The 72,089-nt window shown below is 38.4% G+C and overlaps 1 protein-coding gene and 1 non-coding gene across 4 annotated transcripts; one reads left to right on the top strand and one right to left on the bottom strand.

Moving 5' to 3' along the window:
• The first annotated feature begins 20,790 nt into the window (after positions 1-20,790).
• Positions 20,791-51,184, top strand: LOC133822814 (uncharacterized). Of its 3 annotated transcripts, XM_062255255.1 has the most exons (33): positions 20,794-21,203; positions 21,548-21,609; positions 21,937-22,029; positions 23,152-23,323; positions 23,936-24,051; positions 25,176-25,262; positions 25,362-25,478; positions 25,575-25,638; positions 25,743-25,879; positions 31,568-31,615; positions 31,700-31,768; positions 32,888-32,963; positions 40,218-40,348; positions 40,434-40,493; positions 40,647-40,716; positions 40,878-40,942; positions 41,020-41,081; positions 41,218-41,341; positions 41,415-41,472; positions 41,696-41,808; positions 42,984-43,061; positions 43,157-43,219; positions 43,301-43,396; positions 43,485-43,591; positions 43,888-44,077; positions 44,366-44,480; positions 49,689-49,801; positions 49,873-49,950; positions 50,162-50,227; positions 50,306-50,437; positions 50,530-50,586; positions 50,673-50,753; positions 50,892-51,184. In XM_062255255.1, the coding sequence occupies exons 1-33, from the start codon at positions 21,071-21,073 to the stop codon at positions 50,940-50,942; spliced, it is 3,084 nt and encodes a 1,027-aa protein (XP_062111239.1). In that variant the 5' UTR covers positions 20,794-21,070; the 3' UTR covers positions 50,943-51,184. The 3 variants fall into 3 exon arrangements, 2 of the variants coding, with proteins under 2 accessions (XP_062111240.1, XP_062111239.1); XR_009888041.1 differs by lacking the exons at positions 50,306-50,437; positions 50,530-50,586; positions 50,673-50,753; positions 50,892-51,184 and having other exon boundaries at positions 20,792-21,203; positions 49,883-49,950; positions 50,162-50,228; XM_062255256.1 differs by lacking the exons at positions 49,689-49,801; positions 49,873-49,950; positions 50,162-50,227; ... (2 more) ...; positions 50,673-50,753; positions 50,892-51,184 and adding an exon at positions 46,625-49,589 and having other exon boundaries at positions 20,791-21,203.
• Positions 51,185-56,962: 5,778 nt separating this feature from the next.
• On the bottom strand, positions 56,963-57,069 carry LOC133828072 (small nucleolar RNA R71). Its single transcript, XR_009890716.1, has one exon. It is a non-coding gene; the product is annotated as a small nucleolar RNA R71 (small nucleolar RNA).
• Between the last annotated feature and the right edge of the window lie 15,020 nt (positions 57,070-72,089).

Here is a 72,089-nt window from a genome sequence, read left to right as displayed (position 1 = left end):
TTTAGTAATAGTAGAAATTAATCAAACCATCACTTATTCAAATTAGATATTCTATTTAAGCACAAGATTTTATAAAAATATAGGATCTATCTTCACTTTTCAAGAAGTATAATTTCAAAGCATTTAGTGTAAATCAATCTAATGAAATAACAAATAAATCAATGAACATTATTTATAAGGCAAAACATAATATTTTTGTTCTAAGCATTGGATGTGTACAATTTAATGACACATCTTATACAAAGAATATTATATTTTTGCACTAATGAAGAACACAGTGTAAATATGTGCTAACAATCCAAAATACATGATATTTAAGATGAAAGAAGATATTTGAATAAGAAAAATCCATAAACTTTGTTGCACAAAATGGGAAATCAACATACAAAATAAATAATATCTAGTTACATATTGTTTCATCATCACCTTAATAATCTTAAAAATATTAGAAACTCATAACTAGAATAGAAAATACAAACAAAAAAATTATAAACATAACTTAGGAAAATTTGGAGGAAAACCCCCAAATCGTTCCTCTAAAAATACATAGAAAATAACCAAAAAGAAGAAGAAGATGAAGATAATGGAGAGGTTTTGAAATGAATTTCCCCGGCAACGGCGCCAAAAACTTGATGGACCCAAAACGGGTATGTTTTAAATATTTATAAATCGCAAGCGCATAAATCGTTCATATAGAATAGTGATCGTGTAAGCAAGGATGTCAAACCCAAAGGAGTTATCTAAAATCGAAAAGAAAACTATTTTAAAATAAAATTAATAAATTCTAACCTAGCTCCAAAGATTGATAAGAATTTGTAACAATAAAAATAAAATAAAAGATAATAATAAATATATTAAAGACAATATATATAACTAAATTAATAATTGAAATCAAGATGGTAAAAGAAAGATTATTAAGATAATAGAGTTTACAAAATATAAGTTCAATAATATTTAAAAGTGCATTGATTCCCAAGTTTTAGTAATAGTATAAATTAATCAAACCATCACTTATTCAAATTAGATATTTTATTTAAGCACAAGTTTTTATAAAAATATATGATATGTCTTCACTTTTAAAATTATAATTTCAAAGTATTTAGTGTAAATTAATCTAATAAAATAACAAATAAATCAATGAACATTATTTGTAAGGCAAAACACAATATTTTTGTTCTAAGCATGGATATGCACAATTTAATGACACATCTTACACAAATAATATTATGTTTTTGCACTAATGAAGAACAAAGTGTAAATATGTGCTAACAATCCAAAATACATGATATTTAAGATGAAAGAAGATATTTGAAGAAGAAAATTCCATAAACTTTGTTGCACAAAATGGGAAATCAACATACAAAATAAATACTATCTAGTTACATATTGTTTCATCATCACCTTAATAATCTTAAAAAGATTAGAAACTCATAACTAAAATAGCAAATACAAACTAAAAATTACAAACATAAATAGGAAAATTTGGAGGACAAACTCCCAAATTTTTCCTCTAAAATCTCATACGAAAAATGACCAAAAAGAAGAAAAAGATGAAGAGAATTGAGAGGTTTTGAAAGTGTAGAACTTGTGGTATGGTAACCTCTCCCAAAATCAAGCACACCCAAATGGTCTTCAAAACTCCCTATTTATAGCCAAAAAATGAGTATTAAAATAATCATTTTAAATTAATTAAATTGATTAAATTAATAAAATATGACAAATAGGGGTAAATTATAGGGTGTAATGATGATGTTTTGGGGTAAAATGTGTAGAAAAGTTTGGGTAAAAAATGGTAATTTTAAACAAAGGGGACAAATGATTTTTTGTTGAGCTAAAAAATGGGAAAAGAAGCTATGGTGGCTGCTGGTGGCAGGCTTGGTCTGGCGTGGGCCTTGATGAGCCAGGCGGTTGAATGGAGCTGGTTGGGTGAATTCGGTGGTGGGCCGAATGGGCCTAGTGCCAGGCGTGGTTGGTGGAGGCATTTGGCTGGAGGAAATGCTTCAGGAGGCAGGCGGTTGTTGGAGCTTGGGGGTGTTGCTGGAAGAAATGGTTGGGCCTGATGAGGCAGGTTGCTGGAAAGTTGGGAAGCAGTTGGGAGGAGCAACGAGCCTTGGGCCTGGTGAAGGACTTCAGCAACTTCGGGCTTGGCTGAAGGAAAATGCCAATTCCCTTTGTTTTTTTCACAAAAATACCACATTTTTTTTCATCATTTGTATTGCCTTTCAAGAGCAAATAAAATACAACAAATTCCCTATAAAACAAATATAAATTAAATTAAAACTAAATATTTTCAATAATAAAATATACAACAAAAGTTCCATGAAAATATTAATTAAAACTTAATTTACGTAAACATTTAAGCTCAATAATAAAATATTTTTTTACCTCAAATTAAACAACAATAATTCAAATAATTAACTATAACATTTTACAACAAAATAACTATAAAAACACACAAATATATATAAAATCAAGATAAACCCAATAAATTCAAAATTACTTTAAAACTTAATAAATCAATTAAAAACTCAAGAATTAAGCAACAATTAGCACATAAAAAGTGGTAAAATAACTTTATTTTGTAGAGTTATCACAAACCCTAAGGGGGTGTTTGATATGGGGTAAAGTAAAGGTGGGAATGGGGATCTAAATCTCTTCCTATGTTTGGTTCAAATTTTAAGGGGGTAAAATTAATAATTTGTGTGGGCCCTACATGTATTTTAAGGGTAAAGTGAACCCTTTTGTACACAAGAGTTTCATATTACCTCCACCCTAAGCCCATCTACACTTTCCAAGGCAACTCAACTACTCAAAACAAACACTCCCTAAGGCTAAAATCATCATCACCACCACCTCTTCATATCTTTGAAACCCTAGTACCCAAAGAGGCCACACGACCAAAGTTATCTTTCTTATTGTCAAAACCCTACAAGCAAGCATTTAAGGATCTAGGGTTTTTCTTCAAGATCAAGGTTGAGGTATAGTTAAGTTTTGATTGTTTTTTAGTTTTAGATCTATTAGTTTATGTTTTAATAATGGTATCATGTTTATGAAATAGGGTTCTAAGCGGGATTAGCATATAAATGACTCAAGTATAGTTTCTGTGCACCACACTCAAGGTAAGGAAAATTAGGTAATTTAGTTTATGACCTAGTTTATGTTTTGTATGACCTAACATTTCAGGTACAATAAATGGTTAAGTGTGGCTGGACCTAAGGTATCCAATGATATATGACAGACTTGTGTCAGGTAGGCTCGGATGCCAAAATTTTATGACGGACCTAAGTTGATGTCCGGTGTATGACAGACTTATGTTCGGGGCTTAATTGTCACCCATGTATAAGCATTTATCTTTTTATTATATCTGTCTTGTTATTATGACTTATGATTTATGATTATGACCTATGACTATGACCTATGACTTATGATATATTTTGATCTTGTAAGATTAGTATAAATTAATGTTATGAACTCTTGTATGAACTGATGGTATGGTTGTTATGACTATGTGATTATATGATTTGTTATTTATGATGTGTTTATGAATAATGTTATGATTACAGGATATAATTTATGATATAGGTATATGTGTGATTTTTAGTATGACGCTGATATATGATAGATTATGACCTTGGTTTCTGTTATGAATATAGTATTGCATGTGAAATTATTCGTTGTGAGTTTATGATTGATTTTTGTAAGAATTGTTGTGTATTTTCCGTACTAGGCTTAGAAGCTCATTCCTTTCTTTTATTTTTGCAGAATAAGTTAACCTTAGATGACCGGTGGCGAGCGGATTCCCAATAGCAAGACTGGTGTGAATATGTGGGGGCCATATAGTCGCGTGTTATTTTCTTGGGAAATTATGAACTTTATGACTAAATGTTGCCTAGTTTTAATTTAATTTTATTGTAATGATTATTATTTATTTTTCTTAAACCCGGGTTATGTTTATTTTAAATTATAAATAAATAAGACAACACATTTTACGATTTAGTACGTTTATTTTTCAACATCTTTATTTTCTACAATTAAAGCTAGAATTTAAGGTGTTACAAATAGCGACATGTTGCAACCTATATAGCGACATGTCGCCTAGCACTGAGAAATTAATGTGCACTTTGGCTCCAAAAATGTGTGTTTAAATGTTGTTATCCTATTGGTTAGTCCTAATGACGATACTTACACTCTAAAAGGGGTCATTTAGAGTTATAAAACTTTGATCACATTTTTAACTCTCTCTATCTTTATCTCTCAAAGATCATAAGTTTTCTACTAGAAATTCATCAAGAAAGTGCTTGTCTTGAGAATTTTAAAGGCTTGTTCAATCTCAATTCCCTTTCCTCTTAGAAAAAGCCTTATGCATCAATAGTGGGCTAGAAAATAGAGAATTTAGACATCGATACTCATGTATGAGTCATATGGTGTTTTCTCCCCCAACGTTGAAGTTCCAAAGTGGTATTATTCTTCTCGTCATAGATTGGACTTCATTTTCTAGTTTGCACTTGTTTTCTCCCTAAATGTTTTGAATCTCTACATTGTAAGTTTCATCCCGAATCTATCTAAATAGGCAGTATAAGTTCACTCTCTCCCTACGTAAATACTTGTCTCCATTTTCATGTCAAAACCCATTGGAACAATGGTTTGATCAAAATTCTCATGCCATTATTTTAGAGCTTGTTTTATGCCATATAATGATTTAATAAGCTTGCACACTTATGATCATTCATTTTTAGAACAAAATCCTCTGGTTGTTCCATATAGACCTCATCATCGAGGTCTCCATTTAGGAATGTTATCTTGAGATCCATTTAATGACCATAAATGTCATAAATTGATGATAGTGCAAATAGAACTCTAATTGATGTTGTTCGCGCACAAGTGTCAAAGTAATTGATTAATTCCTTTTGTCTAAAACCCTTGACTATTAATTTAGCCTTGAAGTTTTTTAATGTGTCATCGGTATAATATTTCATTTAAAAAAACTCACACGCACCCAATTGGTTTTAAACCATGTGGAAGTGTTGTGGTAAAATTGTAGATACACAAGTGTGCACTATTAACAAGTAACAAAGTCATAAGTCAAGTATCGTCTCCACAAGAATTAAGAATTGGAAATTAATTTACAAAACTAATTATTCACAAAATGGTTTCAATGAAAATAAAACATGGAGATAAAACTAAGGGTGTGTTTGGTAAAGTTTTTGTTTTCAGTTTTTGTAAAAACAAAAATAAAAATATATATATTTTTCAAAAATAAAAATGTGTTTGAAATGTGTTTGGTAACATATATTTTGTTTTTTATTTTTAAAATTAAAAAGTAAAAATATGTTTGGTAATTCATGTTTTTATTTTTTAATTTTTTCGGTAATCATAATTTATTATTTTTAGAATAAATATAAGAAAATTATGAAAAAACAATATCAAATTAAAAGTTTTGATTTTAAACTCGCATAAAAATGCTTACTATTTAGTACATCACAGTTTTGCACAGACAATACAAAAAATGCTTCTTTGACTGCTTAATGTACTCTAGATATATATGACAGTCATAACTTAACTCTAGATATCCAGTTTTTCTCTCAATTGGATTTTCATTTCTTACAACCCCACTTAAGTATCTGCTTTAAATTTGTTCACAGGTTGCTACACTATTTGGTCTTGCGGAGTTCAATCGAAAAGGGTAAGACCAAACACTAAGCACACCGTTGGAATTCACTACCTCAAGATCATACACACTCAATTTGAACACAATTTATAACAATATTAGATGACAATCAAAGCAGAAATATAAACTCAATCAATGCAATAAAGATAAATAGTTCAGAAATAGAAAAGTGACAGCAGGATTATACTGGTTTGGTTATGAGAGCCCACATTCAGATCGAGCAACTTATTGAGCACTTCCACTAATTAATCAAATAAGGGAAATTTGCGGCAAAAATAATTAAGTAGTTCGAAAGATTGTACTTAAATTACTAAGTAGCTTTTTTGGTAGGAAAAGTCGGAAAGTTGACTGAAATATTGCACTTAAGTTATTAAGTAGTTTTTTTGGTGATAAAAGTCAGCAAGTAGTCTAAAATATTGCACTTAAGTTACTAAGTTATTGTTTTTGTTGCAAAAGTCATATTTTACACAAATTTTATCTTAATTTTTGTTGACGCCATTTTTCGTCAACAGTGAATATAGAGCACGTAAACAATAAATAGTTATGGCCAGAAAAAATACAATAAAACAAGTAGGATTTTTTACGTGGTTCAGCAGTTAACTTTGTCTAGTCCATGAGTCTTTGTTATTAGAACTTAAGATGATTTATGGAAATTCTTCAAGAACGAATTCTCCAGAGTTTCTCTCAAGATCACCAAATTTCGGTCCTTTACAAAGGTACAAGACTTCTCTATTTATAGAGGAAGTCTTAGAATACTATCCCACACATCTCTGGGAAGTTATTCTTTATGTCAATAAATTTAATGGCTTTAAAAGCCTGTAACTCCTATATACAAGGAAACGTCCCCTGAAGACCAGGGGGCGTATAATTGAATAATAAATATCCCTTTATTATAGGGAAGTTACAACAATAAATGTAGACTGCGTCTCTCCAAGTGACTCATTAAGATGTTCGAAGTCAGCAATCTACATCGTCAGTGCTGTGCCAGCCCAGGTCTCTTAGTGACTTTCGAGTTGTAATATTTTCCTCGAGATCATGTGGTTTCGAGCTCATACTTATGTCAGGCTCGGAACCCCTGATCCGAGGCCACCCGAGAATAGACGTACTCCGATGTCTGTCTTTCAAGCTTGTGAGGACTTCGAGGCTACCATCTTCGAGGTTGCCACCTGCTTTGTAGGTTCGGTGCCTAGGTTGCGGACACGTATTCTAGACATTGCGAGCTCACACCTGACGAATCCAGCTTTTGAGATCACAATTCTCAAGGCTCGAAATCTGGGTGTAACATTTTGCCCCCTCAAAAGTATTTGTTTGAATCCTATGAGAAGGAAACTTTTGAACTACTTTTCTCGGGAACTGCATCGTCACACACGTTCGAATATGGACACGTGCCAGCTGGGTATTGCCCACTCAGGGTACTCGAGTGCCTTGGAAACCTGCCCACGATCGTTCACCTGCCACCTTTTCGGCGCCATCTTGTCATTTGTCCCTGACCGTCCGATCTTATAATGATCCTGATCAATGGCCCAGATCAACCCCTTTTTTCCATCTCTGATCGTCTATATATGAGGCTCTAGTCATCTTCCTCATTTTATTTTTACGCCCATCAGAGGAAAAAAGAAAAGAGAAAGAGAAACCAGAGGATATCCCAGAAAGTTCTTGCTTTTTGCATGTTTTCCCAGCCAAAGAAACAAAAGACCACCACCTTGTTCGAGACCGTGGAATTATACTTCCAGTTGCTTCTTCAATCGACGATTTCTCTGCAATCATCATCTTCATTGTGTAAGTATCTGATATATGTATACATTTTCTTTATTAGTTTTTGGCTTTGCTGGTTTTTTTTTTTTTAGTTTCTGGGAATGCACTAGTTCACTTTGTAGTTTTGCCATACTAGGACGCCTTGACTAATAGGTATTTAGGTTTAAGTTTTCCCATTACTAGTTCTAAATCCAGTTTTTATGTAGAACAAACTCAAACATGGTCTCTTTTTTTTGGGTTTTCAAAATTTAAAAGACATATCTTGCACACCAAGATATCGGGTACAAAATCTTGGTTTTAAAGAATGCACGATAACCAAGAATACCATTTTTGAGCAACCGCCACCTTTTTCCCTGATATTTCGGGATTCTAAAAAATTAGACCCACTTCCCTCCTTTTTTTCGTAGAATACACGTTCTGACCCTTAATCGAGTTTCCAGGATCGAGCTCGTTTCATACCCAAGCACTTTCCGAGCTTGTCTTGCCAAGCTCGTAATTCTTGACTCCTTGCATGCATGGCCCTCACCATTTTTTCTTTCTCGCTAGATGTCACAGAATCTGGATAGTCGGTGGGGGTCGCTGCTTGCCATCCGTACTCGCCAAAAACTCCGAGCCCAAAATCGCTGTTTTCTCGGAACCAACATCTGATTTGTGAATATGATCTCGTGCGCGAACAGGAAGAAATCCGAGCTCATTATCGCCGCCAAATCGTCGAGGTCATAGAAAAGAAGAGAAGAATCCTTCGAGAGGCGCTTTATCCGGAATCTGGTTCAGGGCCCAGACCGATCCCCCTTGATCCTAGGTTAAAAGTGGCGATCGCATACAACCCGGGAGAGCTTCAATTCTCACTGATGGGGGAGCCCTCTACCTCGCAACCGAGGAGAGAATTTTTTGAGGCAGAGCACTACTACAGCTCGGTTACTTCACTAGGTCAGATAAACGATATCTTGGCCTTTCATGGTATAAGACTGTCAGGCTCGCTAAGGTGTCGAGCTCCTACCTCCCAAGAGCGAAGCTGTCACACCCCAGGAGATGGAAATCCTAACAACAAGCTGAGGTATGCGGCTTGGAGCCAGGAACATATGAAGGCAGGAGCGATACTGCCTTTGAAGTCTTTCTTCAAGGACTTCACGGACTTCATTGGGTTGGCTCCATTCCAGCTCAACACTAATTCCTACAGGGTTCTATCTGCCCTGAAGTAGATATACAACGAGCTGAAGTGGGAAGGACCCACGCCAGAAGAGATCTTGTATCTTTTCTGTTTGAAAAGCAATCCCTCCCGAGCTCAGGGAGGAGATGGCTTCTATTACCTTTCGAGCTACCCGAAGGAGAAAAAGATGTTTGAGGATCTTCCCAATCATCCTCCTGATTTTAAGAAGGCCTTCTTCTGGACGGATGGCCTGTCTCCGTCACGATGCTATTCGTTCAGACGAATCCGTAAGTACCCCACCTCCTTTATCTCTGTGTTCGAACTTTTGTTTATAGGCTTGTACTTAGTTGGGATGTATTTCATTTTCCATCCAACTATCGTCGTCCCACTCCTTCTGACGAGATGAAGGAGTGCAGGGAGACCCTGCTCCAACTCCCTTATGGCAGGAGATCGCTCTCATACCTTCTGCATGAAGATAAACTTCGAGCTTGCGGGCTCTTGGGAGATGGCCAGTCCACCTTGGACTGGTCTAACAAAAAATACGACCGCTGGGAGCTTGTGCCCTTGCCAACAGGCATCCTCCCCTCGAGGAGAGAGGTGAGGCCCCCGCCTCCAGTTTGCCGAAGGAGCCCACAGTCAGGGAATGAGGCCAACGATGAAGCCTCGAGCTCGGGCTCGAATGATCAAGGTACAGTCATCCTAAGCTCGAAAATGTGGTCCCCCACCTTATAAAAGCACAAACCTGATAGGCTAGTTCTGTGCGAAGATGATAGGAACCACTTTTACGTGTGGACTTGGGTAGATGAACGGGTTCATAGGTTCGATAACTGGCTCGGGCAATACGATACTATGTATAGCCTGAACGAAGTATGGAACGGAATAGCCGTCCAATACGGGACCAATGACTATAGGGACCTTTCGAGGTTGACGTCCACCTATAGGGAAGGTACTCCCCCCTGAAGATGGGGGAATTTCATGGTCTCCGAGCTCAAGCTCGGAGGAGAGTTCCAGTTAGGTTTTTCTCCACTTGTTTTTTTTTTTATTATATCTTCTAAGTTTGTTAGCACCATGCTAAACCTTGATTGCAACTGTGCAGGTGCTATGGACTCCGACCTTGACGCCGTGCTCTTCAGTGGGGGCGAGGGAGCTCAAAAGAGTAAGCGCCCAAGAGGATCGCGGAAGTCAGACCGACCCTCTAAAATCCCCAAGCGCACTGAGAAGACCCCACCAGCTCCGTCTGCTACGAGCACCGCCGAGGACCCGAATGCCCAGGTCGACGCATCTGTCTCGACCGCCCCTGCCATGCTTCCTCCAGCCACAACTCTTCCAGCACTCGGCCAAACTCCGAAGAAACCTTCAACCTCCAAGTCACTCTTGCCGTCGGCCCGACCTCATGTTGATGAGTTCGTGCTTGATAGTACCGCTGGGGCCCACGGGGCTATACTTGGCTCGGATATCCTATCTCGAGTGGGTCAGAGTCTTACAGGAATCGACGCTAGTCATTGGGAGTTTGTGAACAAGGCCCGAGACTGCAATACTCTTTATGATAACAGTATTGAACTTACTGCCGCGGTAATTTTTGCACTCTACTTTTAAATGCTTATGTTTGGGCTTATGTCTAATTCAATCCCTTTGTGTTTCAGGCCCTCGTCGTTTCGGCACAACTCAATTATAAGCTGACCAATGAGGTGCATACGAGCATGTCTCTGGCCCAAGAGTCGAGGGATCTCAAACTTAAAACGGCTGATGAACTCAAGGACTCGAGGACAGAGCTTCAAAAGGTTAAGGCTCGTCTTGCGGAGCTTGAAAAAGCTAATGCTAAGCTCGAGGAGGAGAAAGCTGCCACTTTCGAGATAATCGAAAATGAAAAGGCCCGCCTCCTTAACGAGTTCAAAGAGAAGAAAGACAAAGCGGTCGATCAAGCCATGTACAAGATTTGGGCTAACAATGCTGACCTCGATACCAGCTTCCTAGGCCTTCTTGAGGCGAAGTTCGTAGATCAGTGGAATGCTCGACTTGAGGCGGAGGAGGCTGCTCGGGAGGCTGCTCAAGAGTCTGCTCAGAAGGATAGTCATGTTATTCGTCCTGGGGGGTCTAGTGCTGCTGGTGCCGAGAAGGCTAAGGAGACTGCTCCTTCTTGAATCTTATCTCGGGGCTGCGTCCCTTTATTTTTATAATTGTTTTAATTTATGCCTGTAGGGCTGATACAATTTCTTTTTCTTTTTCTTTTCTCTTAATACATATGCTTTACATTTCTTGGTTTGAAATATTTTGCACATTTTATATTAAAGAATTGTGTATGTTTGTTTATTCGTACAAACATAGTTTGGATTTAGGCTCGAGGCTCAATGCATTCATGCACAGTTTGCTCGAATTATCCACTTTCGACCTCGTTATTCATCAAGGTCGGATATTACTCTAACCATGAACCCGAAAGTACTTGTATGGTGTGTAATGCAAACGGTTTAGTTATATCTTATTTTTTAGTTATTTTTTCTCGTCCTTGGTTATCTCTTCGAGGTTATGAGTTCGAAACTATTTTTTATAAGATACTCCAGCCTTGATCTTGACTTAACTCGAAGTAGGTTTATGTTCCAACTTATCGTCGATTAGTTTTAGCTGGTTTGCTCCAAACCTTTTAAGGTCGTGATTGGTTTGTAATCCATACACTTATATGCTTTTTTGATAATTCGGTTTTATCCAAACTATCTTAACTCGTGCATTTGGTTACATCCAAACACTTATGTTTTTAATAATTTGGTTATATCCAAATTATCTTAGCTCACGTATTTGGTTATATCCAAACACTTATGCTTTTCGTATATCTTAATTTATTTTTCAAGCTGGTGGTGTTTATATATATACCAATGATGCCCCCTTAATATCCTATGAATGTGACCATAGGTTATTAGATTAAGAGAGATTGCAAAAATAAATCATATCAGACGAAATAACTCTTTATTTGATAAAATCCAAGAGTAGGCAAAATAGTACAAATAGACAAGCATGGTTACAGGCAACATCCTTCCTACACTACTGATAGTAAGGTCTTAAGTGTTCGCCATTCCATGCTCGCGGTATTAGGCTCCCATCCAATCTTGCTAGCATGTAGACACTGGGTCGGATGACTGACTCTATCTGGTATGGTCCTTCCCAATTTGGCCTGAGCACGCCAGCTGCTGGGTCTCGCGTTGCCAGAAATACATGCCTTAAGACCAGATCTCCCACACCGAACTTTCGATCTTGAACCCTCTTGTTGAAGTACCTGGTAGCTCGCTGCTGGTAGGCAGCGTTCCTCAACTGAACTTCGTTTCTTCTTTCTTCGATCAGGTCTAAGGTTTCTTCGAGCTTTGGTCATAAGCGTGAGTTTGAATTGTAGGAATCTCGACCTCGATAGGCAACATAGCATCACAACCGTATGCCAGAGAGAACGGGGTATGTCCTGTTGATGTTCGAGCTGTAGTCCTATATCCCCATAGGACTTGGGGAAATTCTTCGGGCCATCGTCCTTTTGCTTCCTCTAACTTTTTCTTTAGCGAACTTTTGAGAGTTTTGTTTACAGCTTCGACCTAGCCATTCGCCTGGGGATGAGCTACTGACGAAAAACTCTTTATTATTCCATTCTTCTCGCAAAAGTTGGTGAACAAATCGCTATCAAACTGGGTTCCATTGTCGGATACAATTTTCCTCGGCATCCCATATCGGCATACGATGTTCTTTACCACGAAGTCAAGGACTTTCTTGGAAGTTATGGTTGCTAACGGTTCAGCCTCTGTCCACTTTGTGAAGTAATCTACGGAAACTACAGCATACTTCACGTCGCCCTTGCCAGTTGGGAGAGAGCCTATGAGGTCGATTCCCCATACCGCAAATGGCCATGGGGAAGTCATCATGGTCAACTCGAATGGTGGAGCTCGAGGAATCGTGGCGAACCGCTGACACTAATCACATTTCTTTATGTACTCGAAAGAATCCGATTTGATGGTAGTTCAGAAATAACCTTAGCGTATGATTTTCTTGGACAGGCTATGCCCCCCAGTATGGTCTCCAGAGAACCCTTCATGAATTTCTTCAATGATCTTCTTGGCTTCGGGTGGAGTCACACATCGAAGTAATGGCATGGAATATCCCCTTCTATATAGCTTTTTATCCAAAATGGTGTAACGAGGAAGCTAATACATTAACTTTCGAGCCTGGTTCCGATCTTTCGGAAGGACGCCGGTCTCGAGATATTCGACTATTGGGGTCATCTAGGTAGGCTCGGAATCAATCATACACACGTCTTCCTGCCCCGGCTCGTTAATGCTAGGCGCCGAGAGATGTTCTATTGGCACAAAATTTAGCTCATCACTCTCGGTGGAAGTAGCGAGTCGAGCTAAGGCATCTGCATTTGAGTTTTTCTCTCAGGGAACTTGTTCGATCGTATAAAACTCGAAATGTTCCAATGCGGACTTGGCTTTTTCTAAGTAAGCTACCATTTTCATGCCACGAGCCTGGTATTCTCCCAAAATTTGGTTCACCACAAGCTGGGAGTCGCTGTAGCAATGTATGGCCTTAGCTTTAAGCTCTTTGGCTATACGGAGTCCCGCCAGTAAAGCCTCGTATTCGGCCTCGTTATTTGATGCGTTGAAGTCGAATCTTAATGCAAAATGAAATCTGCTTCCTGTGGGAGTAATCAAAATGACCCCTGCCCCCGATCCATTTTCGTTAGATGACCCATCGACGTAAAGTTTCCACAGCTCGTGGGCCGGGGTTATAACTTCATCGTTGGTCATGCCAGTACACTCCACTATAAAGTCTGCCAGGGCCTGTGCCCTAATGGTCGTCCTCGAGTGGTAGGTGATCTCGAATTTCCCGAGCTCAACTGCCCATTTAAGAAGTCGACCTGAAGCTTCTGGCTTAGACAAGACTTGTCTCAGCGGTTGATCGGTTAATACATGGATGGGGTGCGCCTGAAAGTAGGGTCGTAATTTGCGAGATGAATGAATTAAGCTGAGAGCTAGCTTTTCCATCAAGGGGTATCTCGATTCTGCCTCCAGTAATCTTTTACTGATGTAGTATACGAGCCTCTATACCTTTTCCTCTTCTCGCACGAGCTCTGCACTTATTGCATGTTCAGTAGTGGCAAGATACAAGTATAGTATTTCTCCCGTAACAGGTTTTAATAAGATGGGGGGTTCTGCGAGGTGCTTCTTAAGCTCCTGGAAGGCCAGCTCGCATTCTTCTGTCCATTCAAATTTCATGCCTCCCCTCAAAAGATTGAAAAACAGAAGACAACGGTCTGTAGATTTCGAGACAAACCTACTTAGTGCTGCCATCCTGTCGGTCAAACTTTGGACATCTTTGTGTCTTCGAGGTGAGGGCATGTCGATTAGGGCCTGGATCTTGTATGGGTTAGCTTCTATCCCACGAGCGTTTACAATGAAGCCCAGAAATTTTCCGGATGATACCCCAAAGGAGCATTTCTGAGGATTAAGCTTCATGTTATACTTCCGGAGCACAGCAAAACACTCTTCGAGGTCGTCAACATGGTTATCGTTAAGTTAAGACTTGACTAGCATGTCAACAACATAAACTTCCATGTTGTTCCCTATTTGCTCCAAAAACATCATGTTCACGAGCCGCTGGTACGTGGCCCCAACATTTTTGAGCCCGAATGACATGATGTTGTAACAATATAGTCCTTTGTCTGTTATAAAACTCGTATGTTCTTGGTCAGGCGCATGCATGGGAATCTGGTTATATCCAGAATAGGCATCCATGAACGACATCAGTCCATGCCCTGCCGTGGCATCCACGAGCTGGTCAATCCTTGGTAAAGGAAAACAGTCCTTTGGACAAGCCTTGTTGAGGTTCGAATAGTCAATGTAGGTTCGCCATGTCCCATTTGGCTTCGGGACCAACACCGGATTGGCTACCCAATCAGGATAAAAAGCATCCCTAATGAACCGGTTTGCTTTTAACCTGTCGACCTCCTCCTTCAGTGCCTTTTTTCTATCGTCATCCAGTTGTCTTCGCTTTTGTTGCTTCGGTGGGAAGCTTTTATCGATATTCAGTGCGTGGCTCGCTATGTTCGGACTTATTCCAACCATGTCCGAATGTGACCACGCGAAGACATCCTGGTTTTTCTTCAAGAAGCAAATTAATTGTTATTTAGTTTCCTCCTGGAGATGTTTCCCGACCTTTACTGTTTTGGAAGGATCTGACTCTTCGAGCTTGATTTCTTCGAGCTTGATTTCTTCGAGCTCTTCTAATGGTTCGAGGTCAGTTTTCTCCTCCACCCTTGGGTCGATCTCCTCATCTATCTCCAAGATCGTCCCATCTTTGTTTTGAATGATTACGAGTGTCTATGCACTCGTCTGTTTCTTTCCTCTAAGGGAGATGCTGTAGCATTCCCTTCCAGCCAACTGGTCTCCCCTCAACGTCCCGATGCCACTAGGAGTAGGGAACTTAATGGCCAGATGCCTCACAAACGAGACTGCCCCCAGCCCTACTAGGGCGGGTCTTCCAAGCAGCATGTTGTAGGCTGAAGGCAGGTCTACTACCACATACTCCATCATCTTGGTTGTTGAGACTGGGTAGTCTCCCAAGGTTACGAGGAGTTCGATGGATCCCATGCAAACGGTCCCTTCTCCTGAAAAGTCGTACAGTGTTGTCGCACATGCTTTCAGGTCACGAAGAGTGAGTCCCATTTTCTCTAGGGTTGCCTTATAGAGAATGTTAACTGAGCTCCCATTGTCTATGAGAACCCGGTGAACTCTCTTATTTGTCAGCTGGAGAGAGATGACCAGTGGATCATGGTGAGGAAACTGAACATGGGACGCGTCGTCCTTAGTAAAGGTTATTGGCAGAGACTCTATCTTTTGATTTTTAGGAGCTCTAGGTTCGGGTTCATAAGGAGACCCGTCCCTAGTCTTTAGCTCGTTCACATATCTCTTTTGGGCATTTCTGCCCACTCCTGCGAGATGAGGCCCTCCCGAGATGGTTATCACATCTTCTCCATCGATCGGCGGAGGCCTATCTTCTTCCCTGGCTCAGGAATTGTTGTTTTGTGCAGGTTGTGGCACAACTTCCCTTTTGCTTGTAGGTGTCTGATTAGTGTTCTGGTTTTTGACATATTGCCTAAAGTAGCCCCTCGAGATCAAACCTTCGATCTCGTCCTTCAACTGTCGGCACTCATCAGTAGTATGCCCGGTGTCTCTGTGAAATTGACAATATTTGCTGGAGTCCCTCTTGGACTTCTAATTTCTCATTGGGTCTGGACGTCTAAAGGGGACCTGGTTTTCATTAGCCAGGTATATGTTCTCCCGAGACTCGTTGAGCTTGGTGTACACTCTATACACGGAGAAATATCTTTCCCCCTTCTTTTTCTTTCCTCCCTCGGCCTCAGGGTTACTCCCTTCGTTCTTCTTTCTCTTGGAAGGGTTTTCTGCAGCAGGCTTTAAGGTTGGTGGGTCCGCCGAAGTTGAGGCAGAGTTTACGTTTATCGTTGTAGTTACGGGCTAGGAGGTCACATTAAGTGTCGACCTCACTTCCTCTACATTAACAAACCTCTGCGCTCGTTTGTTAAACTCGGTTAGGGACCTCACCGGTTTTCTCTGCATGTCGTCCCAGAGAGCGCTTCCTGGCATTACTCCAGCTTGGACAGCCATTAGATGACCGTTGTCATCCACATTTCGGGCCCGAGCAACTTCTAAGTTAAACCTCGTAAGGTAACTTTTTAATGTCTCGCCTGGCTGCTGTCGGACATTACTCAGAGTTGATGCCTCGGGTCTGACCCCCATCATGGCTCTGAACTGCTTCTTGAAGTCCTTAGACAGCTGATCCCAAGAAGTGATTGAGTGTCTTCTATATTTTTCGAACCAGCTCTTGGCTGGTCTCGTTAGCGATGCCGGAAATAACATACATCTGAGCTCGTAACCCACGTTACTGGCTCTCATTATGGTATTGAATGTACTCATATGGCTGTACGGGTCGGACTTTCCCTCAAACGTTGGGACGTGAGGGATCCGAAATCCTTGAGGAAATAGGGTATTGGAAATATGGGGAGCGAACGGTTCGAGCTCCTCATCAGAGTCCTCATGCCGACCTTGGCCTTGCTCATTTTGCAAAAGTCTGAAGGCCTTCTCCAACTGATAAATTCTTTCTTGGACCGGGTTTGCGAGGGGTCTTGCCTGAAATTGACTGTCATTGATCACAATTCCAGGCTCGTGCCTCCGCAGGGGATCTTTTCGCCCATTTAGGCGATCCCTCAGGTCTAGGTTTGTCGGGTTTACATTACCCCGATTCTGATTCAAGTGTTCCTGCAGGTCGGAGTGATTCTTGCGGCTCCCAGTATTCTTTCGACCTCAGTCATACATACTGACCGATCTAGTATCTCCCGAGTCGTCATTGGTGAGACTCGTTGCGTGATTATTTCGAGGGGGGTCTCTTTCATGCTGCCTCGTTTCTGCAGTGCGAGACCGGGAAATTTGAATTCTTGTAGACTGAGCGCCTCTTCGCTCCCTGAAGGCTTCTCTGTTCCCCTGCCTCCTTCCCGCACGTCTTTCCTCGTCATCTCGATCTGGCTGAGCATTCTTGCGAGGTGGTGAAGGATATCTTATAGGTGATGGCGGGAAGCGTATGGGTGAAGGTGGTTGCCACCCATTTCGAGGCCTAGGTGGCCCGGAGTTTGCCCGAGACGGGTTGGTTGCATTCTGCGTGTTACCAGGGATTTGAGTCTGAGCCTCTGCAGGGGTTCGGTTATTCCCAGTTCCCATTGGTACTTCCGCAGTTGAATTAACCGGAGCCCTAGCACGGGTGCTTCTCTGGGGTCTCGAGGGAGCGGATGGCTCTGCTGGTTCCGGAGGCTGCTCTGGCCTTCTTGTGGCAGCATTTTTTCATGGACGCCCACGAGGTTTGCGGGGAGGAACATGCACGTCCCTCGGAGGAGGGGCTTGGTTTTCACGCGGAGGCGGGGGCTGAGCCGCCTGAGCCTCTGCGGCTATCCTAGGCAACTCCTCATTCCGCTTGTTGGCTTCGGCCAATTGCTGCTTCAGCTGCCAGTTTTCAAGTTCCATAATGGGAACGTACCGCTCAGGGTTGTAGCACATATCCTCATCCCTTGGAGGTGCTGGTGGTCCCCGAGAATCGGAGGACTCGCTTCTCTCTTCATTATTCGGGTTTACCATTGGCTGCTTCCCAGGGCGTCTCAGATAGTTTTCTTCAGGAATGTTTTGATCGTTTGCGGCCATAACTTGTTCAGGGATGAATGCTTAAGTCTCTCAATGAAAGCACCAAACTGTTGACACCGTTTTTCGTCAACAATGAATATAGAGCACGTAAACAATAAATAGTTATGGCCAGAAAAAATACAATAAAACAAGTAGGATTTTTTACGTGGTTCAGCAGTTAACTCTGCCTAGTCCACGAGTCTTTGTTGTTAGAACTTAAGATGATTTCTGGAAATTCTTCAGGAACGAATTCTCCAGAGTTTCTCTCAAGATCACCAAATTTCGGTCCTTTACAAAGGTACAGAACTTCTCTATTTATAGAGGAAATCTCAGAATACTATCCCACACATCTCTGGGAAGCTATTCTTTATGTCAATAAATTTAATGGCTTTAAAAGCCTGTAACTCCTATATACAAGGAAACGTCCCCTGAAGACCAGGGGGCGTATAACTGAATAATAAATATCCCTTTATTATAGGGAATTTATAACAATAAATGTAGACTGCGTCTCTCCAAGTGACTCATTAAGATGTTCGAAGTTAGCAATCTACACTGTCAGTGCTGTGCCAGCCCAGGTCTCTTAGTGACTTTCGAGTTGTAATATTTTCCTCGAGATCATGTGGTTTCGAGCTCATACTTATGTCAGGCTCGGAACCCCTGATCCGAGGCCACCCAAGAATAGACATACTCCGATGTCTGTCTTTCGAGCTTGTGAGGACTTCGAGGCTACCATCTTCGAGGTTGCCACCTGCTTTGTAGGTTCGGTGCCTAGGTTGCGGACACGTATTCTAGACATTGCGAGCTCACACCTGACGAATCCAGCTTTTGAGATCACAATTCTCAAGGCTCGAAATCTGGGTGTAACAATTTTAATTAATCATAAAATGTCTAAAAATATATATTCATAACATCAATATAATAAATGAAATCTTTTTTAAAAATAAAAATAATTTTAAAATTTCTAATACAAAAATATTATTCACTATTAGTTAAATTAAAAATTTTAAAATAATATAACTTAAAATTGAATTAAAACTTAGTTTATTTAAATTAAATATTTTTTCATGTTATAGCTTTTGATATTTTTTTAATTTGTAAAATAAAATTTAAATAATATATGACTTTTGCAACTAAAAAATTATTTAGTGACTTACGTGTAATATTTCAAATTACTTACTAACTTTTGCCAACAAAAAATTTATTTAATGGTTTAAGTGTAACTTTTCAGCCTACTTATTGACTATTGTCGCCAAATTTTTTTTTTAACTTAAGTGTAACTTTTGACAATCCTTTTTTATTTTCGCCCAAAATTTCTCATCAAATAACGATACACACTCCAATACAATACTTGAAGATCAAAACTCTCAAGCTCACTTTACACATTCAATCACTCAAAGTTAAATGAACAAGAACAAGCCTCGAATTCACAGTTGCACTCTCTCTTAACAAACTATTCTCATCTTCTAGTCTTCTTTCTCAAGTGTGTAGCAAAACTCTCTAAAAACTTGTACCGAAATAATGATACAGACTCCAAGAACCTAATCTGGTGATATTTAGTAGAAATACCGAAATAGTGTGTAGCCACAAACAATTTCAGTGGCTTCAAAATCATAAATACGCATACGTTTCCCAAACAATCGCAAAGAAATGAAAGCATAAAACCATCACAGGGTTTAAGCTAAAACTCTGAACCTCTCAGCTCCACCAAATCTGTTAGATCATTTGTTGATAACTTCCATGCTCTTCATCTTCCCCTTAACATACTAATGTAATGTAATCTAATCTTATAATCACTATCAAACTACATATATCCTTTTTCTCCAATAAAAAAAAAATGATATATATGATAAACTTATATGTTTCAAAAACAATGCTGGTATAATATTTAGCTCATTCCAGCTTCAAAAGATGGAATTGAGCTGCAGTTTACAACCAATCATCTTAGTATAAAATTTAGTTACTAATCATCTATGATTTACAAATTGATAAGACAAGTAAGAAAATTCAATAGCATACAAGAAAATAAAGAAGATTCATCAACAACATAAAAAAAAATGGAGAAAGCAAAATAGTGTTTTGGATATGAAAATCACTCTGTTTTTTTTACGTATGTCATTAATTCTTCTAACTATTATACATATGCTATACAATACTAACAAACACCAAAATTTGGACTTTATAACACACTCGTATGCTAGTCTTGCAAGCAGAATAAGTAAGATTGAAAGAGTCATGACTTTCTTGGTTTTGGATATTGATAACACTCTGTTTTATTTTTGCTGCCATTGTCCTTGAATCAACATCCATATCCTTTTACTTCACAACAAGTGCAATTGGGCTTAACCCAATTCATATAAAAATGCTTTCCGTCAGCAAAGAAACTGGTAATTTTATCATAAATATACATATTGAACATCTTCTTACAAGATACCAAGGGCACAATTTCAATGGGGATGAAAGAATAAACGACAAAAAATTGACCACCGAGGTAGGGGAAGACCACGCCGTTTGATCAAGAAAGATGTGCTTTCTCGAAGGATTCCCCAAACCCAATGACCTTCCTCCGTTAGTCATGAGAGATGTGCTTCTCTCATCTCATTCGGTCACTCAGTTAGTTAGATCAACAAGATTGGAACTGAGGAAGATGATGGCAAGAGGAAAGTTGTAGGGCAGAAGGAGGAAAGGGATTCTCAGATGCCATTCTTAAGGCAACGGCTAGACAATCGATTAGTTTCTCTGATGGTGGGAGAGAGATGACGGAGCATTAGGGGCACTGTTGCAAATCGATCAAAATTGAAACTGAAAAACTATTTTAAATTTTTTTAAAAGCAATAAAAATTTGATTTCAAAATTTCAGAGATTTTATTTAAAAATTAAAAAAAATAAAAAGTAAAAATGATGTTACCGAACGTACGTGGTTTCTTGATATGTTGTCAAATTTTTAATTTAAAAAATAAAAAATAATTTTTATAAACATTAAAGAACAGCACCTATTTGGGCAAACCCTATTTGGATTGGAGCTCCCAATGAGAAAATCAAATTTCGAAAGTGCCACTGTGATCTGTGAGCTTCCATATATTAACCCAACCCATTTCAAAGGCAGCAAGCGAGCAGTACTGCTGACTAGTACAAGTACTGTCTTGTCTTGTGTTAGCCGCGTCTCCACTGAGCGGGAAAAACCCATAGACCAAAATCTGAAGGGCAAACGTGGGAGCCCACGCTTTCTGTAATCTTAGCCCACACTAGCCCTAGGTTTTCGGGTTTCTCCCATTCAGTTCAGCGATAATGGCGAATGTTCATGGTGTTGTTGATCAGGACCAGCAATGGCTACTCAATTGCTTGTCCGCCACCCTCGACTCTAACCAAGAGGTTCGCTCTTTCGCCGAAGCTTCGCTTAATCAGGCCTCTCTTCAGCCAGGTTTTTGCTACATAGCTCTCACTCTAGCTACTTTAGTTTCATTTCAAGTTGATTTTTTGAGGATCATGATTTGTTCGACACTTCGAACTTGAGTTTGGCTCGTATTAGGAGAATTGTTCAATGAATCGATATTTGATGCTTGAGCTAAGTATGATTCTTCACTTATGCTTTCGGTTTCATGTTGGATTGTCTTATCGGCCTCCTATGGGAAATGATGATGCCTGAATTAACTTTGTAGAGAGAGTATAGGAGTTACATTGTCCACAAGAGACATGAATATGTATTTTCTTTGAAGGGTTTACCTTGTTTTCCGATTGTGTAAATTACTTGTTTATTTTTTGAAGGGTTTGGAAGTGCACTTGCCCAGGTTGCAGTAAACAGAGAGCTCTCATTAGGGTTACGCCAGATATCCTTTTCCTATACGTGCTTGTTTACAGATTGACCATAAATTTTTGAATGTATATACGACTAGAAGCTTATCCTTTCATTTATTTATGTTTTTCCGAATTATTTCATCATTTACAAAACAAAAACAATAGTCTAAGTTGCAAAGTTTGTACACCCTCACGGGTACGTGCCAAGGAATTTTGATTCTTGCAAAGTCTGGTTTTGTTGGACTGGAAAGCTCTTTTAGTTTTTCTCTTTGTAAATATATATCCAACTTTGCTATTTATATATCCATCTATATTCAACGTTCTTTTGTTTATCTTGTTGGATTTAACAAAAAAAATACCTAGCTGCTGTCCTTCTTAAGCAGTTTATTAAGAAACACTGGCACGAGGGTGATGAATCTTTTGAGCATCCTGTTGTTTCCTGTGATGAGAAGGTACAATACATTGAAAAATCCTTTTTGTTTACTTCATGTTTAATTGGAAAAATATATTGTGTGCACTCGTTCCAGATAGTATGAATTTTTCCTTCTTTAATGGAGTAACAAATATGTCAATAAATTTATTGTCCTAGATTATTCAATAAAGTTTTTCGCCTAAGAGTTTAATTATTCAATGAATAGAGGACTCATAGAATTTATTTCACTAGTCCTAGTGAGTTATAAATAGAATGGTTTTATATTTTTAATTTTTTTAGTTTTGTTATCGTGTTGGAACATTTTAACCTAGTGAACAGCAACCAATATCTCAGTTGCAGCAGGACCAAATAGTAGGCAACCTATATCCCATCCCAGCAGAACATACTGAAGGAAACCCATGTTCCAGTCCCAGTAGTTCAGTGCAATATTCTGGCACAGCCCACACTAGGTTCAAATCTAAACCATAAATTAAGAGACCGCAATGGAATTAGATGATCAGCAGATTCTCTGTTATTTTTTGCTCAAAACACTTACAGGAGATAAAGCTTGAAGGGGCTTCTTTGAAGTTTACCATGCACATTTAGATGCCCCAATAATAACAACCAGTGCAAGTGAATCATGAACATGAAGACATCCCAATAATAACAACTGAGCAAGCAATTTAGCTTTTGGGGTAGCTGAACTTTTCCACAAAATCTCTCGAAAGGGAAATTCCTGAATAGATTCGTCAGCTATTGAGCTAATAAATGCATTTTACTTTTTAAAATTTCAGATAATTTGCCCAACCATATTCTCCTGTTTTCAATATTGCTTCAAATTCTCAGTAAAAAATGATAAAACTTCCAGCCAATTTGGAATTTGCCATCAGTCTAATTGTGTATGAATATTTCTTTTCTGGAAGTTTTCATGAGGCAATGCAGCTGTGAAGGGTTCCATCCCAACTCAAACATGTTCCCAATATCTAATTACTTAGCCCCTCCCTTGAAAAAAGAAAAAGAAAAAAGAAGAGATTCAAAGTATTTCAGAGCAATAATTTTAGTTGTGAGAGAGTTTGTAATTCATAAAAAAAATCAGGTCATAATTTCTGTATATTATATCTTAAGAGTTCCAAGGCTAATTAGGCCATGTTTACACACTCAGGAACGTATACGCAGACTTCTATTGTTGTCACTGGATGACTCTTATAGAAAAATGTGCACTGCAATTAGTATGGCTATTGCAACGATTGCACTTCAAGATTGGCCAGAGGATTGGCCTGACTTGTTGCCATATCTCCTGAAGTTAATTAATGACCAGACAAATAGGGATGGAGGTAACTATTCTGTCATTGTTCTTACTGGCCTTTGTTTATGTGGTTTTCAATACAATAATTTTCTACTACTTGGTCTATGTTAATGCTTTTTAAATTTTAAATATTTGCTATGCGAACATATATTAATCTCGCAGGATTTGAAGTTTTACTATGAGGTTGTTGTCACATTCTCCTTAAAATCATTTTGAAAGAAATTGATAAGGTTCCTTAGTTACATGATTTGGCCAAGTCAAAGTATTTGATGGCCTCAATTATTGCGTCAATATAAGCTTTGGCTTGAATCAGGAAGCTCAAAATGAGACTCAATGCATCACATGTCATATACTGTGATTTTAATTTCTGTTTTTAACATACACATCATCTATTAGGCTTGTCCAGCAGCAACCGGTGCTGAGCTGTCTTGTTTGTTGTTATTCTGTTATTACCACTTCTGTTACATTGACAACAATAACCTCTAGGTGTGTACTATATTATGACAATTTTTAATCTAGGCTATTAGGGATTTTAACTTGCTCAAGTGTTGCAAGTTATTGTTTGTTATTTGTTTCACATTTAAGAGTTTTATGGCTTTTACATCTGAAAGATGCATGATTTGCTTCCTAAATGTTGTAGTTCATGGAGCTTTGAGGTGCTTGGCTCTTCTCTCTGATGACTTGGACGATAAAGTGATGCCCACATTAGTACCTGTTTTGTTCCCATGCTTGCTTACTATTGTTTCATCCACTCAGGTTTGTTTGTGTTATATTTTGGTTCCCATTTTGGCAGCTCTTTAGAATCCTATATTGAGTGTATTTTGATGTTTTTTAATTTTAATTTAATTTTATTTTTTAAGGGGTGTTATTTAAGGAAATCTGAAATAAGCATAAATAGTCAATTATGCTTTTGAGTTCACATTAGTATTTGCGCATTTGCATAACAATGTTAATTTTGAGTCATTTGCTTTATTGAACAAATGAGTGAGGTAAAGAGGCCAAATGAATGAGAATTTTATGTCAAAACTTCGCGAGGAATTTGATGGTTCAAGTAAAAGTTTACATTGCTTACCAAATGACTGAATCGTACTTGCATTTTTGTCTGTTTGCAATCTCTGGGCATCTTATTTATTTCTTTAGCTAAAGGTGGGTATGGGTAATGTGCATAGTGATTAGCAGTTGTCTCAAAAGCTTAATCTATTAGAAAGTGAGCAAAGTTAAGTCTATACTCCAACACAGCACTCCCTTTTCTTGTGTGAGCTGAACAGTAGGTAAATTCATTTGAAATATTAATTGGCAATAGTCAACAATCAATATATTACGATAAGCTCTAGAAAGATTTGAAGGCTAAATGCATGGGGTAATTCCTTAAAGATTAAGCATTAAGATGTGGGGCAATTTGAATTTGACTAACAATTACTATGGGTTTGATTTTAATTTATGTTGTCCATGTTATTTTTTAATTTTGTTTAAAGATGATGGTTATTCTGTGCTAATCATCAATTTGCTTAAGAAAAAATCATGATTTACAACGAGTATTTGCATGATTTTGTTATGTAGAAATGAAAATTAATTTTTATACTCGTGATTTTTTTCCCTGTGTTCTCTGATTTTTTTCCTTTAAAAGATTATCATGGATTGTGCTAGAGTTAATGAACTATTGTTTGGTGGCTTGCATAAAAGTTTAGTAGCTTTGACAGTTGTGGGCAGAAGGCTCCATTTTTTTTTTGCAATTGTCATTGAACATTATAGTGTTGACATGCTAGTGGTATTCATTGTTAAAATTTTGTTCTCTACATTCTTAGTTTCTTGTTGATAGAAGGAAAACCATATTACACTGAGTTCCACTTTATCTTCTATTGTATGGTTTGTTTGTGCAGGTGTATGACAAATATTTACGTGCAAAAGCTCTTTCAATTATTTATTCTTGCATCTCCATGCTGGGTGCAATGAGTGGTGTTTATAGGGTATTTTCTTCATTATGTTTTAATTATTGCCCAGTGATGTGATTTGGATGATTGAATTTGTTCTATAATGAATTAACAGATTAAGATGTTTATGTTCAGACGGAAACCAGCACAATATTGATACCTATGCTTAAACCATGGATGACTCAATTCGCTATTATCCTAAATCAACCAGTGGAACCTGAAGATCCTGATGATTGGAGCATCAGAATGGAGGTCAGATTGTTTGACAAAGTTCTGCCATGATGCATGTTGTCTCTTTGAATTACAATAAGCATTGAAATCCTTGCTTTGTTTTTCATTAATTACCAGGTTTTGAAGTGCTTGAATCAATTTGTTCAGAATTTCCCTAGCCTTACTGAAAGTGAATTTATGAGTATGTTTCTCACTTCATTTCACACAAGCATGCATTTATTTTCTTCTTTTTCTCTTACCAATTTAAATTATAAGGGCCCCAATAACAACAATGTTTTATTGCAGTAATAATGGGACCATTGTGGCAAACTTTTGTAACATCACTAAGTGTAAGGTCATCTGTTGATAGTATGGAAGACCTATATGAGGGAAGATATGATTCTGATGGTACAGAAAAAAGCTTTGACTCCCTTGTGATTCAGGTATTATACTAGAATCTAGGTTTATAGATATGCTTTTTGTACTGTACACTTGGAACTTCTGCTGATTTCAGGAGATTAAATAGTGTTCCTTTGCAACATTTTGTTCCAATGGAATGTTTGTTCTATTACTTTTGGGGAAAATCTGTTTTTTCTTTTCTTTTTTTGTTCCATTGAGGATGAGCCCTGAAGAATTTAACTTTCGGTATTGTAGTTATATATTATTATATTGTAGGGTCCTTGATTCTCTATTTATCTGACTTCCTAACCATTTAGGTTGACTTCATCTATTATATATCTATATGTATTATATATTCATATGTATAAACATTATTATTTGTTTCTGGTGTTGGGTTTTGCTCTTTTGGGTTTTGCTCTTTTTTTTATTTGATAAAGAATGTGGAAAAATGACTCGTATATTTTAGTCACAAGTGATAGCCTATTAATAGGCTTTATAAAAAATCAGCATTTAAGCTGTACAAATCAGATACTAATCTGACAGCTCCTAGGTCAACTAATCAAACCTAGTATCAAGGAATATACACAATTATTCACTAGAAAGGAAACTAACATATTCAGTTTCCCTAGATGGAAGGATATCGAATATCTCAATTAAATACATAATATATTCTAAGTATTTCTACACCCTCTCTCAAGCTGGTGCATACAAGTCCCACATGCCCAGCTTGAGTACTTGCTCATCAAAGTCTTCTTTTGATAGCCCTTTTGTTAGCAAATCAACAACTTGTTGTTTGCTTGGTACATACACAATACATAGTTCTTTTTCTTTTATGAAATGACGATCCACCTCCATATGTTTGGTTCTATCATGATGAACTGGATTGTGTGCTATATTAATAGCTGATTTATTGTCGCTGTCTAGTTTCAAAGGATTCGTCCTTTGAAGTTGTAATTTTTCAAGAACTCGTTTATCAAGATCAATTCACATACTCCTTGAGCAAGAGCTCTAAGCTCAGCTTCAGCACTGCTCCTTGTGACAAGTTGTTTTTTGCTTATCCAAGTAACAAGGTTTCCCCATACCTTGGTACAATATTCGAATGTTGATCTTTTGTCCTCAATGGAACCTGCCTAGTCTGCATTTGTAAAAGCCACTACAACTCTTTCTTCATTTTTTTCTGAACAACAAACCTTTTCCTGGTGTCTTCTTTAGATACCATTGTCTCCCAGTGTTCTTCTAAAGGACTGTGCATATACTGACTGACCAAGCTAGCTGCAAAGGCAATGTTAGGTCTTGTGTGAGACAAATAGATCTATTTTCCCACGAGTCGTTGATACATCCCTTTGTTTATAGGTTCTTTTTTTCCGGCCTGTACTTTCTTTTGGGCTCCACTAGTGTTGCTACCGGTTTACATCCAAGCATACTAGTCTCTTTGAGAAGATTAGTAACATACTTACGTTGAGAGACTGAAATCTCCTGCTTGGTTCTTGCAATTTCCATACCCATAAAGTATCTCTTCTGGCCAAGATCTTTTACCTCATTCTTGGGCTAGTAATCTTTTAAGCTCCTCCATTCCATTAAGGTCATCTCCAGTTAGAATCATATCATCAACATAGACAATGAGGAGTACAATCTTACCATTTTGTGAATGTTTGAAGAATAGAGTATGATCCAACTGGCCTTGTTTGTACCCATGTTTCTTAATCACTTGATTGAACTTCTCAAACCATGCTCACGGTGATTGCTTCAAGCCATAGAGAGATTTCTATAAGTGACATCTTTTTTTTTTCCATATTTTTCTTTGAAGCCTGGAGGAATCTTCATTTACGCCTTCTAAATTCCCGTTTAGGATAGCGTTCTTGATATCAAGTTGTTGCAATGGCCAATCAAGATTAACAACTATTGATAATAGAATTCTTACTGTGTTTATGTTTGCCACTGGTGCAAAAATCTCTGTGTAGTCCACCTCATAGGTTTGAGTTAACCCTTTTGCAACCAACCTTGCCATGTATCTTTCTATAGTTCCACCAACTTTGTATTTTATTGTAAATACCTACTTGCATCCTACCACATGCTTGTCTTTCGGCTGAGTAACTATTTTCCAAGTTGTATTTTTTTCCAGCGCTTCCAGTTCTTTGTCAATCACTTTCTTTCACTCAGGAACAGACAAGGCTTCATCAATTTTCTTCAGAATAATCATCTCAATTTTGGCAACAAAGGCTCTGAATTTTGGTTTGAGCCTGTTGTAGCACATACTTAGAAATAGGATGTAGAGTACAACTCCTAACTCCCTTCCTTTTTCCAATGGGCAGATCTGACATTGGAACTAGGATTATAATAAAATGAAATTGGGTTCAAAGAATCACTTACATTAGAATTTGTCACTGGTTCAGACATATGGGAGACGAGATCTATAGCAGGTTGTAGTACTTGATGTTTGCCACGTTGCCTAGTATAAACCATCAATTCTTTTTTTGTATTTATTTGATCTATCTTTTCCATTTCAGAAATGTTTTATTCAGAATTTAGCACAAAATCAGATGAAATGGGTGGTTTTGAGGCAAATTCAGGTTCTATTTTTGGTAAACACATGTCCTAGCAGTGAGCATCACTAACATTCCCTCCTTGAAGTGAAGTGTAGGGATAAAAAGATTGTTCTTCATGGAATGTGACATCTAAGGAAACTGTGAGACGATGAGTGAGAGGGCTGTAACATTTCTAGCCCTTTTTGGTGGAAGAATACCTTAAGAAAATGCATTTTTGAGAACGAGGATCGAGTTTGGTATGATGAGGACCTAAAATATGAACACAGGCTGAACAACCAAACGTTTTTAGTGGAATATTCGATATTAGATGAGTATGAGGATAAATCTTAAGAAGTGAAGAAATTGGAGTGATGTTATAAGACACGAGAAGACATTCTATTGATTAAATAGGCTGCTGTTAGAATAGGTTCCCCAGAAAATCTTAAGAACAAAAGTAGTGAACATGAGAGCCCTAACAACTTCTAATAAATGTTGATTTTTATTTTCAGCAATCCCATTTTGTTGGGGAGTACCCACACATGAACTCTTATGTATTGTTCCATTACAATTGAGATAATCACTTAAGATTGAACTGAAATATTTTCTTCCATTATTAGTGTGCAGAACTTGGAGGTTCGCATGAAATTAAGTTTTGATCAGTGAATGAAATTTTTTGAAAGTGTCAACAACATCAAATTTGTCTTTTAAAAGAAATATGTAGGTTAAACTAGTGTGATCATCTATAAATGATATAATCAACGAGTATTAGAGATATTTGTAACACGGGATGGCCTCCACATGTCACTATGAATTAGAGAGAATGGATAAGATGCTTTATAGGAATGAGAACAAAAAACAATATGAGCATGCTTTACAAATTGACACACCTCACATTTAAATATGCTCAAGTTTTTATTTCGAAATAAACTAGGAAATAAATGTTTAAGATAGGGGAAACTAGGATGGCCTAAACGATAATGCCATTGCCATCGCATAATATCAATGTTACTAGAAACAGTACAACCAAAAGACACTTTATTAACTTGAGCAGGTGGCAGATCAGCATCAAAGCAGTATGGCTCGTTGCATGCCCTCGCACTCCCAATCGTCTTCCCCAAGGACATTTCCTGAAAAACACAATGTAAGGGTGAGAATTTCGAATGACAACCATGATCAAGGGTATGTTTGCTAATGGAAAGCAGATTACAAGAGAGATTAGGCATATGGAGGACATTTTGAAGAGTATAGAGAGGAGATAGATAAATAGATTCTTTACCAGCCACGGTTGAGACAAAACCATCAACAGTTTTGATTTTAATTGTACCTGGACAAGAGCTATAAGTGGTAGACTGGTGAGATTGGCCAGTCATGTGGGCAGAAGTGCTGGAATCAATGATCCAGGGAGTGGTATGAGCTGTATATGCGGCAGAAGTACCTGGAGTGGAGGAAGATCCAGGAGAGGTCAGGTCTGGTGCGGAAGTGGAAGTGAGCAGCTTGTGGAGTTGAGCAATCTAATTTGTGGTGAAAGGAAAGGCCTCAGGTTGTCCAGCAGTCAAAGCACGACCTTCAGAGAGTTCTGTCTAGTGGTTTTTCGGGGCTTCCAATTGGCAGGTTTGCCATGAATTTTCCAACAGTTAGCCTGTGTGACTAGGCTTGTTGCAATGGTCACACCAAGGACAGTCACGCCGTGGTCCACGGGAATCAACACCAGGTGGTGGGCGTCGGGTAGCAAGAGCCGAGTGCTCAATGTCAGTGGTGGAGAGAGTGGCCAACATCACCCGCTTGCGACTTTCCTCGCGACGAACCTTAGCAAAGGCCTCACGGATAGAGGGAAGTAGAGATTTCCCAAGAATACGACCACGAACCTCATCAAGTTCTCGGTTCACACCATGCATAAAGTCAAACAACCTTTCTCTATCAACCTTTTTTTAATATAAAGATGTATCTGAGCACTTCCATTTAGCAACATAAGACAAATCAATTTCATGCCACAGATTATACAAAATGCTATAATATTGGGTTACCGTAAGAGTTCCTTGCTGCTGGTCCCGAAGTTTGGACTTGAGTTTAAATACATGAGTCGAATTCTCAAGGTCAGATAAAGCCTCTTTGATAGTGTCCCAAACTTCTTTGGCAGGAGAGAGGAAGAGATAGGTTTTTTTGATGTCCACCTCCATAGAGTTGATGAGCCAAGCCATGATCATAGAATTCTTAGAGTGCCATTGAGCAAATGATGGATCATCAGCCTTTGGAGCGGGGTTGTCACCATTCAGGTAACCAAAACGACCTCTGTCGCAGAGATACAACGTGACAGATCGGGACCATTGCAAATTTTTTTGACCATTAAGCTTATGAATGGTGATTTGAAGAGAGGACTAGTTGTCAAAAGATACCTTAGAGGCATCTAAGGAGGATTTTTGGGCAGAAGAGATGATTGAAACTGAGTCTTGGTTGGTGGCCATGGCCGACTTTCAATGGCTGGACAAGGAAAGAAAAAAAACTCACAGGATTAGGTCTCTGGGTAATCTCTGATACCATGTGGAAAAATGACTCATATTTCTATTCACAAGTAATAGCCTATTAATAGGCTGTATACAAAATCAGCATTTAAGCTGTACAAACCAGATACTAATCTGACAGCTCCTAGGTCAACTAATCCAACCTAGCATCAAGAAATATACACAAAGTATTCACAAGAAAAGAAACTAACATATTTAGTTTCCCTAGATAGAAGGATACCGAATATCTCAATTAAATACATAATATATTCCAAGTATTTCTACAAAGAATTTATATCTCGATGCATTAAGATCTAGATTACAAAATCTGTTTGAGATTCTCCTGGAAAAATGGTAACGTATGATGCAATGCATTTTTTCTCCCAATATGATTATGTGGATAAGTGATGCAGACTAAGTTAAGATCAGTACATCAGGGTAATAGTAACTGGAACTTATCATTTTGAAAAATAAGTTTCAGGAAAAGGATTTTATAAATGAAAAGAAATGCTTCAATGGAGAGGTCTTGTTGATTATACTATCTTTTTAAATTTCAGTGGTTCCCTTTTCTTTTTCGCATACTTGGCCAATTGTTAGCTGCTTTAAATAATTTTTTTTTTGTCATTATTCTTTTATTGCAATTTGTTTATTTGATTTACTTCCAATTTTGTTTTTCGATTTATTTTTACACAGTTTTTTATATGTGCAGCTATTTGAGTTTCTGCTGACCATTGTCGGCAGCAAAAATTTTGTAAAGGTAGGGCGTAAATATGTACGGTATTTCTTCTTATTTCTTTCTTAACCACTAGTTTTTTACTGTATTAAAGTTTCTCTCTTGTAGGTTGTTATGAACCACATTAAAGAATTGGTGTACTATACTATTGCTTTTCTGCAGATGACAGAACAACAGGTAGTTTTGTCCTTTGATTTTCGTATTGGTCCTTGTATCCTACATGTAAAGATATGAAGTGGCTAGCTCATCTGCAGCTGATTAGATTTCAGATTCCGATTAAACTTTATTTCCATTTGTTTCCTGTTGTTTTTTTTATCTTTTTTCTTTTCCTACCAACTAAAAGAGTCCCATTACCTTAGTCTTGGTGAAAGCATTTAATATCTAAGTTTTAAACTTACTACTTCATACTGATTTAAGTTTCAGAATCCTAGGATACTATCTTATCTTTGTTTCAATTTTACTTAATAGTTGAATTCTTGTTGCACTTTTGTTTAGTCCCATTTGGCCATTTTCCGTGGAAGAATTCTTTTATGTCCAATGTCCATCCATCCTTTTTGTAGCTTCATCTTTATTTTTTTCCATCTATAAATTTTGGTTTATGTATAAAAAAAAAAAATGCTTATTTATATCCTTTTTTATATTTATCAATTATGACTTTTCATTTAGTTGTAAATGATGATTTCCATTTATGCATTACAAACACACTGGGATTGCATTATTGTATATGCATTCGCATGTGTTTATCTTTTATTGTCTGAATGAGTTTTACGGTAAGGACCTGCAGTTTCAGTATGCGGCTGTTGTTTCGAGCTTATTATACTAGTGAAATAGAATAGACAACTTTACTAATGATAGTTTTTTTTTTGACTTTCACCAAGAAATTAAATTGAATATGTTTATGCTGTTTTTGATGAGGAAGTTTTGTAAAATATAGGGAGTGAACACATGGCCAAGGTCTCTTTGGGCCCAAACCAGTGAGACATGCTCACCAGAGCAATAGAAGGAGGCAACAGTCTTGAGCCAATTTTTTTTTTTAAAACATCAGACTCCCCTTTTTCATTCCATTGACTAGGTTATTAACAAGGAATAGGGGACAACACTGGACAAAACGCATTAGTTTTTTGCAAACTTATAATAAGACTATAAGCTAAATGCACATAAAAATGAATAGTTCTTAATGCTGATGTAAACGAAATAACAATGACAAGTTCAATTCAAGCCCTGCATCAGATTTTATGTCCATCTCGCTCTCGTTATTCTCTTGTGGTCTGTTTCTTAATTCTCATTGTTCTCTAGGTTCATACATGGTTAACGGACGCCAACCAGTTTGTTGCTGATGAGGATGAGGCCACTTACAGCTCTCGTGTTTCTGGTGAGTCTAATGCTTCACCTTGTTTCTCTTGGCACCTGAACTATATTTTTCTCATTTTCTGCAGGTAACACATAATTTTGTGTATAGATTAGTGCTTTGATAGGCTAAATATGGCATGTAATAGCAAGATAAAGACACAGCTAAAGAAAATTGGAACAAATGCAATTAGAAATTGTATTGAATAACCAAGAGTTCGAGAGCTTGGTTCCCTCCCCTTACAATCGACTCAAATTCTCCCCACCCCACACACTCCTCTCTTGCCTATCTTATTCTGACATTACTTGGTACACCCCTCTTCCTGTGTACCCTATCACACACTAAACCCTCTCCCACAACTAACTCAAGGCTGGCTCACATATTCCCTAAGCTAACCTGACCACTTGCTCTCTATTTGCTCTCCTCGTGTACACATAGGTCAAGGGTGGCCTATCAATACCCCTGCCCAAAGTTTCACCTTGTCCTCAAGGTGGAAGTGAGGAAATTGTTGCTGGATCACCTTGAAGTCCTCCCATGTTGCTTCAAAATCAGGCAGATGGACCCATTTGATAAGAGCTTATGGTTGTTGCTTGTGAGTCTCTGGTCTAATGTCCAAAACCTTCTCTGGTTCCAGTTGCCATTCCATTTCAGCAGTGAGATCTTTAGGCAGTGTTGTTGCCACTGGATGAGTTCCCAATGCTGCTCTAAGCATCGATACATGAAACACCGGGTGAATGTGAGAATCTGAAGGTAACTAAAGCTTATATGCTGCTGCCCCCACGCGAGCAACTACTGGAAATGGCCCAAAAAAACACGGGGCCAACTTCTCATTCTTCCTCTTAGCCACTGATTTCTGTCTATAGGTTCTCAGTTTGACATAGACCAAATCACCCACTGAGAAGTTTATATCACGTCATTTCCGATCTGCTTGTGCCTTCAATTTTTGCTGAGCTCTATGAAGGTTCATCTTTAACAAGTCAATAATGTCATCCTGAGCTTGAAGAGTCTCCTCTACTGCCGATACATTAGTGCTGGATGCTTCAAAACGGACTAAAGGAGGCGGCTCTCTGCGATACACTGCCTAGAATGGCGTCATTCCAACAGCTGAATGGTATGAAGTGTTATACCAATATTCAGCCCAAGGAAGCCATTTCACCCACTGACTTGGTTTGGAACTTACAAAGCAATGAAGATATGTTTCAAGGCAGCGATTGATGACTTCTGTTTGACCATCTGATTGCTGGTGGTATGTGGTACTATGCTTCCGAGTTGTGCCTTGCAAGCGAAACAACTCTTTCCAAAATCGGCTGATAAAAATCTTGCCTCGATCTGAAACAATTGAGCGAGGCACCTCGTGCAATTTGACTATCTCTTTGACAAATATTTTTGCTACCGTTGTTGCTGAAAAAGGATGGCGAAGAGGTACAAAGTGAGCATATTTTGTCAAAAGATCTATCACGACAAAGATAGAATCAAACCCATTCGAAAATGGTAACCCCTCAATATAGTCCATTGACACATCTTCCCAAACCATCTTTGGAATAGGCAGTGGTTGTAAAAGTCCTGATGGAGATTGTGCTAGATACTTGTTTTGCTGACATACTGTGCACTCAGCCACATTTTTGGACATCCTTTCTCATTCCTTGCCAATATAAGTCTGCAGCCAGCCTTTGGAAAGTTTTAAAAACACCTGAATGTCCTCCTGTATTACTCGCATGATACTCTTTCAATTATATAGGTATAAATGGTGACGAAGATGGCAACACTAAGCGGCCCTTAAACTTAAGGCAGTTCTGATTATACGTATACCCTTTGCTGGCTTTTCCCAACTGCACTTCCTTAATTATTTTGGATAGAACTAGGTCTCCAGCCACATGCGCCTTCAGGTCACTCATTGACAACACAGTGGGCGTTGAAATGAAGGCTAAAGAGGCTTCTTGGTGCACGCGAGATAAAGCATCAGCAACCTTATTTTCCAAACTTGGTCGGTATTGGATCGCAAAGTCATATCCCAACAGTTTGGTCAGCCATTTTTGGTGCTCAGTAGCCACCAATCGTTGTTCCAGCAAATACTTCAAACTCCTTTGGTCTGTTCGCACCAAAAACCTCCTTCCCAACAAGCAAGGGCGCCACTTTTGGAATGCCAACACAATGGCGATTAATTCTCTTTCATAAATCGACTTTGTACGGGCCCTTGATGAGAGCACTTGACTGAAGAAGGCAATTGGACGTTGTTGCTGCATTAGGACAGCCCCCAAACTTGACCCCGAAGCATCCGCTTCAACCACAAACGGAGCTGCAAAATTCGGTAAGGCCAATACTGGAACAGAGCACATTGCTTCTTTTGGTTGTTCGAATGTTGTTTGAGCTTCGTTGTTCCAGCCAAAAGCATCCTTTCGTAGCTGGTCCGTTAATGGTTTTGCAATCGCTCCGTACCCCTTTACAAACTTACGATAGTAGTCTGTAAGACCTAAAAATCCCCTTAACTCTCGTAATGACTTAGGCACAGGCCACTCCTTCATGGTTGCCAACTTGCTCGGGTCCGCCGATACACCCTTGGCTGAAATAATATGGCCAAAGTACTCCAAACAAGGCTATGCAAACAAACATTTTTTGCGGTTGGCATACAATCGATGTTGTCCAAGCCTTGCCAATACCAACCTCAAGTGATCTCTATGTGCCTCCAATGATGAACTGTACACCAAAATATCATCAAAAAATACCAAAACAAACTTGCGCAAGTAGTCACGAAATACCTCATTCATGAGTGCTTGAAAAGTAGCGGGGGCATTTGTTATCCCAAAAGGCATAACCAAGAACTCATAGTGTCCTTCATGTGTTCGGAATGCTGTTTTTTCAATGTCTTTGGCAGCCACTCATCTGATGATACCCCGACTTAAGGTCTAACTTGGAAAAAATTTGAGCTCCATGCAACTCATCCAAGAGCTTGTCGATGATCGGTATAGGGAATTTATCAACTACCGTTTCCCTATTCAAAGCTCGGTAATTGACACAAACCTCCAATTTCTGTCTTTCTTCTTAACCAACAAGACCGGGCTAGAGAAAGGACTTGTGCTTGGTCGTACTATACACGCCCGTAACATCTCTGTCATTAATCTCTCAATCTCATCCTTTTGTACTTGCGCATAGCCGTATGGTCTTACCGAAATGGGGCTTGCCCCTTCTCTCAATGTAATGGAGTGCTCTCGGTCTCTCGGTGGTGGTAGTCAAGGCGGCATCCCAAAGATAGCTTGATACTCTTCCAACAATTGCAAAAAATCCTTTGGCACTTTTGCTTCTTGGGTTGGCTGCACTGCCTTTGCTTCCAATGAAAAAGTTCCCAGTTGCACCCAATAACCTTCACCTTCTTGCTGAACCGTTCTTAACATAGCCTTGAGAGAAATTTGAGTTTTGTACAAGCTTGGGTCACCTTGCAATGTCACCCACGAACTCCCCATCTCAAACTTCATTATCATTGTCCTCCAATTGACTTGCATATTGCCCAATGTTTCCAGCCATTTGATTCCAAAAATTACATCTGCTCCCCCTAATTCTAGTGGTAAAAAATCAATTACTACTCTAAGAGCCCCCAAATCAAGTTCCACTTGAGCACAAATTCCCTCCGTTCGTACCTTCCCACCGGTGCCCATTAGTACTTTGTAGCAAGTTGTAGCAGTGATTGACAGCTGCCCCGCTGTTATGTTCTCTGTCGAAATGAAATTGTGTGTAGCCCTGCCATCAATGAGTACCGTAACTGGTTGCTCTCTTATCTTTCCTGCCAGTATCATTGTGTGTGCTGAGGAGATCCCAAGGAATTCAATGATAATGTTGCAAGTGTTTCCTCAGCCAAGCTTTCATTTGAAGAGTCTGGAGTCGGAGGAGAATCATAGCTGCCTTGAGGCTCATCGTCATCTAATATCAGCATCACTTGCAGAAACTTTTGCTCACATTGGTGCCCACGATGAAACTTCTTATCGCATTTGAAACACACCCCTCTAGCCTTCTTGTCTTGATATTTTGCCTCCGACAACCGCTTTATAGGTGGTTGGTTGGTGGCTGTCGCGGACTTTGCAGTGATGGTTGCTGCCAGTGCCATTGATGAGTAAGTGGATGGTGGATGTGCTGTCACTGACTTCATGGGGAAGGGATTATACGATGGCTTGGGTTATGAAATTGGGCTGGGAATGGTCTTCAATCCCACTTGTATTGTTGTTTGGTGTTACGAAATTAATAGTGTGTGCAAGTGTACATAGTCGTCAAAGAAGTAATAAAGTGTTAAGTTAAGTATTGTCTCCACAGTGATTGGAAATTGGAAATTAATTCTCAAAACTAATTACTCACAAATTGGTTTCAATTAAAATAAAACAATGAGATAAAACTAAATTAATGAAAAGTAAACAAAACTAACAAACAAAAACTAAGAGAAGAAACAAGTTAGAATTATTATATTGTCTTCAAAATGCAATTATGGTAATAATGCTGCAGAGGAATGCTATAGCAACTGGGCAGAGTTGACTAGGAATTTAAATGTCATAATCCTTTTTCCAAAGTGTTTATGGTTTGGTTCTGTAATTAATTAACACATTCCTATGCCCAATTAATTTCAAGAACACCAATATAAGTACAATTCCTCTAAGTCATGCAAGGTGATAATATATCCCTATACAATCACAAATCCAAATCTAAGAAATTAAGAACTTGCATCATTCAAGTTTGTGTCCATTAACATTTCCAGAATTAATATTAATTCATCAACCCACAATTGGTGATCAAACAAAAATAAGCATTAGACAATATACACACTTGAATGAACAAAACTCATCCACCAAAATATTCATGCAACAAAGTACCAAATCACAATTTCAAGTTAAGAAAATAATACTAGCAAAATAGAAATTAACTCATAAATAGATGTGCAAAAATACAAAATTCTAAATTAGAGAAAGATAAAAAGAAAAACCCATATGGTGTTTGTCACAAGACTCCAAGCTTTTTCCCCAAAATCCCCTTATTCTTCCTCTTGGTTTTTGCCAAATCTCTAAATAAAATTGCTAAAGAAAATACCAAAACCTAAAACTAACACTCCAATAAAATATTTTTGTTTTTCTTTTTCGTCATTTTATGGGTGTTTTTCCCTTTACAATGGTAGCTCCCTCTCTAATGGTGGCTGTTCCAAGGTTGAAGAAGATAAAGTTCCCTCTCTCTAGGGCTCCAAAAATGGGTATAAACCCTTTTCTTTTTCTTCTACACGCAGGGACCACTCTTTCCTCCAAAAAAATGTCAGCTCCTTTCCACCTCATCCTCCCACTAGTCAAGTCACTCCACCTCATTTAATGACTTGCCAAGTGTGTAAACTTTATGTTGCTGGCTGTACACACTTTGCTGCATCAAAGTTGACTGATGCTACAGCAAAGTGCTAGAATTCAACTCCAAGATAATTTCTTTGCACATTTTTCACTAAGCTTTCCAAGCATCCTTTCGTTTTGCCTTCAAAAATAGATATCACATTTTTAGATCATAATCCCATTATTTTCCCACAAGATTTATCATTAACTAAAATAACATACATAAACAAAATTAAAAGATGAAATGACAAACCACACAATAATAACACTCTATTTCACTTAGAATTTTTAAGTTCAAAAGCTCAATTAATAACTCTAAAATATAAAGTTATCATTAGGGCTGTAGCCAACAATGGGTTTCCTTCTACACGTTGGGCCGTCTCCATAATTTGGGCCAGGCCCACGGGCTGCGATATGTGTAGGGCTCCTTTAATGTCATCCTTGAGGCCCTTGATGAAGCTTCCTTCCAAAATATGCTCAGGTACCCCATGAACTCGAGAGGTCAGAGCTTCCCATCTTACCCGATACTCCCTCACTGACGACTCCTGTGTAATAGACAGCCACTCCTCCACCGTAGAACCCATCGGAATCGCACGAAACCTCAACAACATCAAATTTTTGAGAGTAGCCCAAGAAGTAATCGACCTGCGTTGGTTCTCCCACTGGAACCATGTCAACGCATCACCTTCCAACCCAATCATGGCTGCTTCAAGCATCTGAAACTCCGTTAATCTGTTAAGAAGAAAATAGCGTTCCACTCGAAACACCCATCCATCTGGATTATCACCAGAGAAAAGAGGTAACTCCATCCTTGGATTATCACCAGAGAAAAGAGGTAACTCCATCCTTGGTGGCCTGTAATCCCTCCCAAAACACTGCTCTGTATATGACAAGGGGTTCCCTGCCAGTTGCTGAAATGGAGAAGATTGGCGACCCAATGACGTCGGTGCCGCTGTGGACGAAATATCACCCTCTACCGCCTTTCGTTGATGATCGTCGCTTGCATCGGTCTTCTCCGTACGCGTCTGTCTTGGAACTGGTAACCCCTGAGTCAAATGCCCCACCAAGAAATCCATCTTCTGTTGCATCGACTCCACCTCTAATTTCAGCGACTCCATCTCCTTCGACAGATGCTGGAAATCTGCTCTGACTGCCGTGAGCTCAGTACGAAGTTCAGATTGGAGATTCTCCAATTTTTCGTCCAACACTTCAAGCTGTAGATTCTTCTTTGGGCCTATGGAAGATCGAAGGCGCTGATACCAATTGATAGGCAAAATCTGGTATGTAACAGCAAGATAAAGACACAGCTAAAGAAAATTGGAACAAATGCAATCAGAAATTGTATTGAATAACCAAGAGTTCGAGAGCTTGGTTCTCTCCCCTTACAATCGACTCAAATTCTCCACACCCCACACACTCCTCTCCTGCCTATCTTATTCTTACTTCACTTGGTACACCCCTCTTCCCGTGTACCCTATCACACAATAAACCCTCTCCCATAACTAACTCAAGGCTGACTCACATATTCCCTAAGCTGACCTGATCACTTGCTCCCTATTTGCTCTCCTCGTGTACACATAGGTCAAGGGTGGCCTATCATGTTTATGTTCATTTGTCCCTATTGCAACTTCTTTGTACTACTTTTTAAGAAAAGAAAAGCAAATTAAAGAACTGAATTGTGCATATTTTCCACAAAGCCATTTATAGTGACTTTGTTCCCGAGGACCTTTACAAAAATTTCTTTCCAGTTTTAATTTGTGCATACCACACCATATCATTGTGCTATAAATTTTTGGGTCTGTTCCTAACTTCCTGTCACACGTTCTCATTTAGATGATGAAATTTTGGGACTTTAATAAGGGCTTTGATTACTTATATTTGGGGATATATCTACAGTTAAGTTCCATTCTTATGGGAAAATTTCTATTGACAGGTGCACTTTTACTCGAAGAAGTGGCAACTGTAGCTGGAGTGGATGGAATTAGTGCCATCATAGAAGCTGTTAAAGAACGATTTAGTGATTCTCAAAGAGAAAAAGCAGCAGGTTCTGCAGTCTGGTGGAGAGTAAGTGGAGAATACTATTTTCTTTTGGTGTAGAAATCATTTAAGGCTTGTTCCACCCACCATGTTACATTGCATTTTTTGGCAGCTGAAGGAGGCTACTTTGTATGCATTGGCATCTGTGTCAGAACAATTGCTTGAAGCAGAGGTATTATGACTTTCATGTCTATATTTTAGTTTTATTTTTATCAGGTGTTTCTTTAAATGAATTGAGGTGAATCTTATTATTTTGCTATATTTCTTAGTCCTCTCTAATTGATCATTTAATAAATTTACTCCTTTTTTATGTTTTTTTTAACAGGATTCAGGACTAGTAAGAGTTGGTTTGAGGGACCTTCTGGAACAAATAATCATTGAACATTCTGAATCTGGTGGGTAATCGCCTTTGTCTCATGTCCTATTGCCAAGACTAAATTTTTTTTATTTAAACGGTAATAAGAGGAAGGAAAAACGAAAAATGGGTGAAGAAAATAGAAAAGAAGCGTTCTGTTTAAATTTGTTCAGCAGTGAACTCTTTGCTGTTGTTGTGCAGGAGTACATGAACATCCCTTTCTTTATGCTCGAATTTTTACATCCATCGCTAAGTTCTCCTCTTTGGTAAGTGATGTCCTAGCTTCTCATCCCTCCTAATTTTATTTCCTATTAAGTTCGTAAGAGTATTCTCTTGCTTCCAGATCAGCTGTGAAGTTCTTGAGCATTTTATTCATGCTGCTACAAAAGCAATTGGCATGGATGTGTAAGTTCCTCTTTCTTGTTTTGACAATCCAAAAAATCAGCAACCCCCCTTCTGGCCCCTCTCTCTCACAAACAGATGTGCATGCATAAACATGGAAGTTTGTTGAAGTTAAATGTCATTGGCATTTTGTTTCCAGGCCTCCTCCTGTGAAAGTAGGTGCCTGCAGGGCGCTGTCTCAGCTCCTACCTGAAGCAAACAAAGGAATTATTCAATCCCAAATGATGAATTTATTTTCATCTCTTACTAATCTTCTTAATCAGGTAATGTAGAGCTAATGTATTTGCAGTTTTAATTGCTTTTGTTCTGTCAAATTTCTAACGTTTTGCTGCACAGGCATCAGATGAAACCTTGGACTTGGTACTTGAAACACTGCAAGCAGTCATTAAATCAGGTGATATTCATATTTTACACGTAAATACTTGCTTACTTGCACAAGTGCACACACATTATCTTTATCTGTTCATCAAAGTAAAATTTACCCGTCTTCTTCAAGAACAAAATGAAACCTCATGAGATTGCTATAGATTTTGTTACTTAGATTTAAGATGGTACAGTTTCTTTTGATTTTTTTTGCAGTAACCTGTTTCTGTGTTTGGTATTGTGCTAATTTGTAGGTCATGAATTATCAGCATCAATAGAGCCTATAATCTCTCCTGTGATCCTTAATATGTGGGTATCACATGTTTCAGATCCCTTTATCAGTATTGGAGCAATTGAGGTTCTGGAGGTAATAATGCATTTCTTGATGGCTGTTATAATTTGTTTAATTGCTATCTTGTTGTTTTTTATGTTTTCATTGTTTCAATACAAGCACTGATGTTTTGATTCAAAAAAAAAGTTTTCATTGTTTTGTTTTCTTCCCCTTATACTACCTTGTGAGGTCTGTGGCAAGCACTTAAATATTACACCAGGATCCTTAAGACTATTGCCCAAAAAAAAAAAACCGAAGAAAGAATGAAGACCAAAAGCCCTTGGTGAATTTAAAAGGAACAATGTTTCGATTTTGGACATTTATATAGACAGGGTTTATTTCAACTTGAATAATTGAAAAGTTAATTTACCAGTCTGTGATTTGGTGAATATTGAGAAGGTAACTTAACGCATTTTTAGGAAAATTTGGTAACAACGTGATTTTTTTTTTCCTTCCAAAATCTTAAGGGTCTTAGTTTTATTAATATTGGTAACATTTTTTTTGGGGTTAAATTATAATAAGGATTAGAGGCAATGTCTTAGAAACATCAATTTTTGTTTTGAGATTAAAAGATAACAACAGAAAAGAGGATAAAACATCCACAAATTTGTTCACGAGTGACTTAAATGATAAATCTCTGCTTTACTTTTACAAATCAACTACTTTGCTTTTGTTTAATATATATGCTGTGATGAACTCTTCATTTTATAATAATTGAAAATAGATTATAGTAATGTATCTCTACTAAGAGCCTTGACGTCGAAGCAATCGTAAGGGTGAAAGCTTAGCTTAGAGATTTTGTTGTTGGCATGACAATTACCATGGTAAATATTGTCTTTAACTCATGGTTTATGCAGCACATCTCACGACAATTATTGAGTTTTCAAGTTCATGTTGAGAAGAATAACTGTCAAATTTAAGTGAATGTCATAATGCATGAAAACTCAAGCTTCATTGGTCCATTTTCTCATACGTTTTGACATTATTGCTTTAACATTTTGATGGTGGGATTTTAGTCTTTACATATTTCAGCCAACATTGAAGTAACCTTCTTGTTTCTATTTTCAAGTGAAAATTTTGTATTGTGTATCTGGCGATTTTTAGAATTATATTTATTTACAACATAATGATTTTTTGCTCTGGTATTCTTTGATATTATGTGCCAATAATTTACACGTGTTCTTTATTTCTTTTGTATATTATTTTCCCAGGCACTGAAAAATGCTCCTGGTTGTATCCATCCACTGGTTTCCAGAATTCTACCATACATAGGGCCAATCTTAAATAATGTATGGGCTATTACTGTGTAAAATAAAATGCATTTCATTATTGAGGGTAGTTGGTTTTAGGTATTTGTTTCTGATGCATCTTCTATGATTGTCAGCCCCAGCAGCAACCTGATGAATTAGTTGCTGGGTCATTGGATCTTGTGACCATGTTATTAAAGGCAAGGATGGTTTTTTTTTTTTCTTTTGAAAATCATATTTATATGTAGTTGCTAATTATAAATTTGGATTGCTCTGTTCAGAATTCTCCTATTGATGTTGTAAAAGCAGTTTATGATGTTTGTTTTGATGCTGTTATTCGGATAGTCCTTCAAAGTGATGATCACAGTGAAATGCAGGTATTTTTGTATGTCAACCCAGTTTTTTTGTCAATGTGTATTTTACTAAATTATATTAATCTGCTTTTTGTGCTATAAATTTGACCAGAATGCAACAGAATGTTTAGCAGCTTTGATATCTGGGGGAAGACAAGAAATGCTTGCTTGGGGTGACTCTGGATTTATAATGAGAAGTTTACTTGATGTAGTTTCGAGGTATGTTTTTTTGGGTTTACATAGCACTATGATCCTCAACGTACCAATAAATGCATTTATGAATTTTCAGGCACCTTTTTATTTTGTAGTTCGTGATTGAAATCTCATGTTATTTTCCTAGATACATAAGGGCATTATTCCTGTGCATATTATTAATGTAGGGTCTCTCCCCGGCTACATGGGCACATGTTAGGATGTCACATTGACTAATTATGGGCTTAATTAATTAATTATGTAAGAGAGCATCAAAACTGTGTTTATTGGGTCTTTAAGTGCAGAATTTTATACAACTGCAGGCTTCTGGATCCAGATTTGGAAAGCTCTGGTTCTCTCTTTGTTGGGAGCTACATTTTGCAACTTATATTGCATTTGCCATCACAAATGCTGCCTCACATTCGAGACCTGATTGCTGCTCTTGTTAGGCGTATGCAATCTGTTCAAATAGAAGGGTTGAAAAGCTCATTGATAGTCATATTTGCTCGTTTGGTATGTTTATATTAAGTTCATTTGGAATGAAAGCTGTCCGTATACCTTGTATAAATATATTTAAATTACTATTTGGTCCTGCTCTACAACTTAGGGAGGCTATAAAGACAGCCTATTGTGTGTTACTTTTTTTTCCCTTTCCAAAATATAATGATACTCGGTTCTTTTAATTGTATTGACAGTTAAAATATAAAAGAATCTTTCTTTTGTGTTCTTGCATATCTTTGTGATTCACACTTTGTTCTGTTTTTTAAATGAGCTCTATTTGGTGTGATTATCTAAATACAGGCCCACTTGAGTGTACCAAATGTTGAACAGTTTATTGATCTACTGATCACCATCCCTGCTGAAGGCCATGACAACTCGTTTGTTTATTTGATGTTGGAGTGGACTAAACAACAAGGTAATGCTTCTTGCCCTCTCTTACATGGTCTTGTAATGTTGAACAATTACTTACCTTTCAAATAGATCTTCTTGTTAACGTGCGTATTGTGCTAATATTGTTTATGGTAGTGTCTTGTGTATATATAAATCATGATATGATGGTTCAACTAATTCCACATCACAAAAGTGTTGATAGTTACGAAAATCAATTGTTTCTGTTTTGATTAAAGTCGTTTTTTCCTTGTTTATAGGAATAGTGGTTATTTCCTTTATTCTGCATTCATGGGGATTAATTGTATATTTACCCTATATATGCTAACTGTCTTAGGTTGTAAAAACCACAGAAATAAAACACAAATATTTCTTGCCCTTTTTTATATGGTATCAGAGTCGACGACTCTTTTCTCTGTTCGGTGACATCCCATCTTCTCAGGTGACATCCCAAGGTTCTCCTCTCAGTCCGACGACATCCTATCTTAGTCAGGTGATGTCCTAGGCCCTCGAACCAGTCCCTGTCAGCATTCGGCTCAACTTCCAGGCTCTCAGGCAAAGTCCGACGCACTTCCAGGCACTTGGGCGAAGTCGTTCAGCACTTGCCTCAAACCGGCAATTTGTCCAAGAAAAACTCTGTCCCTTTGTTTCCCCAGTGCGACTCAATCTTGTTTGTCTCACTTTCTTTAGACTAGAGCCCAATTGTCCTAGGCCCAAGCCCATTTTTTCTCAATCTTTGTCTGTCTCACCTCCTTCGGACTAAAGCCCAGCTGTTCCAAGCCCAAGCCCATTTTTTTTAGAAATTGTTTAGTCTATTGTCTCCAACAATGTCGACTAGTGAAGAAGTTTCTCAGACCAGCAGAGCTACTCGTTCAGCTCAAATTCAATTTGGTGTTTCTACAGGCTCTCTGTATAGCCATGACAATAGCTCTCTTCATATCACAACTCACAAACTTGATGGAAAGAATTATCTTCAGTAGGCTCAGTCGGTCAAACTCGTCATTTGTGGACGTGGGAAACTTGGGTACATCACTGGTGATCTCCCTGCACCATCTTCCACTAGCCCTACGTACAAGGTATGGCAAGTTGATAATTCTATAGTTCTTGCATGACTAATTAATTCGATAGATAAAAAAATTAGCTGCAGATATATATTCTTTAAGACTGCTAAGGAAGTGTGGGATGCTGCCCGAAAAATGTATTTTGATCATGGTAATGCTTCTCAAATTTTTGAGATCCGCACCAAACTCAGAGATCAAGCAAGGTAATCAAACTGTTACCCAATATTTTTTGGATATACAAGACTTATGGCAGGAACTTGATCAGTATCTGGATACCACACCACTATGTGTTGGCTGCACCACATTCCAGCGACAACAACTAGAGAAAGAATGCGTCTTTGAGTTTCTTACTGGGTTGAACAACAATCTGGATGAAGTAAGAAGTCGCCTAGTTAGTCGCTCTCCATTTCCTGACACTGAAGAAGCACTCCGTAGTGTCATGCTCACTAACCCAGAACTACAATCAATTGAAAGTTCGGCACTTGTTTCCAATACTAGCCCACTATCATCTGACAAATCCAATCCTGATCCTCAATCTAACTGTAAGGGTGATAGACCTTGGTGTGATTATTGCCAACGTCATGGTCACACTTAGTGTACTTGTTGGGAAATTCACAAAAAACCACCAAACTGGACCCCTCGTCGCCAAAATGATAGAAAAGCCAACCAAGTTCAAACTGAAACTAAAATTACTGCTGCCCCTTCCTTCAGTAACGAACAACTCGAACAGTTGTATACTCTCTTGAGTCGATCTTCCATGGCACCCAAAACTCGATCCGAATCCCGTAGTGCTTCAGTGGCACACTTTGGTAATTTCTCTTCCGCCGCCCAAACTCCATGGATAATCGATTCCGGTGCAACAGATCACATGACGGGTTTACCTCATTTGTTTGATTCTTATTGTCCCTTTTCAACCAAGTCTAGTGTGAAGATTGCATATGGCACTCAATCCCCTATTGCGGGAATTGGCACCATTAAATTTTCTATTGATTTACTTCTTAAATTAGTACTTTATGTTCCTTCTTTGAAATGCAATTTAATTTCTGTTCACAAATTGACTGCGGATAACAATTGTCTTGCTAAGTTTGTGTCCAATTCTTTCCAATTTCAGGATCTATCATCGGGGAGGATGATTGACAGTGCTAGGATTCGTGACAGGCTTTATTTCTTCGACAGACAACATCCAATCAACAAAGTTTCAAGTTCTTTTTCTACTTATGTTTTGAACTCTGTTTCTGGTTCCAATTTTATTTCTCAATAAAAGGGTTGCTGAATTTCAATGTGATATCTATCAATTTGCCAAACGTACGTGTTTCGTTTGCTCAAAGGATGTATACACCCTCTAGTCCTTTCTCTCTTGTTCATAGTGATATATGGGGACCCTCCAAGATCACTACTTCTCATGGTAAGTGTTAGTTTATTACGTTAATTGATGATCACACACGTATTACTTGAGTTTATCTACGTAAGCATAAGTCTGAAACATGTCAGGTTTTTCAAAACTTTCATCATTTGATCCAAACACAATTTCAAACTTCTATCAGAATACTTTGTACCGACAATGGTACTAAATATTTCAATTCCACTCTCGGTCCCTACCTTCTCCAAAATGGGATTGCTCATCAAAGTTCGTGTGTGGATACTCCGCAACAGAACGGAGTTGCTGAACAGAAAAATTGCCATCTCTTAGAAGTAGCTCATGCTCTCATGTTTACTATGCATGTTCCAAACGATCTTTGGGGTGATGTTGTTCTCACTGCTACTTACCTCATTAACTGCCTTCCAAGTCAACCCCTTCAATTCAAGACATCATATTCTGTCCTTTAGTCTCTATCCTCACTTCTTCAAATACTTTTCCAGTCAAAGCTTTTGGCTGCACTACATTTGTTCAGGTTCACTCCCATAATCGGAGTAAACTTGATCCTAGAGCAATGGAAACAGTGATCTTGGGTTATTCTCCTACCCAAAAAGGCTATCGTTGCTATTGTCCACTTACAAATAAAATCATACATCTCAAGTGATGTAACTTTTTTTGAAAATGTTCCATACTTCACTCCCACCTTGCTTCAGGGGGAGCACAACCATCACAAGCAAGAAGCTCAGTGGTCGTGGGGTTTATAATTACCTCTAGACACTCCATTCCCTTCAAATCCAGAAAGACCTCATAATCAAAACTTGCAGAAAAAAATTCATTTGGGTGTATTCCAGAAGAGAAAGAAATAAACAAGTCACAAATGCCCATCACAGTCAAGAGCCCAGTCCGGTGATAGAACCACTTCCCTCAAACACTCAGTCAAATCTAGACATTCCTATTACATTATAAAAATGAACTAGATCTTGCACTCAACACCCTATGTCAAAGTTCATTTCTTATTCAAAATTATCACCTCCATTTAAAGCTTTGACCTCTAGTCTATCAGTTGTTGTGATTCCCAAGAACATCAATGAAGCACTTGATATTCCTCGATGGAAAGCAGCAGTTCTTGAAGAGATAAAAACACTTGAACTGAATAGAGCTTGGAGATTAGTGGAGTTGCCACTAGATAAGAAGATAATATGGTGCAAATGAGTGTTTATAGTCAAGTACAATGCAAATGGATATATTGAAAGGTACAAAGCTCGGTTAGTTGCAAAGAGGTTTACTCAAACTTGTGGAATTGACTACATTGAGACATTCGCTCCTGTTGCCAAACTCAATACTATCAAAGTATTGCTGTTGTTAGCAACCAACTTGGATTGGGAGTTGCATCAACTCTATGTAAAAAATGCCTTCTTGAATGGTGAGTTGGAAGAAGTGTACATGAGTCAGCCTCCGGGTTTTGAAGAATCTCCAAATACATCCGAAGTCTGCAAACTAAATAAATCTCTCTATGGTCTAAAACAATTTCCTCGAGAATGGTTCAATTGTTTTCTGAAGGTTGTCAAGGGGCTTGGGTACATACAAGGTGAGACTGACCATACTTTCTTTATCAAACATTCAGGAAAAAGGAAAATGTCAGTTCTCATCGTGTATGTTGATGACATAATTGTCATTGACAACCATACTGAAGAGATGAGTTTGATCAAAGAAATGTTGGCAAAAGAGCTCGAAGTCAAAGATCTTGGTGCTTTCAGGTATTTTCTGGGAATGGAATTTGCTAGAAGCAAAAGAGGGTTTCTGTGTCCCAAAGAAAATACACTCTTAATCTTTGAAAAGAGACAGGAATGCTTGGTAGCAAGCCTTGCAAGACTCCGATCGAGCTTGGAGACAAGAAGAAAATGTTTGACAGAAGTCTGGTTGACAAAGGGAGGTACTAGCAACTAGTGGGGAAACTTAGCTACCTATCACATACTAGACCCGACATCGCCTTTGCAGTGAGTTTGGTTAGTCAATATATGCATGATCCATGTCAAGGACATCTCAATGCAGCATATAGAATTTTGAGATATCTCAAGCAAACACCAGGAAAGTCTTTTCTTCAAAAGACATCTGAGAGGAAGGTTAAAGTCTACATCTGGGTATTGTACAATTGTATGGGAAAATGTGGTAACATAGCGAAGTAAAAGACAAACAGTGGTTGCGAGGAGCAGTGCAAAAGTGGAATATAGAGCCATACCATAACCCATGGAGTGTGCGAAGCAATATGGATTAAACGCCTACTAGAGGAGTTAAAATTTGAGTATGAATCTCCCATTCGACTCTACTGTGATAATCAGTCTACTCTCAGCATTGCACATAATCTTGTACATCATGATCGAACTAAATATGTAGAAGTGGATCGTCACTTCATCAAAGAGAAGATTGATGGAGGAATCATAAGCATTAGATATGTACACAGATCAAAAGCTAGCCGATATTCTCACAAAGGGTTACCCGAGCAAGTATTTGATTTTATTATAAACAAGTTTGGACTTATCAATATCTATAGTCCAACTTAAGGGGAGTGTTGACAGTTACGGAAATCAATTGTTTCTATTGTGTTTAAAGCCGTTTTATCCTTGTTTATAGGAATAGTGGTTATTTCCTTTATTCTGTATTCATGGGGATTAATTGTATATTTACCCTGTATATGCTCACTGTTTTAGGTTGTTAAAAACACAAATATTTCTCTCCTTTTTTATAAAAAGTTTGTTATATATATGCCAAGCAAAATGAGATGTACTTTACAATTTTTCAACTTGTCAATTGCGTGCAGGAGAGATTAATGGGGCATACCAAATTAAAGTGACTACTACTGCTTTAGCCTTGCTACTATCTACTGGGCATGCTGAATTAGCAAAAGTACATGTACAAGGACACCTAATTAAGGTTCTACTCTAATTCAACAGTAATCAAGTCTTTCTTACCGATTCAGAAGCTTGAACTTTTTTGGTGTAAAGTCTGTTGCAGGAATAACTACTCGCTCCAAAGCTAAATTAGCACCAGATCAGTGGACGATGGTCCCACTTCATGCAAAGGTATATAAGTTTTAATTCATCACTCAGTTGAGCGCGAGTGAACAAGCTTATTTTACACACCACCATATTATAAATTATGGCATGGCTGAGTGATTATTTTTGGAGGGAATAATATTTACTTCAGTATACTTGCTCAAAGCGGAAAATTACAAGAGCAATAACCTTTGTTAGACTTAAATAATTATTTAAACCTTTCTCCTGGGTGTTGCAGATACTGGCTCTATTGGCAGATGCATTGGTTGAAATGCAAGAGCAGGTTTTGGCTGATGATGAGGAGGTAGTTTCATTTGGCGTCTTGTCTTGTCAAAAATTTACTTTGACAAAACGCCAATTTCTTATTTAGTTCATGTTACAGGGCAGTGACTGGGAAGAAGTTCAGGTCGAAGATGTTGAAGCGGATAAAAATTTATTGTATACATCTGGGATCACATCACGTAGCAGACCTACGAATGAACATCTTGAAGCTATGGCTAAAGTTTACAATGAGGTTTAATCTTCATTCGTGTTTAAAGAGTTTCATTGAAGTCCTTAATTTCCTGAAATCACTCAAACAAACCTGCTTAACGTGTGTGTTTGTAGGATCAAGAAGGTGGCTATGAAGATGACCTAATAAGTGTGTCAGACCCTGTTAATCAGGTAGCTTATATATATCCTTAATTAATGAACTTGCTAGATATGCATAATGGCATAATCTCTATTAACTTGTCCGTTGTGTATTTCAGATCAATCTTGCAAGCTATCTTGCGGATTTCTTTGTTAGATTTTCACAGTGCGATAAACAACAGTTTGATCATCTATGCCAGGTGCTTTTCATTCTCTTAAAAAAAAAGAATTTTGTTTTGTGTTGTCTAAATGAGCCTGATTGCTGATATAATTTCATTTTATGAGGTTTTTATATATAATGCAATTTTTAAATAATGTTTTTCTCAATGAAACTGCAGAGCTTAACTCAGACTCAGAAGAGTGCTATTCAAATGGTTTTGAATTGCTGACGAGTTTATTTGGTATAATATATTTTTTATTACATTCTTCAAGGGGTTACTTGCTTAGTTGTGTACAATAATGGTATGGAAAGAAGGTTTTTTTGTTTTTTTTGTTTTTGTTTTTGTATTCGTATAGTTTCTTTTTTTGACAAACTGAATTAGTTTAGTTTTGCCAAAGATGTATTGAGTAGCGGGTTTTGATTTTTCGTGTTTTTGAAATGGGAGTGGGTTTTAATTTATTATTTTGGGTAGCTGTCCGTTGTTTGCATCATTCTTTCCCCTTATCCCACCAAGTTCTCCACTTTCTTATTTTTGTAAACATACGAATGAAAATCATTATCACATAAATGATTACCATTCACCTTCTGTTAACATGCCATCAAAAGAAAGAAAGCTGCCCACTTGAATGACTTTTGAGATGAAAAGTCACTTTTTTACTTGCAAAATGTGAAATATTCAATATTTCTAAGATGAAAATGACTGCTAAATCAAAATGTCCACCATAACTTATGTAAATGGGATTATGCTCTAAAAAAAAGACGTGAAGATAACTAGTATAAAATGAGAATTCCTTCAAAATGGTACGTTTCAGTGAGCATTGTAGAACCAAAGAAACTAAACCTCTATGGCGCGATATAAAAGTTATATTCTAGTGAGGGCCATAAAAAATAAGTCTACATTCATCCTATGGTATGTTATATTTAGTGAATTTTCATACATGGATTGTGTGTTCATTGTTAGAATAGATAGAGGAGTGGAAGTTTAGAAAGTAAGATGTGGAAAGTATGGACAATAATGGTATATTTACTAAAGAGTAATGATATGTGCACTCAAATATTACATATAGTGACGTGTTACTGCTTTTTAAAATAATAGGTCCTAGTTTTAATAAATGTGATTGGTTAGGTGAAACTGTTACATTATTGTGTGTGTATATTTTGGGTAAACATTTCATTACTCATTTACTAAATTGTAATCAAAATAATGAGGTATAGGAGGAAAACTTGGGGATGCTCGTCGCGAGTGCGTGTTTGTAGGCAAGAAAGTTAAGGGGTTCGAGGCCTTGCACTTTGTGTTGGAGACCATCGTTTTCAAACTTTCCTTGATCGAAACACTTGGCCATTGAGGAGCATTATGGGGCTATTCTCGTTAGGGGTGCACACCTAGCTTGTGAAGCTCTACTCGCGCGTAGAACCCACCTGGCCTGATAGGCCCAAACTTGAAGCCTGAAATTTTGAGCACCATTTTGGATTTATCTCGCTTGATCCAAATGTATTTTGGATTAGGTTTTAGTTATGATTTTCAATTTTGAGTGAAGCACTTGAAAATACAATTATATATATGTATATTATAATAAAAGCCCTGAAAGGTAAAAACTTAATACGTATTTCTCTCTTCTCTCTACTTTCATGGCTGCCTCCCCACCACCATCATTCCATCCCCTTGATCTCATACAGCCACAACCAACCACTCTCTCCCTTTCTCTCTCTCTCTCTCAATCTTACACCCACCCAGTCCCTTACTTCACAGCCGTCTCCCACATTTATCTCCCTCTATCTCTCACCTTTTGTCGGTGGCAGCTCCTCTCTCTCACTGTTGACCATTTGCGAGGAAAGAAACTAAGACACTCTAACACGACCGCAACCACGACCTCAAGCTCAAGCCATGACCTTAAGTTTGATTCTCCTCTTGAATAGTAGTTGTTTTTTCTTTTCATCCTCAGTATGTATTTTTTTTTTGTTGATATGTTATCTTGAGGATATTGGATTTGTGTTATGTTTTTGAGTTTAGATTTGTATATTTTCTGGATTTTTTAAAGTGTAGATCTGTATATTTTCTGGATCTGTTTTGAATTTTGGGTTGTGTGAAACCTGAGTACACCCACTTGAACTTGTCCAAAACCTATCCAAATTAGCAATACACCTAAATCCAAAAAATGGGTTTGGTATCCATTTTCTCACACCTGAATCCGACAAACTTGAACTCGATGCACGTGAACCCGACAAACCTGGCCGTTGTGCACCCCTAACTCTTGTCAACATTTTAAACAAGCTCGCAAACTTGAGTAAGAGGGTTTGGTATGGATATTGAGGCTTCAACACATGAAGCCAAACCCATCTACAAGGGAGAGCAGCTCTCCCACTAGACTAGTACTTCATCGATTTCTTGATGTGGGTGAAGATTACCCTGATGTAGCTTATCCCCAATGGCTGCAAGGTGCTTGCAGGGTTGTATGTGCTGTTCAAAATAAAAGGTTGGGACTCATCGAGCCCAACCGATATTTATATTTTTACAACTTAAAAATCTCATAGAAGAAGGGGAGTAAGACAACATATAACTTTTATAGGCTTTAAAAGTATGCTGGTTTGAAGCACTGGGTTCTTGAGGACAATGATAACAACCTTCAAGAGGACCAAGACGATTTCTTTTTCACCATGAGACTAGCGCTCACGAAGAACCTAAACTTATTCTTGGACTTCTAGTAAGTCAGTAAATTCTTATTACTCAACCTTGTTACTTTCTTTTTTCCTTTCTATCCCCTAAGTTCCATGCAATCGATGCTCTCCCTTTTGAGGGTTACAATTTCCTGAAGCCTGTGAACACTGCTAGGCTCCAAGAGGTCAAGTTATTGGATTTTTATTCATTATCGAGGGCATATGGTCGTATATTGACATGTGTTGCACTCTAAGTGAATAATCTGAGCCTCAGCGAGTAGCCCAACATGTGGCTATCTAGATCCCCGAGTAGGCGACGAACGCTACTCACAGTACAGTCAGAATGGAACTCGACTAACTCCTCGGGTCACAACTACATGCATCCAAGATATTCTCCTAAGTGGTCAAATTCTAAATTCGACAAAGTGAATAGCTATTCAGGTCTTAGTAAGACTTGCTGAAGAATTCGTGACCGTGAACACAAAAAAAGGCGTGGGGACCATGACTTGACCATAAGCACACATGTCCACCAACCACTCACAGTGTAATAGTTGTAGAAGAAGAGTGATTGTTCGCTCCATATACCAACAATTTGGAATGTCAGATGACAGAATCACACTCGAGAAGTGGAGGCGCACTGATAACTCTTGAATAAAGAGTTATTTCATGTGCTTTTGAACTTATAATTGTGAAAAAAAATCATGGGTGATGTTAGTTTATTTTTAGTTTTTGTAGCTAACTTTGATGTTTTCATTATCTTAATTAAGTGTAATTATTTTTTAGTTTTTAGTAGCTATTGGTTTAAAGATAATGATTTCATGGATAAATATTTGCACAAAGGAATGAGCTAGCATAAGAGTACACTGTGATGAAATTATGTGTTGATGGCTGAATATTCAGGATTGCTGCAGTAAAACTGAAGCATTGTGATCAGGTATATTTTGGAGCATGGAACACGTGGCAGTCAATGGGCAAGCTTATATTTCAGCTGATGTGGCAAGGGCAGAAGGAAATAATCAGCATATTGGAGAAAAGGACAAAAGAGAAGGAATACTTTATGTTTTGGGAGAAAAAGAGGGGCATTATGGTACTTTTGGAGGAGAAGAGAAAACCTAACATACCCAAAAGAATGCTCCAGCCGTAACATTGAGCCAGCAGCCATTTTTGGCAAAGAAAAACCAGAAAAAGAAAGGAGAAAAACTCAGAATATCAACAAGGCAGAACTAAACAAAGAAAGAAAGCTCAAGCATCATTTTGGATTTGTTCTTTCTTCTTTTCCTAAACTTTATTTTATAATTTCTGAGTTGGATTCTAAATCTGAATATTATGGGCTGTTTTGATTGTGGATCAATGTTTATGAACTCAGCCATGAACTAATTTTTAGGTGGCTTGAATTGTTGATGAACCCTATGTTATAATCTATCAATTTATTACACTTTATTTTAGTAAAATCTCCATTGGTCATTCAAGTGTGCTTATATTAATTTCTTGTTGTTGTTTGGCCAGAAATGGCAAGTTATTTAATTATGTTTAATGCTGGAAAGATTAAATGTAATAGGAAAAACTTGGATGACACAAGTCATAATCTAGGTTAGGTTATGTTAGTAAGTAACATAGGGATATGTTATTTGTCTTGTATAACTTTTGAGAATTAAACTTTGAATTGCATTCTTAAATCTGATTTTGCATAGGAATATGTTTAATTAGGTAGAAGAATTAATGTCATAAAATTTGGGAAAGTTTTATGAGTGTTTAAATGAATTTTTGTTATCCTGGGAGTTTGCTAAAATATTGCTGCAGCAATCTGTCCGCAATTTGTTCAGGATGAATAATAAAGGGGAATTCAATAATTCAAGTCCATTTTCCAATCCATATATTTCTCTCAATTTTCTTGTTCAGTTCAGTTTTTTTAATTTCAGTATCTCCATTTTATTTTAATATTTTGTTTAGCCTTGTTGACGCCGTTTTTCGTCAACAGTGAATATAGAGCACGTAAACAATAAATAGTTATGGCCAGAAAAATACAATAAACAAGTAGAATTTTTTACGTGGTTCAGCAGTTAACTCTGCCTAGTCCACGAGTCTTTGTTATTAGAACTTAGGAAATTTCTGGAAATTCTTCAAGAACGAATTCTCCAGAGTTTCTCTCAAGATCACAAAATTTTCTGTCATTTTCAAAGGTACAGGACTTCTCTATTTATAGAGGAAGTCTCAGAATACTCTTCCACACGTTTCGGGGAAGTTCTCCTTTACATTAATAAATTTAATGGCTTTAAAAACCTGTAACTCCTATATACAAGGAAACGTCCCCTGAAGAACAGGGGGCGTATAATTGAATAATAAATATCCCTTTATTATAGGGAAGTTACAACAATAAATGTAGACTGCGTCTCTCCAAGTGACTCATTAAGATGTTCGAAGTCAGCAATCTACATCGACAGCGTTGTGCCATCCCAGGTCTCTGAGTGACTTTCGAGTTGTAATATTTTCCCCGAGATCACGTGGTTTCGAGCTCATACTTATGTCAGACTCGAAACTCCTGACTCGAGGCCACCCGAGAACAGACATACTCCGATGTCTGTCTTTCGAGCTTGTGAGGACTTCGAGGCTACCCATCTTCGAGGTTGCCACCTGCTTTGTAGGTTCGGTGCCTAGGTTGCGGACATGTATTCTAGACATTGCGAGCTCACACCTGACGAATCCAGCTTTCGAGATCACAATTCTCAAGGCTCGAAATCTGGGTGTAACAAGCCTATAAACAACCCACTTGATTTTTAATTTTCTAAAATTGTTTAGTAATTGTTTTGCTTAGTTTTTTTTTTAATTTTCAATCCCTGTGGAGATGATTTACTTATCATTATATTACTTGTGTGATTACGTGCACTTGCGTATTTAAAATCAATATTAAATTTATCCGCAACAAGTTTTTGGCGCTGTTGCCGGGGATTGAAATTAGAAATTCTTGTAAAATCAATTACTTGCAATTTTGTTTTTCTTTGTTGAGCTGACTTTGTTTGCTTGCTCTTGTGTTTTCTAAGGTGATTTACTATATGAACGAGCAAGAAGACATTGAACTAGCTCCTATTGACCCCGAGATTGAAATAACAATTAGAAGAAGACTAAGGGAACAACGGGCTCAAAATCGCCTTAATATGGATGAAGAGGTTGAAGGAGTTGAGGGTGCTAATAATGTCACTAACACAATTGCTATGGCTGATGATAGAGAGAGAGAGCCATAAGGGAGTATGCTGCCCCCATGTTTAATGAGCTCAATCCGGGCATTGTTAGGCCTGAAATTCAAGCACCCCAATTTGAGTTAAAGCCCGTTATGTTCCAAATGTTGCAAACAGTGGGTCAATTTAGTGGGCTGCCTACTGAGGATCCTCATCTTCATCTTCGTTCATTTTTGGAGGTGAGTGACTCCTTCAAGCTACAAGGAGTGACTGATGAGGCCCTAAGGTTGAAATTGTTCCCTTTCTCTTTGAGGGATCGAGCTAGAGCTTGGCTCAACACCCTTCCTCCCGATTCGGTGACTAGATGGAATGAGTTGGCTGAAAAATTCTTGATGAAGTACTTTCCCCTACCAAAAATTCCAAGTTTCGCAATGAAATCATGTCATTTAAGCAGCTGGAAGATGAATCATTCTGTGAAGCTTGGGAGAGATTCAAGGAATTATTGAGAAAGTGCCCACACCATGGGATCCCGCATTGTATACAAATGGAGACTTTCTACAATGGGCTCAATTCTTCCACTCGTATGGTGTTAGATGCTTCAGCCAATGAGGCCATTCTCTCTAAGTCCTATAATGAAGCTTATGAGATTTTGGAGAGGATAGCTAGCAACAATTATCAATTGTCCAATGTTAGAGCCTCAACAAGTCGAAAAGTGGCTGGTATACTTGAAGTTGATGCATTGACAGCTTTGACCGCTCAAGTTTCTTCAATGACTAACCTTCTCAAGAACATGAGTTTGGGGGGAATGGTACAACCAGCTGCTATGGGACAAGTTGCCGATGTATCTTGTGTTTATTGTGGAGATGGGCATGCATTTGAGAGTTGTCCTTCGAATCCCGCTTTAGTTTGTTATGTGGGAAATCAAAATGCCAACCGAAATAACCCATATTCGAACTCTTACAATCCGGGGTGGAGGCAGCATCCAAACTTCTCATGGGGGGGTCAAGGAGCTAGTTCAAGCGGAGCACCAATGCAAAACAAGCCTACATCTCCACCGGGGTTTTCTCAACAACCAAGAGCTCAACCACCTCCTCCTCAAGTGTCTCAATCAAGCTCTTTGGAGAGTTTAATGAAGGAATATATGGCCAAGAACAATGCTGTGATTTAGAGTCAAGCGACATCCTTGAGGAATCTAGAAACTCAGTTGGGGCAGCTTGCTAATGAGCTAAGGAATAGACCACAAGGCACCTTTCCTAGTGATACAGAAAATCCAAGGAAAGATGGCAAGGAGCATTGCAAGGCGGTTACCTTGAGAAGTGGCAAAAATGTGGAATTGACTGAGGATAATTGTACTAGAAACAGCGAGCCCACTTCAATCCAAACTAGTGGGGACAAAGGAGACAAAGCTGTGAAATCAAAAATTTTAAATGCTGATCCTGAAGCAATTGCTGCAGCAATTCCTCCGCAAAATGCTACAGGAAAGCCTAAAAGCAAGCCCCCTCCACGATTTCCTCAGCGCTTTCAAAAGCAGCAACAAGATAGTCAATTCCGAAGATTTTTAGATGTTTTGAAACAACTTCACATCAATATACCGTTGGTGGAAGCTTTGGAGCAAATGCCCAACTATGTGAAGTTTTTGAAAGATATTTTAACTAAAAAGAGGAGGCTTGGTGAATTTGAAACAGTGGCGTTGACTGAAGGGTGTAGTGCTATATTGAAGAGTAAAATTCCTCCTAAATTGAAGGATCCGGGCAGCTTCACAATTCCTTGTTCTATTGGTGGTAGAGATGTTGGTAGAGCACTTTGTGACTTGGGGGCTAGTATCAATTTGATGCCCATGTCAATTTTCAAGAAGTTGGGGATTGGAGAAGCAAGACCAACCACAGTCACTTTGCAATTAGCGGATCGTTCTATGGCACACCCGGAAGGAAAAATTGAAGATGTACTTGTGCAAGTTGATAAATTCATCTTTTCGGCTGATTTCATCATCCTTGATTATGAAGCGGATAGAGATGTTCCTATTATCTTGGGTAGGCCATTTCTAGCTACCGGGAGGACCTTGATTGATGTACAAAAAGGGGAGCTTACTATGAGGGTGAATGACCAACAAGTGACTTTCAACGTGTTCAATGCTATGAAGTTTCCGGATGAGGTTGAGGAATGTTCTAGGCTAAGTGTAATTGAGTCTATTGTCGCTGAAAAATTCCATAAGGAAGCTTGTAAAGATGGAGTGAGGGTGAGGTCACTTGAAGAGCTTGAAAACTTAAGTGAAGAGGAAGAAAGCCAAGTTACATGGGTAGAGTCAAAGCAGTCCTTTGCTAAATTTAGGAGGCCTTTTGAGCCATTGAACTTGTCGGAAGGGAATTTTAAGCCTCCTAAGCCTTCTATTCAAGAGCCACCAAAATTAGAATTGAAGCCTTTGCCTAGTCACTTGAAGTATGCTTATTTGAGAGATAATGAGACCTTGCCTGTGATTATTTCAGCCATGTTAGGAGCTGAAAAAGAGAGTTTGTTGTTGGCTGTTTTGAAGAAATACACAAGGGCCATTGGTTGGACTATGGCGGATATCAAGGGGATAAGTCCCTCATTTTGTATACACAAAATTCTGTTGGAGGATTGCTGTAATAATTCTGTTGAGCAGCAGCGAAGGCTTAATCCTATCATGAAGGAAGTGGTTAGAAAAGAGACAATTAAGTGGCTTGATTATGGAATTGTTTACCCAATTTCAGATAGTTCTTGGGTCAGCCAAATTCAGTGTGTTCCTAAAAAAAGTGGAGTCACGGTGGTGGCTAATGAAAATAATGAGTTGATTCCCACAAGACAAGTGACGAGGTGGCGTGTTTGTATGGACTATCGAAAGTTGAATAAGGCTACTCGTAAAGACCACTTCCCGCTGCCATTCATTGACCAAATGCTTGATCGGTTGGTGGGAAAGGATTTTTATTGTTTCCTTGATGGGTATTCAGGCTATAATCAGATTTCCATCGCACCAGAAGACCAAGAGAAGACTACCTTTACTTGTCCTTATGGCACCTTTGCCTTTAGAAGGATGCCTTTTGGGCTGTGCAACGCCCCTACCACTTTCCAACGTTGTATGATGGCAATATTTTCAGATATGGTGGAGAAGTCTCTTGAAGTTTTCATGGATGATTTTTCAGTATTTGGGGAGTCTTTTGACACTTGTTTGGCTAACTTGTAGCAAGTCTTGGCTAGATGTGAAGAAACAAACTTGGTACTGAATTGGGAGAAATGCCATTTCATGGTTCAAGAAGGCATTGTGTTGGGCCATAGAATTTCTAACAAGGGCATAGAAGTGGATAGAGCAAAGTTGGAAGTTATAGAAAAATTGCCACCACCTACTATAGTTAAGGGGATTAGAAGCTTTTTGGGGCATGCGGGCTTCTATAGGAGGTTTATAAAGGATTTTTCAAAGATTTCTAAGCCCTTTTGTTCCTTACTTGAGCAAAATCGAGCATTTGAGTTCACCAAGGAGTGTCAAGAAGCATTTGTGACTTTAAAAAAGGCTCTTATCACCACACCTATCATTGTAGCTCCGGATTGGTCTCTCCCCTTTGAATTGATGTGCGATGCTAGTGATTTTGCTGTGGGTGTTGTACTTGGGCAGTGAAAAGAGAAGGTTTTTCATTCCATTTACTATGCAAGCAAGACATTAGCCGATGCCCAATTGAACTATACTACCGCCGAGAAAGAGCTTTTGGTGGTAGTGTTTGCTTTTGACAAGTTTAGAGCTTATCTTGTGGGGACTAAAGTGGTGGTTTATACAGACCATTCAGCGATCAAGTATCTAATTGCCAAAAAGGATGCTAAGCCACGACTTATTCGATGGGTGTTGCTTCTTCAAGAACTTGACTTGGAAATTCGAGATAGAAAAGGAACGGAGAACTAAGTGGCTGACCACTTATCTAGACTTGAAGCTGGAAGTGAAAAGCAAAGTGAAGGGCCTATTAAAGAGACATTTCCCGATGAGCAATTGTTGGTTGTGAACCAAACCACTACTCCATGGTACATTGATTTTTGTCAACTATTTGGTGAGTGGTTTGCAGCCACCTGATTTGAATAGGCAGCAACTCAAGAAGTTCTTTCATGATGTGAGATTCTACTATTGGGATGAGCCCTATTTGTATAAGCAATGTTCAGATCGAATCATGAGGCGTTGTGTGCTTGAGGAGGAAGTTTCTAGCATACTAGAGCATTGTCATTCAGCTTCTTATGGTGGACATTTTGGTGGGCAAAGAATAGCCGCTAAAGTTTTTCAATCGGGGTACTATTGGCCCTCTATCTTCAAGGATGCTCATGAATTTGCTAAGAGATGTGACCGCTGCCAGCGTGTTGGTAATATTTCAGCAAGAAGTGAAATGCCTTTGAATAGCATTCTTGAAGTGGAATTGTTCAATGTTTGGGGAATCGACTTCATGGGGTCATTTCCACCATCATTTGGAAATTTGTATATCTTGGTGGCTGTTGACTATGTCTCTAAGTGGGTTGAAGCAGTGGCAAGTCCTACTAATGATTCCAAGGTGGTCATGAAATTCCTACATAAGCATGTGTTCACCCGCTTTAGCACTCCAAGGGCGCTTATAAGTGATGAAGGTACCAACTTTGTGAACAAGATTTTGGCAGCTTTATTAGCCAAATATAGTGTGAAGCACAAGATTGCCATCGCCTACCACCCCGAAACCAACGGTCAACCGGAAATATCCAATAGGGAGATCAAGGGAATCCTAGAGAAAGTGGTGAATCCTAGTAGAAAAGATTGGTCTCAGCGATTGGATGATGCTCTTTGGGCCTATCGAACGGCTTTCAAAACCCCTTTGGGAATGTCACCGTATCGTTTGGTTTTTGGGAAAGCTTGCCATTTGCCCGTTGAGTTGGAGCATAAGGCATATTGGGCAACTAAGAAGCTCAATATGGATCTCCAAGCTGCTGGAGAAGCTTGAAAGTTGTAGTTAAATGAGCTGGAAGAGATGAGGTTGTTCTCCTATGAAAATGCTAAGTTGTACAAGGAGAAAACTAAGAGGTGGCATGATCAGAAAATTCAAGCTCGGGTCTTTGAGAAGGGGCAGAAATTATTGCTCTTCAACTCGCGCTTGAGGTTATTTCCTGGCAAGTCAAAGTCCCGCTAGTCTGGCCCATTCACAGTGGTGCAAGTTTACCCCTTTGGAGCAGTTGAAGTTCGCGAAGATTAATCAGGATGGGAGTTTAAAGTGAATGGACAGCGGCTGAAACATTATTTGGGAGGTGAGGTCAACCGCGAGAAGACCTCCATCACTTTGGAGGATCCTTAAAGCTGAGGTTGTTTTGGGTTGTCAAGTGATTCAGGCACTAATTTAAAGACAACCCAAAAAGAAGCAAGGGTAAATTGATATTGTATATAAAAAAAAAAGAAGAAGAGAGAAAACAGAAAAAAAAACAAAAATATATATATATATATATACATACATATGAGTGTTTTTAATTATTTTAATTTTAATTTTAATTTTTTGTAATGTTAATTTCATTTTATTGTGATGTTTTAGGTTGGTTTTAGGTGTATTTTGGTGTTTCAAGTACTGAGAAATCAAGAAACAGGTGTTTTGAAAGTCATGTTGGAGTCTGAAGGTTTTGCGAGAGTTTTGCTTTAGCAATATGTACGCAAAAATATCCGAAAAAAAGAGAGTTACGTCAAATTTGGGTGGCTGAAGCAATTCTTGGGCAAAATGTTAGCAATATGGGCAGAGAAAATTCCTGGGTCGTGGTTTCATTCAGAGGCATATATATATAATACTGTATTTATAAAAAAAAAGAAAAAAATACGTATATATTTTACTACATATATATATGTTAATATATAATTATATAAATATATACATATACAGAAATATGTATTGAAATTTTTTTTTTTTTTCCTATAAACTACATAAAATCCATATATATATATGTATTTCAGTACAATTTTATTATATCTATAAAATATATGTTCATACCCGTATATACCCCAAATACCCTAAGACCCATATTCATCTTCTCCCCATTCCTCCCTGCCTTGACCCAGCGGTAGCTCTGTGAATGCCCAGGCCGATCTCAGGCGCCCTTGTCTTTCGCGAGCCACGAACCCGACGCCATTCTCCACGCAACAACCCCCACAAACCCAAGTGCCCCTGCCCTTTGCTCGCCTAAGCCGAGGTGGTTCCCAGCGAATCCAGCACCCCAAGTCTCAGATCCAAGGCACCTCACCACCACTCCTCAGCATAGCTCTTCACCCAGCCGCGCAGCCAAGAGCCCAGTCGTTCCCCCACATCTCGGCATCTCGAACCCGACGCCATTCGCCCAGCAGCGCCTCCCAAAACCTAGGACGACTTAGGCGTGTCCCAGCTCTTCACCCTTTGCCTCTTTGCGTGTCCCAGCCGAGAGCAACTCCTTTCCAGGCCATCCATATTTGAACAAACCCAGACCGAGGCTCACCACCACCCAGCCAAGAAGCTCTCCGCCTAGTCCACCCAGTGCATCCCATTAGTCGGCCGAGCCACTCAAAATTTGGGGTATTAATTTCCTTGTCCCTGTATAGTGCTATATATATATAATCTAGGCATTTGAGTTACTGCTAATCTTTGATCTGGTGAGCACAAAAATATATTGGGAAACTCTGTTGGATAATCTGTGGCCTTACGGGGTGGTAATATTGCTCTGTTATTCTGCTGGAAATTCTGTGGCATTACTGTTCAGGTGCTCCTTTTGTTGTGTGATAGCCTTGTGAATTAGCTGCTGTCTTTTTGCCCATCATGACCATTAAAACACGAGCACAGAGAAAGAAGCCCAACACTACCCCACCATCCCCTGTCCCACCACCAGATAAACCAGAATCTACACCAACCTCTATCCCACAACCAACCAAAACAACCAAAAAGACATCCAAAACCACCACTGTCCCATTAAAGGCCCCCCAAATTCCCACTGCCCCACTCCTACTGCCTGCCCCAGCAGCTATAAATACTCCTACCCAAACTAAAACTACCCCACCCTCCACCAAACCAAAACCACCTCGACTCAAATCCAAAAGACCAGCCTCACCAGCATCAACTGCACCCCCACCAAAGCACCAAAAGACTGCCACTTCCACAAACACTGCCCCCCAGCCTACACACACAGTTGTCCCACCTCCTAAAACCAAGAAAACAACTACCCCTTCAGGTCCTGCCAGAAAACTTACTTCTGCTCAAGCCAAGGCCAGATATGAGTCTGTCAAGACAAAGAAATTGTTTTCAGAAAGAGGATTTTTGCCTACCACTATTGAGGTGCCTGCTTTTATCAATACTGTCATTGAGCAACACAATTGGGAAATTTTCTGTCAGAAACCAGAGCATGCCATTATTCCATTGGTCAGAGGATTTTATGCCAACCTAGCCTCCGCTGAGAATTCTGAAGTGTTGGTTCGTGGCAAGGTTGTCTCTTTTGCTGGTGAGACTATTAATGCCCTCTTTGGGTTAGCCAGCGTTGACTGCGCTGTTTATAATGAAATGATCTTGGCACCTACCCCAGCTGACTTTGACAAGGCGCTGCAGCATGTCGCAGTTCCCGGAACTCAATGGTGTATATCTTCTGGCGGTGTGTGCACTCTCTTGCACACCTCCATTTTGCCTGAAGCTGAAGTATGATTAAGCTTTCTGAAGTGTCGATTGCTGCCCACAACGTATGACACCACGGTGTCCAAGGAGAGGGTGCTCCTGTTATATTGTATACTGGCTGGGCTGAGTATCAATGTAGGCCAATTAATCTCGAGGCAGCTTGTTAGCTGTGCCAGGAAGAAGAAAGGGAAGTTGTTCTTTCCCTCACTCATCACACAGCTATGCATTAGAGCTGGGGTGCCTTTTGCTTCCACGGAGGATCTACTTTTCAAGCCCCGGGACATTGATTTCACTCTCATTGGGCAGACTTGTGCACCTGCCTCAGCCGCTGGGCCCTCCACCATGCCTCCCCCAGTTCCACTCACTGATCTCATTGCCCAGCAGCAGGAGATTCTTCGCCGGTTGGTGTCTATGGAAACTCAACAACATGCTTACTGGAAGTATGCTAAGCAGAGGGATGCAACCCTCATCAAGTCCCTCCAGCGAAACTTCCACAAACCAACCGCTGCATTTCTAGTCTTCCCCAGCTCCATCCTGGAGGCGTGGACCGCGCCGGTTGTGCATGATGGCCCTAGTCCTTCAGATGCTGATTCCGAGGACTAGGAGGAGGGAGCTTCTTTAACCCACTTTTGATTTGTAATTATTATTATTATTCTGTAATTAATTCCTGTCTTGAACTCTCTTGTTGTCTACCTTTATTATCTATTATTTTGTCTTGCTTCTGTGTGCTTTGTTGCTTGTTATGTTCCTGCTTTGTTGTTTAGTTACTCTTGTAGCGATACTCTTTGCTTTTGTTCATATGTAGCTAGGGGGCTCAATGACGACTTCTTTAATCAATCTAAGTTGTAGCTGACTGTTTTTCTTTCTTGAGTTTTCAACTAAATTCTTTGGATGTGAATGTTGCTAGCCATTGATTGATGCAAATGTTTCTCTTTTTAGTTTGTGCATAGTTAGATTAAACAATTTTGAGACCCTAGAAAGAGCTAGTTTCTTGTGAGAGCTGAAGTTTCTAGAATTACTTAGTGATTTTCCTTGAGGTGAAATCCTAGACAATACCACAACGATGAAATGATTTAGGCCATCTTTGGACCGTTTGAGCCTTTGAAGCCTACCTTGTATGCATTTTTATCCATAGTCACCCCATTGAGCTTAAGTGTCCATTTTTTTTATTTCTTAGCCACTCATTAGCCTACCTTTACATATATATAATCATCTCTTTTCACCACACCCTTTTAGCACCTTTATCTTTATAGGATTTATTTGTTATGCATTTTGGGGGGTTTTGTTGAGTGAGTGGATGAGCGTTTTCCTTTTCTTCTTTTGCTTGTTTTCACCATTGGGGACAATGTTGATTTTATTTTTTTTTTTTCGGGGGGGGGGGGGGGGGGGGAGAGTGTGTTCTCAATTTTCTTGTATTCTCTCCATTTAGTTGTTTATTTTCATAGTAAAACAAAAAAAAAAAACAAAAAAATAGAGCATCCAAAAAGAAAAAAAAAAGGAAAAATTTAAGAGTACACTCCCTTAAAAAGAAGAAAAAATCAGAAAAGAAAAAAAAAAGTATGTATGTTTGTAAATAAGTTTGGGAGTGTACCTTTCAAATAAAGGAAAAGTTGTTTTAGTTTTGTCTTTGTATGTTAGTAATAAAGGCTAGTGGCAAGATTTATATTGTGTTGTGGGGTTTTCTTTGGGGGAAATTAATGTGTGCATTTATGTATTTAGGTCCTAGAAAGATTGAGGTGTTTAGGGTGATTTGAGCCAAAAATTTATCTCTCTTATCCTACCTTTACCCTAGCCTATCATTACAAGCTTGTTAAAGTCCTATTGATCTTTGGTGTGGTGTTTTTCTACATTAGTGGAGAGGGAATCACTAAGTAACTTATGGAGACACTATTTAAGCTTGAGGACCAAGGTCTAGCTTGATTTTTAGTGTTTGAAATTGTTTAGGAAAAGTTATGCATGTACTAAAGGGTGAAACACTTGATTCATATTTTTGGCAGCAACATTCATGCTTGAAGAATTTGGTTTAAAACTTGTGAAAGATTGAAATTCAGCTTCTCTTTTTCAAAATAAAATTTCCCGAGAGCCTTCCCCTTGTTACCATTGGCATAGCAAAGTTTGTCCATTGTTGTGGTGTTTCGTCTTTGTATTTTCTTGTCTTTTGTTGTTTAGTTTGTGCCTTTTGTGTCTTGTGTTAGTTGTGTTTTGTTTTTAGAGTCATCACTCGAGGACGAGTAATGTTGTAAGTTTGGGGGTGTGATAACTCTTGAATGAAGAGTTATTTCATGTGCTTTTGAACTTATAATTGTGAAAAAAAATCATGGGTGATGTTAGTTTATTTTTAGTTTTTGTAGCTAACTTTGATGTTTTCATTATCTTAATTAAGTGTAATTATTTTTTAGTTTTTAGTAGCTATTGGTTTAAAGATAATGATTTCATGGATAAATATTTGCACAAATGAATGAGCTAGCATAAGAGTCTATTGTGATGAAATTATGTGTTGATGGCTGAATATTTAGGATTGCTGCAGCAAAACCGAAGCATTGTGATCAGGTATATTTTGGAGCATGGAACACGTGGCAGTCAATGGGCAAGCTTATATTTCGACTGATGTGGCAAGGGCAGAAGTAAATAATCAACATATTGGAGAAAATGACAAAAGAGAAGGAAGACTTTATGTTTTGGGAGAAAAAGAGGGGCATTATGGTACTTTTGGAGGAGAAGAGAAAACCTAACATACCCAAAAGAATGCTCCAGCCGTAACATTGAGCCAGCAGCCATTTTTGGCAAAGAAAAACTAGAAAAAGAAAGGAGAAAAACTCAGAATATCAACAAGGAAGAAGGAGGACAAACAAAGAAAGCTCAAGCATCATTTTGGATTTGTTCTTTCTTCTTTTCCTAAACTTTATTTTATCAATTTCTGAGTTGGATTCTAAATCTGAATATTATGGGATGTTTTGATTGTGGATCAATGTTTATGAACTCAGCCATAAACTAATTTTTAGGTGGCTTGAATTGTTGATGAATCCTATGTTATAATCTATCAATTTATTGCACTTTATTTTAGTAAAATCTCCCTTGGTCATTCAAGTGTGCTTATATTAATTTCTTGTTGTTGTTTGGCCAGCAATGACAAGTTATTTAATTATGTTTAATGCTGGAAAGATTAAATGTAATAGGAAAAACTTGGATGACACAAGTCATAATCTAGGTTAGGTTATGTTAGTAAGTAACATAGGGATATGTTATTTGTATTGTATAACTTTTGAGAATTAAACTTTGAATTGCATTCTTAAATCTGATTTTGCATAGGAATATGTTTAATTAGGTAGAAGAATTAATGTCATAAAATTTGGGAAAGTTTTATGAGTGTTTAAATGAATTTTTGTTATCTTGGGAGTTTTGCTAGAATATTGCTGCAGCAATCTGTCCGCAATTTGTTCAGGATGAATAATATAGTGGAATTCAATAATTCAAGTCCATTTTCCAATCCATATATCTCTCTCAATTTTCTTGTTCAGTTCAGTTTTTTTAATTTAAGTATCTCCATTTTATTTTAATATTTTGTTTAGCCTATAAACAACCCACTTGATTTTTAATTTTCTAAAATTGTTTAGTAATTGTTTTGCTTAGTTTTTTTTTTTTAATTTGCAATCCTTGTGGAGACGATTTACTTATCATTATATTACTTGTGTGATTACGTGCACTTGCGTATTTAAAATCAATATTAAATTGATCCGCAACACGCACCGCCTGACACATGTTGTCATTTCCCTAGACATGGTCGTATTATGTAGGTTGTAGTAGTAACTGATGTGTGTCATATACCACAACAAATTTAACAAATTTTTTCTTTCAATACTTCCAATTATTTTAGTATAATAGCAAGCACAGGTCGAACCCACGAGGACTATCGTTCACTTTATTATTTAATAATTAGCACTGAGAATTAAAAAGGGGATTTAGATTTCAAACTCAAAATTAAATAACATAAACTAGAAAGCAAATAAAGATTGATATTACGATATTAAGAAACATTTAAAGGTTAATATCCACCCTAAAAAATCATTCCTAATCACTAATAATAAATATTATTTCAATTTCTCAATTAAACTATTAACCCCGCAGATAACGCTGAAGCAGACAATTATCCCAATCTCCCTATTACAAGTAATCAAGGCGAAGTGCTCAATAATTAACTGTTTTAGCTAAGCAATAAATCTATGAAGCATACAATCTATTTAACTTAGGTAAAGCATTAAGTCCTATAGAGACAAGTTAATCTAGGCAATAAATTAATGAAGCATATAATTCATTTAACCTATGTTCTATTTTTCATCACAATCAACAATTCTTTTGACATTACTATCAATTGAAATTTATCACATACAATTAGAATCCTAAACTATTAGGTGAGTAGTAATTCTAAGATGACAATTGAACAATGTAAAACCTTAATTAGTTGGCCACCTAACAAGAAATCACAAAATTCATAACATTCAATTGGAAAAATAGAAACAGTTTAATATTGAGAGAAATTAAAGAATAATACTCATTATCAACAAATAAGAATTCATGTTTTGGGTTTTTGAATTAACTCTTAACCTAAAAAGAACCAACTCCATAATAGCAATCATAATCACAAACATAATTATAATTAAAATTATAGAGATTAAGGGAAGAAAAGAAACTAGATTGATGAACAATAGTGTTGTAGTCTTCTCTTAAGCCCTTTTTGAGTCTTTTTCTCTCCAAAAACCGTAATAAAAACTTAATCACAAATTAACCCTAATAATCTTTTATAGTTTCCTTTAAGTTATATTTAAAATGTAATTAAAAATCTGAAAACAGCGTCGCAGGCCGTAGCCTGAATTTCTGCGTGCCGCGACCTACAACAAAATATGAGCAAAACTGGTCACGCAGGCCGTGACCTAAAAAATTTGGGTAGCGACCCAACTTCACTTTTCTACACAGTAGGCAGCGGCCTGAAAAATCAGGGTAGCAGCCTGTCTGGAACATAAAATCTAAAACGTCAATTCCAATTAAAGAGTCGCGGCCTGAATTTTATGGGTCGTGACCTATCTTTAATTTCTTTAATTATCAACCTTATATAGCTTGTACACTGCCGCCACTTCAACATTTCAATCCTGAAAGCCTGGAATGCTCCTAAAACTTCATTTTAACCTCATCTCAGCGAGTCTTTTTCAACCTTTGATTCATAAACTACACTTGTCATCAAAATGTCAGATTTATCATCATAAAATGCAATGTATAAAGTACGTTGTAGAGTCACGAAACTAAATTAAAACTACTAAAAAAATGCTATCATAACACCATCCAAGCATGGAAAAACTTATCAAATATTAATACAAAAATGACCTTATCAGCAACGCCCACATTTATCCAATAAAATCACATAATAAATTCAAATGTTGAAAAGTAATAATAAGCATTGCCCTTTTATTATAAACAATGCAATATGGTACCCAATCAAAAGAAAACATATTTTAGAATCTTTAATGCATAAAGTAATGTAAAATAAAACAACATTTATTAATCTCTTATTTAAAATAAATAAAACAAAGGTAAAACTAAAAATCGCGCGTGCCCTTAGACCACCATAGACTATATGATCCTCACTGATACACACACTGTAGGTTGGAATCAACTTGCAACTCATCAGTCTAAGGCTCTACCTAGTTTGATTTGCGACATACATATATATAAAAGTATTTATAATACATATATGTGAGAGTGGTGAGCCTTATGAGATGACATTTGAATCTATAAGGACTAGCTACCCTTATAGAATCTAAAAAAGTCAAAAGGTCCCTCAAAAGTGACCTCGTCACAAACAAACCCATCTTGTAAAGGGGCCATGTTGCAGAAGATGAAAGGGGAACTCAAAGAGATCCCCAAGTCTAGATCGACCGAGTCGCCTTACCAAAGGAAAAAGGGCATTGAAAGTAGGTGTTCACAAGGTTTCACAAGGATTGTCTCCCTACAAGGGTCCCGACTCGAGGAAAGATCACCTCAAAAACCAAAAAAGGGTCTCAAAGAAGACGCTTATGAAAAGGGTCTCAAAGAAGACGCTTGCGAAAAGGGTCTCCAAGAAGACGCTTATGAAAAGGGTCTCACAGAAGACGCTTGCAAAAAAAGGTCTCGAAGAAGATGCTTGCAAAAATAGTACTATGCATAATGACGAGAAGGACGCTTCTCGCACAAAATAAAACGCGCGTGCAAAAATATATAAAAGGATAACGAGAACCCAAAGGGTCAACATATCCTGACGAGTAATCAAGGTGCACCAACAGACACGAATCACACGCAGTAGAGGAGTCCCAAAGGGAACACTTTCCAAATAAAGCTATTGACTATGAGGACTTCGAATGTCCCTCACAAAAAAAAAAAAAAAAAAGAGAAAGGAGTGGCTTGTCAGAGTCCTAGACTAAGGAAAAGAAGGCGGAGAGACACCTCACACCTTGCAAGAGGATCTCGCATAGCAAGGGCACCCTCCCTCGGCAAGATTACCCTCGACTTTACAACTCAATCGAGCTCCATTCCTTCGTTGGACATCTATATAAATGCCACCTTCAGACAAAAATAAAGAATGAAGTCACGGAAACACAAAAGAAGGTTAAGAGGCCTCGCACAGCGAGAGGGCCCTCGCATAGCAAGACCAACTATAGCCTAGTGCTTCCAAACACTCTTGTCTAAATGTTCAACGTGCCCCTAAGCCTTGTATAATCCTTATCCTTTAAAGGAAGATCGATGAAGGTCCCGGGATGTTAATGGATGAAGCACGAAGAAAAGGAGGCAAGCCTCACCATGTGAGAGGATCGTTGTGCGAGATAGCAAGGTCTTCATCACCCAATAGTGCTGAATGACATCCTTCGCTGTTTTATATGCCTCCAAGAATAATGCAAGTATTGCAATCATGAAAAATAAGTATAACATGATAATAAGTCTACAAGGAGGTCTAAAGACCTCCTCATAGACTGGGGGGGGGGGGGGGGGGGAATGTGGATGCCAAAAATCCACCAAGGAAAAAATTTCTGGTCCCTGGTTGGAATACATGGCTAAAGTTCACTTAGTCATTGTGAATGTGGGATAATTTCCCAAGAAGAATTTAATGTAGAGATCATCATCGAAGGGTTATATGCTTAGCCATTTGTAAACTGTCTTACAATCCGTCAAGACGAAGGATGAAATAGCCTCACTATATGAGAACCAAGGATACATAGGTGCCATGACGCCCTTGTCTCGCATAGCAAGATCGAAGCCATAGGGGCCGTTATGTTCGAGGTCATGGGCGTAACCCCTCGCCTAAGAGAAGCCTTCCATTAGTTGGTCCAATGGGAGGAAGGCCTTGTATATGGAGGCATCTCCCTATGTGGAGAGTTACCTTCCTAGATGCCTCCAAGTGAAGCCAATGCTATAGAGGGCCTCGCTATGCGAGGCCTGACCTGCCTACAATGCCGAGGCACAAAGGCTCGCTGCGCGAGGGGCCGAGGCGCAAGGGATAGCCACGATGCGAGGGGCCGAGGCACAAGGTCCGTCGTGCAAAAGGTCGAGGCGTGAGGCTCAAACACCCACACATTGAGTCGCTTGCTAAGGGTGCCTTGCTGAGAAGACCTGAAGGAAGGTCTTGCTATGTAAGACCCTCGCAAGGCTCCCCGTGCGTCATGCGTTGAGGTCTTCGGATGAAGGCACCCCTAAGGGCCAGTCTAGCTATGGAAGATCTGGGCTAGACCCCCTGGGAACCAATGTCACCTTCCAATGGATTGGCCTATACACATGTGCATCTCCAGTGTTACGAACCCCTTACATGGCATGTTTATTACTCATGAAGTGGATATGGTGGTTCGTTTATATATGTATAGCGCACACCTATGAGGACATGACATCCGCTATATGGCTAAACATCCA

This window comes from Humulus lupulus, chromosome 3 (assembly GCF_963169125.1).
Source record: "Humulus lupulus chromosome 3, drHumLupu1.1, whole genome shotgun sequence".
NCBI lineage: Eukaryota > Viridiplantae > Streptophyta > Magnoliopsida > Rosales > Cannabaceae > Humulus > Humulus lupulus.
This window is presented reverse-complemented; position numbering and strand designations above follow the sequence as displayed.

Coding starts and splice junctions, on each gene's coding strand:
- LOC133822814 (XM_062255255.1), top strand. CDS start 21,071: ATGGCGAATGTTCATGGTGTTGTTGATCAGGACCAGCAATGGCTACTC. Junction 40,494..40,646: donor AACAATTGCTTGAAGCAGAG/GTATTATGACTT, acceptor TTTTTTTAACAG/GATTCAGGACTAGTAAGAGT. Junction 43,592..43,887: donor TTACTTGATGTAGTTTCGAG/GTATGTTTTTTT, acceptor ATACAACTGCAG/GCTTCTGGATCCAGATTTGG.